Here is a 71,584-nt window from a genome sequence, read left to right as displayed (position 1 = left end):
GATTTGGATCTGGGAAATGAGTGGGAAAACTTTCCCTTGAAAATTGCCTATGACGTGAAAATAAAAATGAAAGATAACAGAGATAATAGATAAAAATCTTGCACAGTGAGCTAGGGACTGGTGTATGAGGAAAACAGGTTAAAAATTATGGGGTTTGAATCACATTAAAAGTTTATGTTTCTCCCCTTTTATTCCTATCAATTAAAACAGAAACTATAAATGCTGTGTGACAAAACCACTTTTGAAAACTGCATCGGGGGATTGATGCTTGTGGTGGCATCAATTGTTTTGAGTAAATAAAAAATATTTCATGCCTGATTTACAGCCAAGTACACTGTGGCAGCAGAAGTTGTTTTGTGGACCCACTCTTTCCATTTTGTAACGAAATTAATAGAGAGGCACCACTGGCCTTTGCCTACTTTCCATTGCTACCATACAAATAGTTTTGAGCTCCATTTATCTGCCTTTCACTGAACCCTTAACAAAAGCACAGTTTTGCACAGGTCTCCTATTTTAGACATAGAAGTCAGGTATCAATTTAGACTGGTTGGTTAGAGCAACTCCAGAAGCTAGAAGCAGCTTAGTTTGACTAAGTACTTAATTTTTAAATAGAAAGGAAAAAAAAAAAACAACCCACTAAACTCACCTTCAGTTAAAATTAAATGAGAGAAACTTCTAATAGTACTAGGTCAGCTCAGGACTGAATTAGTGCCATTAAAGAAAGAGTTGCAGCAACCTTACCTGTTGTCCGTCCTGCCCTCCAGTTTTTCAGGTTCAATTCATCCACCAGATTGGACAGTGTTTCCAATTGCTGTCAGTTTGCTGGTGTTACAGCCTCTGCTCCAGATTCTACACTGTTATTAACCTGCTGAGCACCTCAAAAATGGTCGCTAATTAGACAAGCAAAGATGAGCATATGAAGAATATTCCTCATGGCAACCAACAGGCTCATAGAAAGACTGCACCAGTGGGAAACCAAGCAGTCACAGATGAAGTTGTAAATAATTTGGTTTATTAGTTGGTTGGTTTTTTGTGGTTTTGGGCTTTTTCATTAGTGCTGCTAAACAGACTGATCTCTGGTCCTGAGACCAGCTCTCACAGCATGGCCACACCTGTGTAATTGAACTTCAGCTGGAAACCAGACAAGGAATGTTCCCTAGACTGTGCTGTAAAGGTGTTTCCATCAGATAACCAAGGATGTAGTGAGTTCCCTGACGTGTGATGTCTTCTACAAGACACACAGGCAGCAAGACCAGATGATCTACATGCTCTTTCAGCTATTTCAATCAGCAAAACCAATATTTGGGGCAGTGAATATATTTCAGTCTTTATTTATTAGTACATTTCAGCTCTGTGCACATTTTTTTTTGTTAATTGCCTACCAAAACTTAAGCTGCATCCTATTCATTATTCATTCAATTATGATAGAAGATGGATTTTGATTTTTCAGTCTCAGCTGCTGTTAGTAACTTCTGGGTAGCCTTTCTTAGGAGTCTGTAACCTCAGCTTTCATAAGCAGCTCCTTGCCACTCACCTGCTTCTTTTGAGTAGTTGATTATGTTTCACTACATAAAACGTTCCTATCATTCACTTCTGACACACAGATCATCTTGAACTTTGTGCAAAGTGCAGTAAAGACAGCTTGCCCTCAGGAAGGTCATTAAAAACATTCCATAAAATACCTGCACATAATTCAGATCAGACAAATGTGTCACGGCAACTATCAACAAGGACCATGTGGGGAGAGCACCAAAGATGAAGCCAAAGCCAGAAGAAGTAAAACACTCATTAGCTTTTAGAGTAAGGTACATTTTTCATTTCATAATGTTGAAATAAGTGTTACAGAATTGTGATGTAGATCTCCCGGAACTCCTGTGTCACATCTGTCAGCACCACATTTCCTGGAGTCTTGTTAGGATCAGAGGAAACCTCAGTGAAGTGAGCACTCCCAGCCTCCAATGTGAAAGGCTGCATCGACTGTAGCTGCTGAATGACCCCAGGATCAAAGTAAAAGTCCCACCTTGTAGACAAAACAAACAACCATATTATTCAAAGGATAATGTGTGTCAATCAAGATGGTCTGCTTAAAAAAAATATAAAAAAAAAAATAATAATAATGGCAATCTGTTTATATCCAAAAATGCTAAAGCTTTTTTCTAATGCTAGCAGCACTCTAATAATTCTTGGGAAGACAAACAAAAGTCTGATTCACTGAATAATATTTAAAGATGATTATATAAAGTGTGTCTATTATTTACCATGGAGAACAATGGGCTTTCTTTTATCTCCTCTAAATACCAGTTCAAAGAGAACCTCCTAGTTTCCTTCTTTCACCTAGTTACAGAATACCCCAAAAGAGTGATAATTCCTTTTATTTTCCAATATCACACTACATCCTTGATTTCTGGTACTCAAGTACCTTGGGGCTATCTTAATGACCCTGTTCAGCCTTTACTTGAGTCAATAACAGAATCCCCATGGACTTCAATAGGGCCGGGATTAATTCCAGACAGCTCTGTTTATTAGCAATATTTTTCCCCTTATTCTATAGGGTTTCTTGTATTCCTCAAAAATATGAAGCCTGAAAAGCAATACAACACGGCTTTTCCCCTTCGAAGGAAAGAATCCAGTTGAATTCAAAAAGTTGAATCCAGACTGCACAATAGGAAAGATCTCTGATGTGTCCTACCCCTTTTTCCCTATGCTTGGGAGACTGTGAGTTAATCCAAGCAAAAACTTTTCTGGGAGCTGTTCTAGCATTAGAAGAGTATGGGAGATTCCTAGAGATGGCAGAGAAATGCTAAAGGTGTTTAATATTTTACAATTCCTTCTCGACTCCCCAGAATTCCCATTCTCAAAAATGACAATGACAACACAACTGGATTCTCTTTAGCCCCTGAAACCCAGCTGGCTGTTCCCAAACATCTCCAGACCTACTAAAAACCTGTCCTACAACCACAATGTGTCCACTACACAGCTGAACAGCACTCAGACTGCTTCTGGGAGGAATACACACAAGTCCATATATAATTACTGATCTGATTTCACTGTGTATTATCTGTATATTTTAGAAGTGTGCGTTATCCACACTGAGTTTGCACAAGGTTTTTTTTTGCTGCATTTCAGTTTCTGCTCCGCAGAGAATCTGTCAGATCATTGTAAGCAGTTGTTCTGATTTCATACCCATCTTGAGGGAACAGTGTGGCACAAGGAGTGGAGATGTTTCAGGGTGTTTCAGGTGATTTTAGGTTTTTTTACATCTAACACAGGGTTTTTTTCTATATTCCATCTGAAATCATGGAAAGCAACTATTTCTAGGTTTGTGAGATTTCAAGAATGAGAAAAAAGGGAGAGAAAGGATTTCAATAGCAAGGATCAGCCTGTGGTGGGCAGTTAGTCTGCGGTACAAGGGACAAAACAAATCCCCCGGTAAGAGAGTCCCTAGTACCAGAGACTGCTGCCTCAGGTTATGGTGAGAAAAGAAATTTCCCCCAGGCTGCTTTGTGTCGCTATGTTAATGTAGCGCAATTCTGTGCTCCTGGCTGGCCGTTTGCCTCCCCGCCCCCTTGCTGCCTTATATGTGCCATGCCCTAGAAAGTCCTGCTCTCCAGGTTCCCCCCACTGGCCCTTGCACCTCGCCGCTCCCCCAGAGCATCCCCATTGGCTCCCATCCCCTGGTCCCACCTTTGTACCACCCTCATGCCCTCAGATCATTGGTCTCTGGTGCTTGCCCCGCTCCCCTACTTAAACCTGGAGCCTGCACTGTCTTTGGTTGTCGTCCCTGGACTCTTTCAGGATGCGGTTGCAATAAATCTTCATCCTTGGAACTCAATATGGGGACCCTTCCTGCCTCTTTGCCGTCGACCCATATTGCTGAAGCTATCCGTATGTTTGTGGGTGCACCTGTGTGTGAGTGTGTGGTTGATCCTGCCGAACAGCTTTGCTAAGGAGATGCTTTTGGAAGATGGCAGCACCCCATGCTACGGCACAGAAGCCACGGCGCCCCGGCATAGCAATATCAGCCCAGTGCAATAATGGTATCAAACCAGAGCAGACAGTCCAGTAACTTCTCACAGCAATTATTAACTACTGCCTTGAAAGAAAAAACCAAATGCTATGGATAAAAGCAAAGGAGTAACTTCATTTGTGGTTGCACAATACCGTAAAATATGACAACTTGGGGAGCTTTTAAAGTGATCAGCTGTCAGGAAGATAAATATTTTTTTCATAACTTGGTGAAGCATAGAAGCTAATTTGTTGCTAAAATTTTCAAAATATAAACAGAAAAATCCACTTAATTAGATACTTAACAGTCTGGCATCGGTTCTGTTCTCACTAATGAATTTTCTGAGGACTCAATTAATAAAAAAATTAAAGGAGGATAATGTAATTAACGCTAATCAATATGGGTTTATAGAAAATAAATGCTGTCAAATGAACTTGTTTTTCTTCCTTTTAATGAGATGACAAATTTGATCAAGTTCTAAAGCACATTTAACTTGCAACCATAAGGATGTTGAGTACAAGTATAACAATCCATCAAAATGCTAAATGCCGTAAGTGGATAGAAATCTATTTGATCCAGAAATTGATGCAGAAGAGAGAATAATGATTAAACATGTAAATTTTTAATAGAGTTTCAGGTTTCAGTTCCTGCCCTGCAAATAGTTTATATTCTCATTGATGAGAATAAATAATATCATTGATGATAATGTTTGTAATTTGACTGAGAGATTGCAGAAAAACTGGTTAAGGGGAAAAAAGTACTATTGGTTGATTGTTCAACAAGCTGGATGTCAGTAAACAACTTACTAACAGATGAAAAATGAATTTATATATATAAGAAGAAAATAATTATTTTTTTTCTATGAGATGGTAGAGTCTCCTCTGGAAGGCAGCAGCTCTGAAAGGGAATTTTTGATTGTAGGGGATGATCCACCAAGCATGAGCTTGAACTTGAGGGCAGAAGGCCAAGAGTGTCTTGTGTCTGACTAAAAAAAGGATATAATGTACTTGTAAAGGTCATGTTGCATCTGTCACAGGTATGAAGCAACAGCACGTGGAATATGAGGCATATTTCTGACACATCCCTTTCATAAAGCTGTTGGCGAACTGAATAAAGTGATGTGGCATCCCTGGTGTCACCAAAACATTGTCTGAGTCTTTACAGAAAATACCTGGGCTCCTGGTGGACACCCAGTTGGATGTGAGCCAGCAATGAGTCTTTCACAAAGGTGGTAAAATGGTGTCCTGGGCTGCACTGGGCATGTTGGAAGCAGCTGGGAGAGGATCACTCCTCTCTACTCAGCACTGGTGAGCTCACACCCCTGTCCAGTTCAAGACTTCTCAGTGCCAGAGGGACATGGACAGACTGCAGAGAGACCAACAAAGATCCCCTGAGATGAGTAAGATTCTGCAGCGTCTCTCATGGGGGAAGGCTGAGAAAGCTGTGACAGTTTAGCCTTGAGAAGAGAAGGCTCAAGGGGAATTTTATCCATGTATCTAAATCCCTGAAGGGAGGATGCAAAGAGAACAGAGCCAGCTCATGTCAGTGGTGACCAGTGAAAGGACCAGAAGTCACGTGCACCCACTGAAGCACAGGAGGTTCCTCTGAACAGCAGGAAACACTTTTTTGCTGTGAAGATGGCCAAGCGCTGGCACAGGTTGCCCACGAAGGTTGTGGACTTTCCTCTCTGGACCTATTAGAAGTAATCTAGGCATGGTCCTAGGCACCAGGGCTGGGTGGCCCTGCTTGAGCAGGGGGGATGGGCCAGATGACCCCCAGAGGTCCCTTCCAACTTCAACCATTCTGTGATTCTGTGAAGTGTAAGATAATTTATCATGTAATGAAGACAAAACAAGCTGAAGTTATTCATACAGGGAACTGCAAGAGTTGACAGATACACCCAATCAAAAGATTTTACTGGTCAAGGATTCAGCTTCAATAAAACCCCACATGGAAAACAGATTTATATCTTTATCAGATGTAGTGATTAAGAAAGGAACAATTTATTAAGTTAGGCAAAGATTTTATGTCCATGGCCTTAAAAAGTAAAACCAAGACAGTGTTATTATTAGTGCTTCTGCAGGAGCACTGTGGCTCATCCAGCAGTTGTTCCATGCAGATTTTCTGGCCGGTGTTCTGCATGAGTTACATTAACTGAGCAATTGCAGCTTTTGTTCCACAAAGCTGTGATCATCCCCCAGTCCCTGGTCTATCTTGTGGCTATTTTCATGACTTGCACAAAATAGATTTGCTGCTCTACTTCAGACTAATTCCATATTCAGAGGATGCACAAATGGAAACCCCTAGGGAATGAGAGAAGCTGACCAAACAGCAGCACCCTTCATTTGTACAAGAGATTCTACACAGCATAAGGAATTTTGGCATAATAGGGAACTTTGCTGAATGTTGTTCTTGCTGCTGCAACATTGATCTTTTTTTTTTTTCTGTCAGCCAGGCATCTTCCTAATGTTCATACCTCTGGGATGTGATCAAGATCTTTTTGATTAATTGTGTTCAAGGCTAGGTTGGACAGGGCTTGGGCTAACCTGCTCTGGTGGAAGGTGTTCCTGCCCATGTCAGGGGGTTGGGATGAGATGGTTTTTAAGGTCCCTCCCAACCCAAACAATTCTGGGATTCTGGGATTCTGTGAATGATGATCAACAAGGAACAAGGTAAGTCAAAATGGAGGTTCAGTAAAGAAACTAGTGTGGATAAGGTTATGAACACAGGGGCAATCCAGGTAGGACTGAGAAAAGGAAGCATTCTCCTAAATTCCAGTCCCCCTCTCCACGACACTGATTAAGGTCCCTTCATTTATACTCCATGTGCTTTTAAGAGTATTTTTGGTTTATGTTTTCACTGAAGTTTTACAGATTCATCATTAACTTAGAAACAACTCTAGTTAAAAGAGAGGCTTTATTAAAAAAAAAGACAGAAACAAGATTGATCATTCAAGGAACTCTGACACTGCTCTTGTGATTCCAGCATGTGAGAAAACTCAGCTTAAAGCCCCTGGAAAAAAATTTGGCCCTGAAAAAAACTTTTGATTACCTTGTCAGAGAAAAAATTGACCATGATGAACCTTAATAACAAAGACCAATGTTGTCAAAATGGAGCAGCAATTTTGAGAGCCATTTATTTAAGGAGCACTGTCATTACATCTTTAGGAAAGTATTCTGAAACTCCATAAGTAAACCTGTTTGTCAAAGTGCAGATTTTAATATTTTTTGCATTGTAAGTTCTCTTCTGGTAGCCAAATCAAATCATTAGATGTTCATTTCAAAACTAGGAGTGGGAGGAAATCTAAAATTTGAATTTTCAAATCTCTCATTTTGATAGTGGAGAACAAAATTTTTAATTTCAGAACTGCTAAAAACGATTCATTTGCACGTGCTCATTCTTATGCCTGTTAGACAGGAAACATTGACTTTTATTGTGCTTCTGCATTTATAATATGAAAGCAATGATATACAATTACCTTAGGATTACAACTCTAAATTGCATGTTTATTTTAATATTAATATCATGTTCTATCACTAGAATGAATAGTGCATTGAAAGCAGTAAGGATGCAGTTAACCTAAATCAAACAAGTTTGTGCCTAATTTTTTAGGCTATATCTGAATTATTTGCCATGACTTAACTAGCACAGAGTAGTTTATATTGATATTACTAAACTTTAAGGGACTGAAGGGACTCTAAATCAAGGTGAGTATATCTCTTCAGACTCCTGGGAATAAGGTCTGGTCATTCCTACCCCCCAAACTGTGCCTGGAAACTGCCTGACGTTTCTGATATGAGGTAAAACCATGTCAGGATCCTGTGAACTTCTGAGGAATAGGAAAAATGAGTAGCCAGAAATGTTCCTTGTCAGATATTTCTTTATAGGGAAGGGAAGGGAAGGGAAGGGAAGGGAAGGGAAGGGAAGGGAAGGGAAGGGAAGGGAAGGGAAGGGAAGGGAAGGGAAGGGAAGGGAAGGGAAGGGAAGGGAAGGGAAGGGAAGGGAAGGGAAGGGAAGGGAAGGGAAGGGAAGGGAAGGGAAGGGAAGGGAAGGGAAGGGACCTACACCACAATTACTTGTGCTAAAGTCCCTGAAGGCCACAGTTCAGTACATGAACAAACTGGAGGGAGAATCCAGGGAATGGCGTAACTCCAGATACTTTATGAGCAATTTTGGGAGCCTGAAATGAATTTCCCCTATAGGTGCAGTTTGCTGACTTTGCTGTATCTTCTTTCATGTACCCAGAATTTTTCTCTCCCTAAAGCATTGCCTGTGGTCATATTATCTGAGTGCCTACTGCTAGAAAGCAAGTTAAGAGAGTGGAGAAATTAAAAAGGAAAGAAGGGAGGGCAATAGTGGAGGGAAAAAAATTATATTCTCAAAACAGATAATGGGCCAGGTCTTAATTTTACTTCTCTCCCCTTAAAACTGATTAACTCTCTCCTGCCATGAAATTTAAATAGATAATTTGCTCTACTGCCTACATCCTAAAATGGAAAAATTGTATTTCCTCCATAAGTGTAATTTAAATAATGCTTTTTGGCTAAATCACATGCAAACACTTTGTATCCACATAAGTATAGCTGAACTAAATTAAACTAATAAAAATAGAATATCCTAACTTCCTGTCATTTTAAATATTCAGTAAAACTAAGACCTCCCTTTAATGGGTGAGATTTGCTTATTCTTGATTTTGTGGCTCCATTTATGTGTGTGGGGGGGGGGTTGTTTGGGAATGGGAGAAATAGAGAAATAAAAAGGATATGCTTTATTCAGATGTACAAGCTGGTTTCAGTGATGGTCCGTATCTCAGCTGAGAAAAATGAAAGATAACCTCATATGACTGATTTCAAATTTTCAAGGAAACAAATTCAGCAACTTTTCTGTGTGTTTTGCTTGGCTTCTAGGAGGAAGAAGGTTTAGAAAGGATTAGTTCACTTTCAAAAGGTGGATGTGAAGGGTAACCATGCAGCAGTGACAGCAGCTCTTGAGACTTCCCAGCCTCCCCTTTATGCTCAAGGGATAAATCATCCAGTGGTAGATTGTGCACAAAATCTTCAACTTAATGCTGTGTCACCTAACTCCTGTTTTTCCTGTTAGTTATGGGATGTTGTGAATTTGGCACTCAGTATTCCTGTTCAAAGAGGTTTTGGTCCTAAGACAGGCAAAAATAAGCCAAGAACATGGAGCAATCCAAGCTCATCTGGAGGGGCAGTACGACTTGACCAAGGCTTTGTGCTCCCTGTCTTAGGTAGCCAAGCACTTTTGAAGTTCACTCAACCTAAGCTGAGTACCCACATCAAATCAAAATAAAGATTAAAGGATAGTGGAATGAGAAAAAAATGCCTGAAATGTTCTTCATTCTTAACCCGGGAGATCTGATTTTCATTCCAGCTCCAGAGGGTTTGGGGTCTGTAGAACCGTTCTGAAGAGGGGATGCCAAAGCTGCATCCCACCACACTGCCTCAAGGTCAGGGTGCTTATTGGCATCATGTAGGTGGATTTTTTTGTGGAAAAAATAAACAGGCAGTACAGAGGGATAAAACACACAGATTGCAAACACAATTAAACTTGGATACAAGAGTTCTCCTCAGTACAGTAGCACAGCAAACACTTGGAGGGGCTCCATTTTACACAGAGCCCACAGGCTGTGTGAGGCTTGGTCTGGCACAACCAGACTGGGAAAAACTGGACATGACCCAGCAATGTGAGGGGTTCACAAGCTGGGATTCCTGCCATCAAAAATTGGTCACTAAGTGGGTACCAGAGACAAGTGAGTGACATTTGAGCTCGTTTCTTATCACAATTAGAGAAAATCAGTGTGCTCAGTTTTGGGCCCCTCACTTAAAGAAGGTGCTGGATTGTTTCCAGAGAAGGGAAATTAAGCTGGTGAAGGACATAGAGAACCTGTCCTGTGAGGAATGACTGAGGGAGCTGGAGGTGTTAAATGTGCCAAACAGTTTGGACCTGTCCATAAGGGTTCAACACATGTGGCTGAGCTTTCCTGGCTTGCTAAAAGCTGTTCATGGTACCTTTCTTGCTGCTGGGTTTGGTGATGCCACTCCTTGAAGAATGAGCATTGGTGGGTTCAGGAAAATGTAAAATGATGGGGACAGAATTTTTAGCAGGGCCTGTAATGACAGAGCAAGGGTTTTAAACTGAAAAAAGAGATTCAGACTAGATATAAGGAAGGAATTTTACAATGAGGATGGTGAAACTCTGGCACAGGTTACCCAGAGAGGCGGTGGATGCCTCGTTTCGGAAAACTTTCAAGGTCAGGTTGCACAGGGCTTTGAGCAACCTGATCTAGTTGAAATGTCTCTGCTCATGGCAGGGGGTTCGACTAGATGCCTTTTAAAGTTGCTCTCCAACCCAAATTATTCTATGATCCTACAATTGTATGATTCTAAGAAAAACCCTGGTTATGTCTGGAGATGTAGCAGGAAACATAATTTCCCAACAAGCATTATGGAAATCTGGATTTTTAAGACAAGAGTATTGGTATTATTCAAAATGAAAAGGTATAAAGTGCTCACCAAAGCAACGATTTTGTAAATCCATTAATAGGCCAACAGTAAATTTTGAGATACTGGTAATGTGATTTTTTTCCCCTGTGAAGTAAAAGCTTTATAATTAAAAGAAGGCTTTTTAGTAAAAAATACTGATTTCTGAAATACTTGTGAGAACGTATGGCAGAAAAATTTCAGGAAAAAAAAGGAGCTGGTTCGGAGGAAAAGGTACCAAACACATTCAAGAAAACTGTATTTTGCCAGAACTCAGAAATGTGCCTTTCCATGAGCTCAGCGAGCAGCAGAGGGCGCTGGGATAAATAAAATTATTTGAAACTCCAGCCAACAATACGCATTTGCTGGGAACTGGATACTAAGGGAGATAGACTTTTATTTATAGAGATCCATGCTGGATTTAAAAGGCAGAGCAGGATTTAAAACCCATTTCTGAAACATGGCCTTGGTTAAGGGCAGGCAAAGTTTAAAAAAACCCCAAACAACAAACAATAGTTCTGGAAAAAGCATATGAAATAAAGGCAGCATAACTTATTGAATTAAATTTTTTTTTTTTTTTTTTAACTTCTTAACAAAGTGGCCATCATCTTATTGCAGGTCCTCTCCGCCTCAGGGCTATTACCAGCTATTTCTTCAGGATGATTTGGATATTCAACCTAGTCTGTATTTTCACTTTTCTACAGTGAGTAGTACTCACTGTATTGAACAGTGGGGTATAAAAGATTTATTCTGATTTTAAGGTAGAGGTTCAAGCACTGAGTGGCCTGTTACTTAAAAATCAGTGTAAATAAGAACCTGCAACTTTATCCTGAAGGAGGGAAAATTCATATCAGCAGCATTTCTAACAGAGGGAATTTGGGTGTTTGTAACTCCCAGTTATGGACGTGGACCTCTTGGAGCAAGTACAGAGGAGAGCACGAAGATGCTCAGAGGGTTGGAGCAGACAGGCTGAGGGAATTGTTTGTTCAACCTGGAGAAGAAAAGGCTCTGGAGAGACCTTAAAGCCCCTTCCAGTGCCTAGAGGGGCTCCAAGAGAGCTGCTGAGGGACTTTGAACAAGGGCCTGAAGGCACAGGACAAGGGAGAATGGCTTTAAACGGAAAGAGAGGAGAATTAGATTGGATATTAGAAAGAAATTCTTCCCTGTGAGGGTGGGGAGGCCCTGGCACAGGTTGCCCAGAGAAGATGTGGCTGCCCCGTCCCTGGAAGTGTTGAAGGTCGGGTTGGACAGGGCTTGGAGCAACCTGGGATAGTGGAAGGTGTGGTTGGAACGGGACGATCTTTCAGCTCCCTTCCAAGCCAAGCCATTCCACGACCCCGGGGCTTGGAAGGCGCTGCTGCGGGAAGCGAGTCCCCATCAGAGGGCGCCGCTGCCCCGCTCAACGCGCTCCGGAGCTCCCGAATCCCGCGGGGCATCGCCCGCACCTCCAGCGCCGGAACGGCGCGGGGGGAGCGGGGGGCTTCCTCCGCCATGGGCAGGGCTACATATAAAGGCATCCTTTAAAAAAAGAAAAAAATTGCTAAATATTCCTTTGTCATCGCAGCTGCCAGGCTGAGGCTGCAGTGCCCGTGCCCAGCTCACCGCTGAAAAAATCCTGGGATTTTCCTTGGAAGAGATTGGAAAAGCGCAACCGAAACTGCTAGCAAACGGCTGTTTTTTCCCCTTTTGTTTATTTAGTTTTGAAAGTATAGGTTGTGATGGTCAGTTTTGAGTACGTGTGTCGCCTTTTGGACGCAGGGTTCATTGAGCATTTGAGGAATAAATCGGTGCAAGTGTTGCTGTGTGGAATTGCTGAATTAGACTGGAAGCAGCTGCGGGGGTGGGGGTGCGAAACAAAAAAATGCAAAGAACCTTAATTTTCTAAATGAACACTTGTTCGCTTGTCATGTTTTGCAAATGCAAGAGAAATGTCATAATAGTGGGGTTTAGAAGTCAGAATTTACTGTCTATACCAATATGTTAGCAAAGAGCCAGTGGACGTCAAGTAGAGTCTCCTTTTTTTCACTCCGCTCCTCTCCCCTCCCCCAGCACACAGAGCATATTTAATTCAGGGTGCCACGGAATTGTAAAGCATTAGCAGTCACGAAGAACATTCACCCTGCCCTGTGCCAGCCTTCACGACTCAAAGACTTCCACAAAAGTGATGGCAAACTGTCCCTTTATGAGCTTGGTATTTTTCTAAGAGGGTCATTCAGATCTATAGGTGCATAAGGGTGCCTGCATGGGTATCTCCGCACATCCCCATGCAGACAGCTCACATCCTTTTTCCTTTTTCAGCATTTTTTACCCTATTGCCTCCGTTGAAATGATCAGTCCAACCCACTCAAAGATGTGCCCTTTTTCTCCTCCTCCTCAGTGCAGCGCTGGCTGTGCTGTGAAAAAAAAACCAACTCCTATCTGCTTTAACAACTTCCAGCAAGACCGTCGTCCAGCTCCTGCTGTAATATCTGGTGCTGTTTGCCTCTTGCCTTTTGTGGGTTGAGGTTTCAGAAGAAGATGCACACTGTGAAATGGGGAGGGGTGGCGGGAAGAGGCTGAGGAGAAAAGGGATGAATTTATACTTTCTGCCTTAATTTGAGGCCAAAGCGAACAGAAAAAGCAAAGCCCACCCTTCCCACCAGCCAACCACACAACAGCAAATGTGTCTCCTGATGAAGTTCTCCTCGTTTCCGAGATTATCTATATATATAAAAGCATCTTTACCTGTAGGACCTTTGAAAGTACAAAGGACACTGTGCACTTTCCCATAGGATCCCGTGCAGAATAACAAAGATTTGTAGGAACCTTACAGGCAGAGCTTGAAATTTCCAGAGACAGGACCTTGAATTTAGAAACACCTTCTTTCTCTCTGTCTCTCTGCCTCTGTGTCTCATTTTTTTCCCCATTTTTCTCCCCTCCTGGTGCACCAGCCCACTGCAAAGCTCGATTGTTTCCTTTCAAAGGCAGAGATGGGCTCTGCTGCCTGCGTCGGCTCTTTGCCGTGCAACGTGTTAAAAAAATCGGACAATGCGAAGGAAGGTTTGCCTGAGGAAAAAAAAAATAAAGGTTAAAATTGGTCTAACTCCTCCTCTCCCCTTCCAAACCGAGGGCTACCCGGGAAATGCACAAATCCAACTCTGTTTTTAATTGTTTTCTGAAAGGAGTAAATGCCATTCAAATTTGTGCAGAGAAGGGTTTGCTAAACTCCTTTTTTTTTTTCCCTTTATTTTTTCCACATATAAAGTATTTCTAAGTTATAAAATATACAGTCCAAGCCTGAAGTCTAGGGCTTTCTAGTGGAAATCACTGATCTAAATTTACTCCTTTTAGATTTGCTTGAATGTGCTTTGATGAGACGCTGTTTTGGTGTTTAACTGCATATGAGCGGATAATTCTGGACATGTAAATAAAAGCATATTGCATGTGGGGAAAAGCATCATATCTCGTTGTAAATGATGAATCACTTAGTGCAGAGACAACTTATCCTTTATTTTTTCATAGGGGGATCGAAAAAATAGTCATTTCATTTCATTTCATCCATCTGTCTATCTATCTATCTATCTATCCATGCATCCATCCATCCATCCATCTACTAAAATAACAGATATATGCACTGCATAATACGCATATTTAATCCCTCTGTATCAACATATGTATGTGTAAATGTATAACTAGATTCACAAATATGCATTTAAATGCACTCCTATATAAATTGACCAGGTTTGCATGCACATGTGCATATGTAACATGTAGTCTCCATGTACCTACATGTGGAAGAATATATTTAATTTACATATATAAATGTGGCAACTAATATGTCTATACATGGGAAAAAGTTGCCTGTTCGGAGCTATATGTGTGTATAGGTGCCTGTATGTATAAATCTGTGTACGTGCAGCTGCGTGTATGTATATGTTTTGTATGCCTGCATATAAGTCTGTATATGTGTGTATATGTCTATATCTAGTCACATATATGTCTGTAGCTATATGTAACTATGTAACAGATAATGTTTTTTACTATCCGATTGAGGTAGGCTTCTGCAGCCTATTGTTTCAGACAACAGATATAAGTTGCGATGGAAGAGGAACGTCGGATTTGGTGTCTGTCCCCCATTTCCAATTATAGATGGATCATTACAGACAGAGAAGTACTGAGAATCCAGACATCTGCTCTTCACATGAATGCACTCACCTCCTAGAGAACAGCCTGCCATCATGCTCTGGAAACTGGTTGAAAATGTCAAGTATGAAGATATCTATGAGGTGAGTATATAATATGCATATGAGTAAGAGAGTATATGTATATTTAAATATACATCTAGCATATAGATACAGGCATGGCTATATAATACTTATATAGTTCTACATATACATCCAGGCAGAAATAGAGACATACACCAGCACACACCAATATAGAGACGGGAAACCGATAGTAAATGCTTAAATGCTTATTTATTTGCATATTTGTATTCAGCATGCCAAGTCCTAAACTTTTTTTTTTTTTTAAGGAAAAGCTGTTTGATGCGATTTAAAACATCAAAGAAATGATCTGGGGATTGGAATGAGGCAACTTAAAGGCAAGAGTTTGATTGTTTAGACCTCCAATTAGATATAATTCGATTAAATATGGACAAATGTTGAGGAAAATTTAAAGAAAATAGAGAAAATAGAAGAGAAACACAATCCGGTATTCAGGGACTGGATGCATTTCTTTCTTTTATTTTTTATTTTGCAATTCCAAGCTCAGCTCAACCTGAATATGGATTTTTTTTTTCTTGTTTTAACAATCGGATACGTCTTTTACGACTTTTTATACCTCTACACCAGTAGATAAGATGTGCATGTGTACATATACTGGCATTAATTAAGCGGCACATACATTCTTGTGCGTGTGTGAGTTCACACACCCGAACCGATACAGTCGAGGGCAGCTCCGCGTAGTCCGCGGGCACGAAAAGTTGTGAGCTTTATCCAGACCTTATTTTCGAGGTCAAAAAGCAAACCAAGGGGGGGGGGGGGAAAAAAATCACAGCTCAAATACTGCGAAACCTTTCTTAATTTTGTATGGTTCCCTGAGCCGGATCTTTCCCAAAAGGGCTCCGCGAATGTGTTCCTTGTAAGTTAAACCAGCGTGCGGGATTTGCTCAGAAACGGGGGAAAAAAAAAAAAAAAAAGAAAGAAAGAAAAAGATGAGTGAGGAATGGTGCTCCACAAAATCGTATTTTATTTTTTTTCTATTGTTTGTATTTTTTAATTGAGTGGGAGGCGTTTGCACGGCGATCATGGGGGGAGATTTTCAGAAGGGCGCAATCTGCCACCTCCAGCGCGGGAGCTGCTCCGTGGGCAGGCGGCCGGGCAGGGACCGGGGACCGGGAAGGGGCCGGGGACAAGGAAGGGACCGGGGACAGGACAGGGACCGGGGATGGACTGGGTGCTGAGCAGGGACCGAGCAGGGGCTGGGGAGGGGCTGGGGATCGAGCCGGGAGCAGCGACAGGGCAAGGACCGGGGACTGAACAGGGGCCGGAAAAGGACTGGGCGCTAAGCAGGGACCGGGGACCGGACAGGGACTGGGAACCGGACAGGAGCCGGGGTGGGACCGGGCAGCCACCGGGCACCGGGCAAGGACAGGGCAGGGGCTGGGTAGGGGCTGAGAGGAGAGAGAGGATACCGAGCGAGGGGCTGGCTGCTGGGCAGGGACCGGGGATCGGGCAGTGGATGTGTACTGGGACGGGGACGGGCAGGAGCCGGACAGGGGCTGGGGATCGGGAAGCGGCCGGAGCCCGCCGGGGAAGCGCCGTCGGGGCCGCCCCAGCCCCAGCCCCGCCGCGCCGCCCGCAGCCCTCCCCTCCGGGAGCGCCTTGGCACTTACAGAGGGGAAACTCCCGGGAAAAGCGCAGAAAGAGACCCAGGCAAGGTACAGCTCCGGCTGCTCCCGGCCGGAGAAAGAACGGGATGGAGGGAAGCGGGGTGGGGACCCGCCGGCCGCACGGGAGAAATGTCTCCACTCCCAAAAGCTGCCGTCAAGCTAATTATCATTGGCAAAAGCCGGCATCTGCAGAAGGAGCAGAGAATGAGCACACACGTGTGCGTGTGTGTGTGTGTGCCTGTGTGTGTGTTTGTGTCCCCGCGTGTCCCCAGCCCGCTGAGCCCTCGCTGCCTTTCCCTCCCCATCTCCAGGCACAGCCCGGCCATTGTCTCTGCCCGCAGCAGCAGGCGACAAAACATCTCCCCTCCCTGCTTGCCGAGGTCGGGGATAAGGGCTTTTTTTCCACCCTGCTTTTGATGGGGGGGGTTTAAGGCTCTGTGGATTTACGGACACCCGCGTTTGTAGATTGCCGTGGGAGAGAAGAGTTGGGGGAGCGGTTGGGTGGGATTTGGCTGCGGGCAGGGTATATCCTAACTTGGGGATGCTCTCCAGGGCATTTTGCAACGTGTAGCCTTACCAGAAAAAAAAAAAAAGAAAAAAAAAAAGAAAAAAAGGGGAAAAAATTGCTGTCTTTTTTTAAAGAGCTGAAACCCTCTAGATTTATGTTAAAAAATATTTCGGTCTCTTCTTTCCGATTTATAATTAACAACACGATGGTAGAGGCGTCAGCCACTTAAACTGAATCTGTTCTTAAAACAAAAGTGTGTGTGTGTGTGTGTGTGCGGGGGGGCAGCTCTGGGAAGTGTGAGTCTATTTAGGAAGGAACGTAAGTTGAACTTTAACAGAAATGGCAGACAGTCCAGTTGAACGGGTTCCTGCAACATCAAAAAGGTTTTATATCGCCCCTGGCTTTGCCTCAAAACTATAAATTTACTATCCTTTAAAATTCTCTCCATGCATTTCACATTTGGGTGGAAATCGTGAGATCTATGTACGTATATATATATATTTTTTTTTTTTTTTTTTCATATCGGGCAGTAGAAACAGGATTCAGTAAAAAAAAAAAAAAGAAGTGGAGCCCAACTTAACGCAGATTCAAGTATTTATTTGGGTATTGAGAATAAATACGCTCTGTAACACGCACCAGAAAGGCTTAATCTTCGCTGTAAACAGACATATATTACAGTGACTGCACGTTTCTTCTTCCATTCTTTTAAAAATTACCAAAAAAAAAAAAAAATTAGAAAAGCCTCTTTTTTCTTCATGATTTGCTTAAAAACCCCAACAACAAACTGCAAGAACAAAAGCACCAAAGGCAATCAATTCCTCGTATTAGGAATGTATAATTAAATATATATTAAAACAAAAAGGAAATATGTTTTCTTCTCCTTCTCCTTCTTCTTCTTCTTCTTCTTCTTCTTCTTCTTCTTCTTCTTTTCTTCTTCTTCTCTTTCTTCTCCTTCTTCTCCTTCTTCTCCTTCTTCTTTTTCTTCTTCTGAGCCTCTAGCGTTGCTTCATCTCACTTCCTTGCTTCAGCTCAGCAGTGTCTACTTTCCGCATCTTCCTCCGTTCGAGTTAATTGAAGTTCTGCCTCTTCCTCGCTAAACTTTTTCCCCCCTCTCCCTCTCCCCAAACTCTGCCTCTGCCAGCCCCCCTCGTCTGATTACATCTAGTAATTCTCCACTGAATGAACGTCATTTACAATAGTAGGGGAGCTCTCGAGCTGGCTGCCAGCTTCACGCTCCATTTGGTCCTGCATTCTCCCTTTAAAGTAGTCGTGTAATATTAATAGTCATGAATATCAATTATTATGAGGCGGTGTAGAGAAGGAAAGGGAGGAAGGGGTAGCGGAGCAGTCTGAGCCTAGCCTTGGGTTGAAGAGGATTGTATTTGGGAGCTCAAAGGCGAAAAAAAAAAAAAAAAAAAAAAACCAACCAAAAAAAAACCAAAAAAAAAGGAGGAAAAAAAATCCCCGAGAGGGAGGGGTAAATCATATATGTAGATAGAGGTTTCCAGGCTCGGTTTTGGGGGCATTGGTCTTTTTTTTTTTTTTTTTTTTTTTTTAACCTTTTTTTTTTTTTTTTGATGGATAGACTTCGAAATATCTCAAGCTGTTCTCCTGTGTCCAACACGTCCCTTTGCAGATCTCCTTGATATTTTTCCCTCCAATTATTAGTATTATCACCATTATTTTATTTTTAGCTATTACAAGACTTTTTTTATTTCCAGATGTTAGTCCACACCTATTCCGCCATGGTGAGTTTGGATCCATGTTGTACTAGAATTGCATGTTCTCTCTCTCTCTCTCGATCTGTTGTGTCTCTCTCTCCCTCTCTCTCTCTTTTTAAACGCCTTTGGCTTGGTAATTTAGCACAATAATTGGAGGAGGCTTGCAGCTGCTTCTCCCTTTTTGCATTGTGTGTTCCCGATTTGAGCTAGGGGAGTCTTGGGAGAAGAGCAGGGGGAAAAAGAACTTTTTTTCCGTGTTGTTTTGTTGTTGGTTTGTTGTTTTTTTGTTTGTTTTTTTTTTTTTTTAACCATGTGTGCCATTGCTTGTGGGGGTTTGAGCTACACTCTGTGGAATAGATATTTTTCTTGTTTACTTTAGCCTCACAGCTTCAGTGCGTTGGAGTTGGACAAAACTCCTCTCCCACCTTTTCTCTGAAGCCTCTATACACTCCCCCCACCCCCTATCCCCCACACACACCCCAAAGACTTTTCATTACAATTAACCCCCACCCCGTTCTCCGGAATATAATATTGAAAAAGGAAACAAAAGACACTGGAAGTTGCTGCAGAAATCATAGCGGCTGGATTTGCTCAATACTGATGTTTCATTTTTATTTTATTTGAATTTTTTAAAATTTCTTTTTAAGGGGTAGACTCCCTTTAAGCAAAGATTCCCTGTAAATTTTATTTTGGCTTTTTTTTTTTTCCCTTTTTTTTTTTTTTTTTTTATTTTTATTTTTCCCAAGTCCTTTTTCACACAACTTCTCACCTCGGAGTCTTCCGAGAAGTGCAACTTTCTTTTTGGGCTTTTCTACGTGAAAATGGGTTGGTGATTTTGAGTTACAGGACTTCAGCAGAGGGAATAAACAGAGGTTGGGAAAATTTAGGCAGGAGAAGGGGTGGGTTGTCTTCATAGAAGGGTGTTCTTGTGCTCTTAATTTATTATTTTTTTACCTTTGGTTTGATTTGAGGGGGCTGTGGATGGGGAATTATATTACTGGTCTGAAATTGCAGATCGTACATGTATTTGGAGCACCAGTCCTACATTTTTAATTATGATATTTAGCAATTCTCCCTCACACCCCCCGCCCCCTTCCCCCTTCTTGATTGTTTCTGGGAATAGACACGATGTGGGTGCTAAACACTGGAACATTTCTAATAATTGGTGGGGGAAGGGGGCACATCCGAATCCCACTTTCCAACTGTTTATATTTTGGTTTATTTTACTTCGGGGTGGGTTTGTGCTCCTTTTACTTTTTTTTTTTTTAAAAAAAAAAGGTCCTCTTTTTTGTTGTTGTTTGTATGTCATTCCACTTGTAGGACCGGCATGATGGAGTGCCCAGCCACAGTTCCAGGCTGTCCCAGCTGGGATCCGTCTCGCAGGGACCCTACTCCAGCGCTCCTCCGCTCTCTCACACCCCATCCTCGGATTTCCAGCCGCCTTATTTCCCACCCCCCTATCAGCCTCTTCCTTACCACCAAAGCCAGGACCCTTACTCCCATGTCAATGACCCCTACTCCCTAAACCCCTTGCATCAGCCCCAGCAGCACCCCTGGGGACAGAGGCAGAGGCAAGAGGTGGGATCAGAAACCGGGTCACTGCTGCCACAGCCTCGGGCCGCCCTGCCCCAGCTCTCGGGACTGGACCCCAGGCGGGACTACCACTCAGTAAGGAGGCCAGATGTCCTCCTGCACTCAGCTCACCATGGCCTTGACTCCGGCATGGGGGACAGCCTTTCTCTGCACGGCATCGGACACCCAGGGATGGAGGAGGTCCAGGTAAGGCACCGCGTTTCTTTCTCCCGGGCAGTGCAGCTGGAGCCCCTGTCCCTGGGCTAGGAATGATCGCTGAGGGGTTTCCAGCAATATTTCTGTGGGTTGCCATTCTTTTTCCACACTGGCTTTGTAACTCTGGTACTCCCCCCCCCCCCACCCCCCCCACCCCGCCACCTCTATTTTTCTTTTCTTTCTTTCTTTTTTTTTTTTTTTTTTAATAAGAGAATTTGTTTCCTTGCTGTCACGCACAGGCTCTGCTTTATAAACCCTCCCCTACATGGCAAAGCAGCAAAGTGCAGGGGGAAGACAGACATGCTGCTCTAAATATTCCACGTGTTTCAAAAGCTGGCAGAGTTCAAGCTTGGCTTTTCAAATTTCAGTTATTTCCCATGCAATCTCAGCTTCCACACCCCTCCACCCCCCTCTTCCCCCCCGCCCCCCCCCCCCCCCCCCAACCAATTTCCTGCCGTTCAGAAATTTTGATGAAACTGTCGAATTACTACATTTTTCATCCGGGAGGGAGGGAAAATATAAACAAACCAAAAGCAATAACTGGTGATCAGGAACAAGTCCTGTGTCCGTCCCCCCACCCCCCTTATTTGTTAAGTGTGCTTGGTAGGGTAGCCCTGATTTTAAATAGTTTCATTCCCTCTTTTGGATAACAAAGGAGTTTCGCCGGGCTCAAAGCACAGTATTTCCCAGCTTTCTTCCATCCCACGCGAAACTCATCATCACGTGTTATTTCCTAAAAACAGAAGGACCCTTAACAGCTTCGGTGCTGGAGTGGTTTGCACCTTGTTGGGGCAGGGCATGGCCAGCCCGTGTGAACCCTCCAGGCGGAGGCTGGAGCCTCCAGAGTCCAAGTCCTGCCTTAGGCTTTCCTAATCGGAATTTTGTGGGTTCCCCTCCATGCGGCTTCGGTTTTGTTTTGTTTTGTTTTTTTCACAAAATTTCTTTGTCATATATCATATCTGTACATGTATTTAGTCTTGGGCTAAATAAAGATATGGACCACTGGATGAAATAACGACTTCAAAGTTACAGAAAGGGAAAAAGAAAGGAGAAAAGAGGAGCTGGGAAGATAAAAAATAGCCGTGAAACGGATGCTGCTGTACATGAGAGGAATCAGCGGCAGGGAAGCGGAGGGGATGCATTGCTTTGGCTTGTCTTAGGGCTGCACGGGAAAATCCCCGAGCTTTGCTGAGGCGAAGTGTTTTAGAAATAGAAAGGTTTTGCTGTTTGGATTTGCTCCCGCCTCAGAGCTCACTGACCGTCGGGTCGCTGGTTTCTGCGGGTTTCCAAGGTGGCTTTGAGACCTGGGGGCAGCCCCTGACCGCCACGGGCGCGATGCGCAGGTCTCGTCTCGCATTCCTGGCTCAGACAAAGTGGTTTGCAAGTCAAGGCGAGTTTTACCTCTGTGAATGCAGAGAGGGGATCGCTCTCCTCCTTTCTCTTTGCAACCGATAGGCGTTAAGTACTGTTTGTGCTTGGATATTTACACTTTCCCCAAAGAAAAGCCGGTAATTGTTGTGCTTTTGTGAGAGAGTAAAACAGAGGAGAGAGAAGGGAAAGGAAAGAGATAAGAAAGAGAGAAGAAAAAGATAAAAGGCAGAAAGGACGAAAGGAGAGAGAAAAAGAAGAAAAGATAGAGAAGAGAGGGAAAGGAGGGGGAAGACAGGGAAAGAGAGAAAGACATAAAGGAAGGGAGGAGAGGAAATAATAGGAAAGAAGGAGCTCAAATAAAGCAGCCGTCCATCCGTTTCCCAATAAAACATCCATTCTGCGGGAAGGGGACTGCACTCGCGGAAAGTGCCTCCCCCCGATGCTCCGAGAGCAGCGGGGCCACCCGTGGCCACCCACGACCTGCTCGCCCGGGCTGGCCGGGCCGGGGTGGGTGCGATGGGATGGGAATAGGATGGGGCAGACGAGGCTGTGGACCAGCAGGGCTGGGGGTCTTGATTTGGGGTGCTGAGACAGCAGGAAATTAAACAGGTCCTTTATTTCTGAAAGTTTGTTCCCAGGCTGGGAGAGGAGGGGAAGAGGGAGAGGAGGGTATCCCAAGGAGAAACACGTGAAGGAAGAGGTGTCCAACTGCAAGTTAACACAGGCAGGAGGGAAAGCAGCCCAGAACTCGCTGCTGCCGCTCAGCATTTTCTATTCTCGTCTCCCCACTAGTGACAGATGAGGTTGGGCAGTTTTCCATCTTGATATTTAATATGGATTTATTCTAGATTCGAGGAACCTTTTCTAGCTACAGGGATTTTTATTTAGGCGACGTATACCCATTATCCACCATCGCTAGATTAAATTTCCAGGAAGGGTTTCAAATACTGGGTTTTTTCCTTTTCTTTAGTAGTCCAAAAAGTTGAACGGATTTCGAGATATGTAGTTGGATAAAGATATTTCTCTTTGCTTTAGTATGTGCATGTCTGATCAAATATGTGCCATGAGAATGGGCTGGGCTGAGATGGAGACAGAGAAAGAGAGTGCGTGACAGAAAGAAACAGTGCTTATTTTATAAACACCAAATCTAGTCCATGTGTGAGGCATTGTCCAGGGGTAGAATTAAGTGATTGTAACACGATAGCGCTCTGTTATTGTAAACAGGACATACTGTATTGCTATTGCTGCCCCTCTCGAGAGGAATTTTCAATCTGCGATTTACAACCTCCAGACAGGGAACAGAGAACCCAAGACCTACTTATTGAACAAATTTGCATCATCTAATAGGGGCTCTGAAAAAAAATCCCCCATTGCAACCCCAGATATTTTTTCCCTCCTCCAGCTGGTCAAAAGTATGGTTATAGTAAGAAAAGATTCGATGAAGGAAAAACGGAGGGGGAAATTCAGATTCTTTAGACTCTTTGAAAGAAAGCAAAGAGTTCCGTTTTTAAGATTTTCACTCAGATGTATCCATAGGAGTCGAATAAGGTGGTGATAGATAGTGCTTAGGAAGCCTCATGCTATCAGATTATTGGAGGAGGGAAGGGAGGGGAATCTTCCTCTCCAGATTTTCTAAGTATATCTGGAAACTCATCACCTTTCCCCTCCCTGCACACACACCTCCGCTCCTCCTCCTCCTCCTCACTCACACTGCTGCTATGTGCTAGCTAGAGACACGGAAAGTTAAGTTGCACCAAAACACCCAAGTCTCTTATAAAGTAACCCCTGGTATCACTTTTAACTAAAGAAGTCTAGTAATTAAAAGTCTGAGTTGTTTTTCCACGTTTCCGCATGCAGTCCTAATTAAATCTTTACGATCCTCTCTGTGACTATTAACTGCCAGCATGCTGAGCGAATATCCTGTACAAAAACCCAGCAGGAGGGCGTAATTAGATAGAAAATCAGACAGGAGTCTTCTCATTAACTACAACAACTAACCCACGTTGCTGATGGAGCGAGCGGAGTGCACACACACACATAAAGGGTGTGCGCAACCATCGGCTCCAGAGATAAGGTGAGGTAAGGAGGAAAGATGGGAAAAAAAAAAAATAAAAGAGAAGGTGATGTTTCACGTTTACCTCCGATTCTGTGCCATGGAGGTGCGCCACGCTGCGCTCCAGCAGGCTGCAGGGTTTGCTCATCATCCCTCGTTGAGAGCTGCTCAGGGAAAGGAGGGAAGACTTTGTAATTTTATTTTGTGCCCTTTAGGTATGTAGCCTATTGATTATGAGAGAGACACACAGCCATGCCCAAACACAGCACATAAGGCACCGCTCTGTGGGTGCGTGTGTGCGTTCGTTTGAGGGTGGATTCAAGGAAAATGAAAGGAAAGATCTCATAGAAAATATTGCTCCATCACATTTTGGGGAGATGTAATTTTCTCCTAAGTCTCATTCCATTTGGAATGTCTCCGCTGAGCACAGAGATGGAGATAAGGGCCGGATCCGGATAAGCTCAGGCTTTCGCCGTAGCAAAGATAAAGTTAAAATAATGGTGAAGTAAATCATTGCTTTGCTGTAAAGGTGTTTTGCTTAACAAGGAAAAACGTGACAACTTCCCAGATATGCAATAACACTGAAAAACCCAAATCCTTTAGTAATAGTAATGGGAAAAATAAAATAATAAAGCCAAGAGACCCACAGGTCCCCCTTTTCCCCAGAATTTACCCTAAAACGGAACCTGTTGGAATTCTGCAATAAATTGTTCTTATGACACCTCTTCTCTTTCTGAGATGATTTTACAGTACCGAGTGCAGATTCAGCAGTAATTTTGGCTTGTTTGGGTTTTTTTTGTATATACCACTTTCGTTTTGAGAAATGAAACCCAGCATTTGCTGTGTCCTCTGTGCCCGTCTTTGTTCTCTTCCCTGCTAAAGAAGTTAATGCCATAATAACAGGTGTGCTCCTCAGCGGGCTGAAAAGAAAGGGGGATAAGGGGGGAAAACAAGGCTTTGAAATCGGGAGACTTTTTTTCCTAGGCAATCAACTTGATGGTTCATACTTTTGATAATGTGTATCCCCGCTCCTCCCTCCCAGCCCCACTAATTCAGGACATGGAAGCAACCTTGCGAGCTGTAAATCTCTTTCTGTTCATCCCCTATATGATGTGGGCGTTGCACTGCACTCCAAAAGGCTCAGGCTTTAATTAAAAGTCCATAATGTAAACTATGATATATAAAAAGTAAATGGCCCTTGAATTATTAAAATGTAGCAGAGTTAAACAAACAAACAAAAAAACAAAAAAAGAAAAAGGAGGAGGGGGAGGAAAGGGGAGGGAGCATTTAAGTTGTCCTTAATCGTGTTCATTTATGTCATGCAATAGATCTTGCAGATGTTGCCAAATTGCCACATTTTCAAAGGAAGAAATATAAAGCTTTATGGAATGCAAAGAAGTCTATGTGATATCTATGTTTTATAAGATAACAAAACCAGTATTGCACCCCATATGCTCCACACCTCCTTTTGTTTTATTAGAAGACTATATAATTTGTAAGAATTTCATTTCCTTGTGGATTTGGGGAAATAATAATAATAATAATAATAATAATAATAATACAACAATAAAAAAATCCCTCCTCCCCTAGTGAATTAATACAAATGGAAATAACAGGGACTCCAGTTTGGAATGACATGATTTATGTACGCGATTCTTTAATATCCAGTCAATTTGAATAGTGATGTTTTTATATCCACAGTCAGTTGAAGATGCCAATAACAGCGGTATGAACTTATTGGACCAGTCTGTCATTAAAAAAGGTATGGATTATTCCAACAAGCTAGACAAACTTTTACTGTGTAGCAATATCTTCATGATATATTTTGACTTTGGGGCAATGAATTTCTCCGGGAAGCAGGCACCCATGGCAGCAAGATGAATAGCTGATTGGATCAGCAGACAGAGTGAAGGGATAAGACATGCGAAAGGAAAAGTTTATATCCCCGCCTCCCCCGCCCTTCAAAGGGTTTAATTACACAAATGCTCTCTAATGGGGCACCCCGTGCTCCAGTGCAGTTTCCACAGCCCCTCTTCCCTCCCCTCCTCCCCCCGATAGTGTTCGATGGGGACCTCTTGGCTTTTAATGGGGGAAGAGGTCGATTCCCTTTGGGGCTTAAATACATTTCCCAGGCGAATCAAACGTGGAGAGGAGAGAAAGAGATGCCCATGGAAAGGCAGCCTCAGCCCCCTTCCCCGCTCCCTCCAACATTCCCTCCTTCCCCCAAGATTCCCCCCTTCCCCCCTTCCCCATGCCCATTTTTTACATCTTTCTACATATGCGCCCATGATTTAGTGTAACTGCAGAATCACCCCATACTGTTAAAGCGAATGTGATATTAACAAATGTTTGCAGTCTCTTGTACAGCTGTAAGCAAAATAATTAACTAATTAAACTAATTAAATGTAATTACAATAACTCATTTTGGGCGTATTGCAGCTGCTTAATTTTTTTACATTTCTCTGACAGTCACTCAAAGATGCTTGGCGATTAGTGTTGTGTTATGCTGATAGACATTAAACAGATCACACGCTGCAAATGGAAGGAAAGCTATCTTTAATTATCTAAGGAGTTTCTACTTCTAGATTCAATTTTAAGTACCAGAGATGAGGCTTAAAAACGCTGTCCCTTATGCTTGCTACCAACGGCACTTATCTCCAGGACCTTGTTATTTGTCAAATGCGCACAAATAGCTTAACAGCGACGATCTTCTAGGATGTAAAGCAAAGTAACAGGGAGGGTGTTTATCTAAAATGTGTTGAAGGCAGCATGAGGTCCTTCCGTGTATTTATTGTTTGTTTTGTTGTTGGTTGTTTGGGTTATTTTTTTAATTTAAATCTCCATGCACGGTCTCTCACACACATGATCAAGGTCTGGTTATTTGAGCGAGCACAAATGAAAACTTGAAGACCATTTGACAGCACCATTTATGACTATCTGTTGAAACGTCAAAGGGTTTTGTTTTGTTTTGTTTTGTTTTTTTAAGGAAGAGAAACTTACTTAACTTTAAAAAGAAAAAAAAAAAGGTTGTTTGTTTCTGCTGTTTTGGTTCAGTTTAGATCTTTAGTGGGGTTTCTCCTCAGGGTCTGTAACCTGATGGTTGTTGTATTTTTTTTTTTTTCCTCACTCTCCTCCCCCTTCCCCACCCCCACTTGACACCTCATACACTCGCTCTTGGGTGTATTTGACTAATTACTTGATTTGTGGTCGAGAGGCTCCTTTCTAAGGTTGTTCCGTGCTGGTCTTTCGCAGAATACACAACCTAAAATATTATTTTCTTTTTTCTTTTCTTTTCTTTTCTTTTCTTTTCTTTTCTTTTCTTTTCTTTTCTTTTCTTTTCTTTTCTTTTCTTTTCTTTTCTTTTCTTTTTTTTTTTTTTTTTAACACACGCAGCCTTCTGTCTCTCCATCCTTCAGCTGACGAGGACAGCAGAGACATTCCATGTGTGTGCTGGGTGGTGCAATTACACAGCGAGTAGCACTAGAATGTGAATGCCAGTAATTATTACATATTAGGTATAGGTTTTTATATGTATTAGGCATATATTTAGGTGTGCTTTGTGTGTGTGGGCATTGAAATGGTCCCAGATGGAGCAGCTGCTGCCTAAAGAGACTCAGTCCCATCTAGGTGGGATTACTTGTGCCTATTTGCAGACAGAAGAAGAGATTCTCTGAGTTTACACATGATGAACAGGAGACACATGTTCTTTGGAAATAAGGTTACTAAAAAAGAGCCCGAGATGCATTTGCAACTGTTTAAAAGTCACTGTAGCAGCATTTTGTTCCTTAGAAGTAATGCTGAGCTCCAAGAAACTTTCCAGCATAAAGGAATATTGTATTTTTTTTTCACAGTGAGTTTCCTGGGTGCAGAGGAAAATAAATGGGTAATAAATAGCAGGTCACATTTGTGGCAGTCAATATTTAATCAGGACAAGGGAAGGAGCAATGCAGAGAGCATTCAGTATCAATTTCGCTTTGTTCCCTGCAGTTTGTAGCTGTGAGGATCTACTTTGAAACAAGAACAAGTTATTTAAACTCTGTGAGTCGTTCTTGCAGGCAGATGGCACAGATAGATAGACAGACACATGGGTATTGCCTGATTTTTGTGCAGTGGAACACTCCTGGGCTACATATTTGGTAGGCAAGGGTCACAGGGGGTCTGCTTCACCCAATCCTAGTTGAGTGCCTCAATTTCTTTAATTGCAAAGTAGTGGGAAAAGTATGATGGGGACTTGAAGCCTAAACGTAATTACATCACCCAGTCTCTGTCTGTTCCTTTATGGCCTTTGAGGCCTGCAGAGGGAATTGTCTCTCTATGCAAAAGGTTTGCCAAAATATTAAGGAAATTATGTAGGGATTCATACATGGCTATTGATTTATCTCAGGTATCGATCCCGCACAACAGATTACATATACCCAGGCTCTTGTTATGTTTGCTATCTGAGCTTACTTGACATTTCTGAAGTAATTTAGTTAAGAGGAAATGAGTTGTTCCCAGTAGAGAGAGCAAACGAGTGGAGTGAAGGTAGCCAGCGTGATAAATGGCTCTTTCATTTGGAGATCTCCAGAGCTCGTTTAAGGCTAATTTTCTGTATTAGCCCCCTTTGAGCTATTAATGCAATAGGCAGGGACCGTGGCCCCTTGTCTCTTAGCTGCCCCATTAGAGAGAGCATTAAGCTACCAAGCCTGAACTCCACTGTAGTGGTGGTGGCGCTGAAATAATGAAAGGTGCTTTTTAAACTCTCCTAATCTAAACTGGCAGAGGGTGGTTAATACGATTTGAAGGGGGCTGATCAATGAACAATCAATAAACTAATAATGAGAAGGATGCGGTACATTAGCAGTCTAAAAATCCAACAAGACATTAAAAAATCATCTTTAACTCCCACTTCCATTAGGATTTGGGTGGTGGAAGTGGGAGGGAGGGAGCCAGATAAATCATCAAGATGATAATAATCACCAAGAGCATTAATATCAGATTTAACTCAGCTTTCAGAGCTTGCTGACTGCACGTTTGGAGGCCTTTCCCTCGAGTTTTGCTGAAATGAAGGGAAGGTTGTCCGTGTGTCAGGAATAAAATATTGGGTCCCCTTATCAAATGCTCATCTGAAATTTGCTTGGCACTCTCTATGGCGAAAGAAGTTGTCTTCCTGCAAAACCTTATGTGGCCCGAGTCCCAAGTTAATTTTTGTGACTCTGGGGCACAGTCAGTGACCTTAAAATTATTCTGATGTATTTATTTACTTTCAACTGTTTCTGACGATCTCTGCACACTCACATCTGATTTAGCATGAAAGGCCATTTTAACTTGGAAGACCTTAATTCATGGCCTTGCAAACATGCTCCGTTGTTCTTCCTATCTTAAGGAAACACATGAAAGAAGGTCTCTTAACCTTTTGTTTTTAGCTGTTAATAATCCAGCACGAGTTTCCTCCCCACCCCTTGAAGCAGCTGATAAATAATTAACTGAAAACCACTCCGGCCTCAGCTTTTCAGGTGATAGATCTGGGGCTCAAGAGATGTTGCTTCAATGCCACTCAGTTTCGTGCTTATTCCTGAATTACCCGCTGAACCTAAGGATCCCCTTTAATTAAATGCAAAACAGTTTCGAGGGAATACATTCCACTTTGAAATTTAGTCCTGGCTTTCAGGGGACGGGGACTGCGGTGGAGGAGAGGGGCGGGAGGAGAGGAGGGGACGAGGAGGACAGAAGGAAATGGGAGATGAACACGCAATTTTCATATTTGTTCCTTAAAATTAAGATAAGATCCGGGTCTCTTTAGTTTCAGCGTCTAAGATGCTGCTCCTGGACGTTTTAGGCTTGGCTACAGAGTCAGAGCAAATCACCAGTTACAGCAAAGTCCTGTTGTTAGCATGGACAAAGAACTTTTTACTCATTTAAAGCCCAGTAGGCAGAGTAAAAAAAAATTGAAAGTAGTTTGATAGTTTATTAGTAATTAATTTGTCCAGGACGTTTCTTAGTAAAAAATACAAGAAATAATTTTTCTGATTGATTATTTGACTGGCTGTTCGACTACCATATTATTCAGCCGGGTTATTGCAATGATATCCATAGCTTAAACCCTTCTTAAGCAGCTGTTTGCAGGACATAAATCTATTATTTCTTTAGTTTTACTGTCGTTAAAACAACTTTTTTCACCCCATTTCCACTTGTGCGTTCACATTTGTGCGCATTTTCACATGTTTTTGGCGAGCAACGCAACAGAAAACCACCACCAAAAAAAAAAAAAGAAAGAAAAAAAGGAGAAGCCTAAGACTTAATGTATGCACAGAAAATTGTAAACATGTAAAGAACTGAAAGCTTCACGCTGAGTTTCGCCATGCTCCATTTCCCCACCATTTCCTGCTGTCGTTTTAAAGCGATCTCACTCATCTAGAGATCCCGTTTGCAGGAACAGTATGCTTATAATTACTAACAAATCAAGCGGCTACTGTTGCTCTCCCGGTTTATTGATAAGCTGAAGAGAAATGGAAGGGGGAGAAATGACAAAGAGGCTGGGAGTAACCACAGGAGGAGAGAAAAAAAACCAAAAAAAAAAACCAAAAGGGAGGAAGAAGAGATAAAGAGGTGGAAAAGGAGAGGAAAGAAAAAGAGAGACAAAGGAGGTAAATAAAGAAGTATAAAGGAAGGGAGGAGGCAGAGATTTTGAAAGGGGGAATGATGTATTTGTGAGTGCTCACACACACGCAGCAAATAGAATTTGGGAGTGAAAGAAAATCGAACAGCTTTTGCTGGGGATAACAAGAACTAAGTGGGATAAAGTGAGAGCAGGAATGGTGGGGACGCCGCGTGGATATGTGTGTGTTATTCTGTGTCATTTCAGCATTTGTGGCAGTCCCTAACCAACTGGGGAAGTTGATATCGGCTAAAAATATCCTCTGCATTCGGGTTTATTTACATACGCGCAGGGATTTGACACACGCAGCTGCACGCATGGACGTGGAGATCTCCTCACCCACAAAAGCTCCACGTTCTGTTATCTCTGCTGATGTCTGGGCTGTGTCTGAAAAGCTCCAGCCATGATAAACATATAGATATGATATAGATAGAGATAATTCATTCCATGGCAAACACTTTTTTGAGGCAGCATTAGGTAATTTACAGAAGATATAGAGCCCAGATAGAACAGATCTCTCTGAAGCTATGAAATTGCGATAGATATGCTTACACCGCCTGGCAAGCCTCTCAGATGGGTTCAGAGCTATCAGACTCCAGCTGATGGGTTTGTTCATGTCGTTCTTTTCAGGGAAACACTGCTAGGAAGAGAAGCTGAGGAGCTCTCAGCATAGCAGGGAAGGGAGCCAGCCTGCTTCCCAAAAGCAATTTGCAAGGGAGAAGAAAAAAAACACCAAGCACGTGAAAATCCATAATTCAAAGGTTAACTAATGTAATGAGTGCTCCAAAAGGCCAAAGCGAGCAGGGTGAGGTACATTTAAGCATTGCACGGGTCCTTCTCTCTTTAGTGAGTTTGGACTAAGATCAGATGTTCGTGGAATTGCTGCCTCTTGTTTAATTTCTCAGTTCACTGGACAGTGACCTGATAAACTGGTCACTAAATATAGCCACGGTGAAGGTGTACTCGAACTGCACAGCCCGTGTGTTTGTCCCAAGAAAAAAATGCCAGTCATGAAAATCTGTCTGGTGGCACTGCTTTAATACAACTTTTTTTTTTTCTTTTTTAATTTCTATTTTTTCTACTTGATGCTTCACTCAAACAGATCATTGTGCATGAAATAAGAGATACGCTTATGTATAACAAGGGGGAAAATATAAATACAATTTTTTGGTCTGCTGGAACTGCCTCTGATGTACAAACAAGTCTTTTCCTATAGAATCAATGGCAAAAAAATTCCTAATAACAGCAACGAAAGCAGGAGCAGGCCTCTAACTCTTTTATAACTGTTTCTGAGCCGCTCTCAAACTATTTGAAACCACCTTTATGAGCTGCATAAAGTGCCTAACTAAAAATAATAGAGAAATAGGAATCCATTTCACTTTCCGATTCCCTGAAGTCAAGCCACTCAAAATAATTTGTTTATACTGGAGACTGTATACAAGGCATACGAAGCAATATGTATATCTAAAATCGACATGCCTTTTGGTTTTTAGCTGTTATAGAGCTTTTATTGTGGGGGTCTGGTCTGGCAGTAGGAAATGATCTGTAATAAAAACAGTGAAACACGGTTGTGTCTATTCCATGCACTGAGGTTATAAAATTGGCAATTGCCCAGTAGTTAGCACTTGGTAATATATTAGGATACCCGATCTTATTGTTTAGCAGCTCCAGACGACTTAAATATCCGCTCAACCCTAATGGTTTGATTCTCCAGATATGTTGCAAATAAACAGGGCTGTTATGACTTAACTGACATGTATTATAACTACCTAAATAGCTGGCATATGTGCATAATAGAACCTTATTATTTGCCGAATTGGTTTTGCAATTGATTGAGTGGAAACGGGAGATTGTGGAGCAGTATCTGCTCAAAGAGGGTGTGTAATCAATTAGTCTTCTCCTCTGAAACATGCCCGCTGGAAACTGCCAGGGCTCTCCCACCAGCAAAAGCCCCAATTTCAGTGTATATTTTCTATAAGGAAATGCGTGTTGCCGCGGATCCAAGAGGAAGCAGCAGTAGCAGCTGTCAGCTTTTATTAACTCTTGCATAAAACATACCTTAAGTATGGTTTGTTATCAATTACTTGCAGAAATGAAACAACTGGGAAAATGCAGCAAGGCTCCCTATAAATTAAAGTGATTGGGTGATTGATTAGAGCACCTGCTGTAAATCATAACAGTTACACACAATTATGAGAGAGCTATTTAAGTTCATTTGTAAACAAAATTCATGTCACGGGGGAATGGCTCTCAGTTTTAGTTCAACCAATTTTGTTGTTTATTTCTGAGTGTGTCTGGTTGCTATTATAGGAATTTGTTCTTTATAATCCCCTTGGTTACTCTTAAAATAACCTCACTGGTTTCTCAGACAAAGGAAATACTTCATTTTATCTTGGAGAGAACAACATGGTTTTATTTTGTTAATTTCACTTTATCATTCTCTTTTTACTTTTCCCTATAACTACTTTTAAATATGTGTTGCAGTAACTAAATCAGTTTTATTTAGGGGCAGGAGAGTTCCTACTAATTCACGGACAGCACAATATGATCAGAGTGGAGAACACCATGGTTAGACCAGATATTTTTTCCTGGTGTTCATTTTTCTGAAGGAAAAGACTCATTTTATTTCATAAACCAGACTTAATAAAAACACAAAGCAATAACAGAGCTGTCTTCTCATTGCTGTATCCTCCAGCCTTGATACTCATTTAAGACAGCAACTCCCTTTGTGTAGTGAATTTATTCCTGGCTCAGCTTAGCAGTAATGGAAACATTAGCCAAAAAAAAGTAAATTTTCCTCTTTTTTTCCCCTCCAGAAAGGCGCTGTCCGTTGTACAAAAGGCATCGGGGGGCTCTGGGTGAGACACAGGCTCAAACCCGAAAGTTGCCAGGTGCTTGCCAATATGTATTTTATTTCCCAATGATCAAACCCTGCATAGAGGCTGTACTGTACCACCCTTCTCTCCATCCATCATTCATGGAGCAATTTCCTAGAGGTTGGGGGAGCAGCACCCTTTAGGTTGCTGGAGGTAGCCAGAGATTCAAAATTCCCTTTCATTTTGCTGTTCTGTGCATGTGAGAGAGACTGTGGTTATCCTGTTCTCCTTTGTGGCCTGATGGTTTCTCTCTCCCCTCCTCCCCTTTTCTTTCTCCAGTTCCGGTTCCTCCAAAATCTGTTACTTCTTTGATGATGAATAAAGATGGCTTCCTGGGTGGAATTTCAGTCAATACCGGAGAGGTGTTTTGCTCTGTACCTGGCCGCTTGTCTTTGCTTAGCTCAACTTCAAAGTATAAAGTAACTGTGGGAGAAGTTCAAAGACGCCTTTCCCCTCCAGAGTGTCTGAATGCATCTCTCCTAGGAGGAGTACTTAGAAGGTAAGAGTCTGGGGCAAATGTGTGAATGTGTCTGGGCCTCCATGCATGCACCAGAAATCCTTGGTCAACAGTAATGATGATTTCAAATATGCATTGGTCCTATTGATAGAGCCTGTGCATGTAATGCTGGTGATAAGGTGAAAATATGCTGTGTTCAGACACTGGGATGGATGTATGGAGAGGAGACAAGGATTTGGCCTTGTTTAGCCACAAATGAAGGAACTGAGACGGAAAGATTTTCTCCTTGTCCATGCACACACTTTCTATCTTTTCTCCTCCTCACACTTCTCTCTTAGAAAGTGGACAAAATAAAATGCCATGATGGGCGTGTTTCAGGACGAACTGGAATTATTTCAGGACCTGATGTATTTCTAGGGATTTCCTAGATAAACCCACGAGGCTTCCTCTATATGGCAATAATGATCAGGCAATTATGGCAATTATGACACCTGGTGTCATACAAGAAATTGGCAGGGATCTGATAGGCAAACTGTAAGGTATGCAGGTACCTGACTAAAGAAAAACCACCAACAGGTAGCTCTGAAAGTCAGAAAAAATGCTTCACACAGAGAAAGTTGCTAGAGGAATCACTCACAGCTGGTCTTGAGGCCTTTGCTGCTTAACATTTGTGCGAATCACCACTAATGCCCTGGTGGATTTTGCTGAAGACCTCAAAATAGCTGGCGTTGTTGGCACTGAAGGAAGTGGGAAGCAAGGAACAACCTACAGGCCCGGTTGCCACTCCATCATAACAAGTGGGAGACTGTGCTTTTATGTAGAAGCAACAAGAATTTAAGCTCTGGGACCATTAGTTGGAAAGGCTGCCAGGGAGAAAGGGCTTTTTCTTCTTGGCAGTGCCTGAGGGACTGTGAATTGTCAGCACGACTTGTCTGTAAGAAAGGTGAGCTAAGGCTCTATCTCCAGTCACAACAGGGGAGAAGCCATGAGGCAACAGTATGAGGTACCAGCTCACCCACTCAGGCTGAGAGGGTACAAGATTTAATTTTCTGTGTGTGAGGTAGACTGTAATAAAAAACATAACTTTTAGGCAGAGACAAATGCATACAAACTGAAAATGAATAAACTTCAGATACTGTATAAAAGTTGCTAATCTTAGAGGAGGAAATATCTTGGCAACTCCTGCAGCAGCAATTTGGATGCGTTGGTTATAAGGAGCTTTAAAATGAAGTTGGTGTTTGGAGTTCCCCCCTCCCCACCGCAAAAAATTCTGTGATGACGTCAAGGGCTCTGGCTCCGTGACTGGAGAAAAGGGGTAAAGTTCTGCTACATGCGGTCAGTCACCCAAATATACACGTGAGAATTCGGGTCTCCCAAAATAGCTGCTGTTCCACGTGAATGTCTGTAATCATTGTTCAGCTGCCAGGGACAGCAGCAGAGATCTTTACTTACAGATGCTAACCTGCCTGCTCCTTCTGTACAACTACAAATAGAGCAGGGAGAACATCTGAGAGATGCTCTGTAGAAAATATAATTACCAAGGTAAAGAAACATTATTATTGAACTTCAGCAGATTTCTGGAGGTGGCCCAACCCGTAATCATTGGCTGCTGCTGACTTCAGTTCCTATCTTGAATCTAAATTTTAAACAAGATTTTGGTTCAGAGCAGATGAGATATAGAAAACTGCTCTCTTGCAGTTCTGCCATCCAGCCCTATTTACTTCGATATATAATAGTGGGAAGCTAGTGTGGCTTCTCTGTAGTTTCTGGTTTCCTAAGTGTGACTGCTAATTCTTAAACAAATTTTAAGTAAGAATTAAGAGAGTGTTGTGACTGACTCTGTTCTTAGGTGCCAAAACTCTACCCGACTTCGCAGGTGGCAAGATTTCATCCCTGGGGGTTTACATATGTATGGGCGTTCGAACAATAGCTCTGAATTTCCCACGTATAGCTCACTCATCCTTTTATAGCCCTTATCAGTAACCTCCGACAGATATTCCAATCTTCCCCCAGGCGATCCATTCCCTCTTTATAACGCACCCTGCCTCAGGTGAGCTCTTCCTCTCAGAGTCACCTCCTCGCACAGGAACACACTCACACGCGCGAGAAGGTTTAATAAATATTTCCCTCCTTTACAGTTTATCCACAGGCGCACACACACTCCCTTCGAACTTTTCAGATTTATTCGGTTTTTTATCCCCTCGTCCCATTCTGGCTCTTTCCTGTTATAACAGAGGGTTTAATCCTCCTCTGCCTTCCTATCCATCTCTTTACTCCGTCTTAATACAAGTTGGTGTCATATCCATTTGCTCTCTAGATCAGAACCTTTCCATTAATTATTGCTGTTTGGCGTTATTTGATTTCCCTGGATAAAATCGGGAGAAAAATGGGTTAATCCCCGCTTCTACCCCTGGGAGAAATTAAGAAAATCTCAGCAAACCCGAGCAGAAATCCACACCCCCAGAGTCCTTAACATCGAGTGAAAACCCTCCCAGGCTTCGCTGACTGCACAGACTAAACGTTTCTTCCAGGAACACTGCGGGGTTAATCACGATGTTAATTTCTTTGCAATTCTAGAGCCAAATCGAAAAACGGGGGGAGATCTTTGCGAGAAAGGCTAGAAAAAATCGGTTTGAATTTACCAGCCGGCAGGCGTAAGGCCGCAAATGTCACTTTACTCACCTCCCTGGTGGAAGGTAAGCCGAGGGTCGCAGCGCCCTTCACACCCCTGCCTGCTCTGAGCTCCTGTCTGACATTCACAAAACAAAACAAAACAAAAAAAAAACCACCAAAAAGCCCGACCAACTTTCGGGATCAGGTGGGAAAACCTTGCAGAGGTGAAAATCAGGGCGGGTTAGGAGGAACACCGGCAAGGTTAAGGATCCCATTCCCAAAAATGAAGTCATTGGCTGGAGGATCATTGATCCCTCCTGCTGGCAAGAGTGAGGGAGTGTGTCTGTGTGGATATAGGTGTATATATTTGTGTGCATGTGTAATTCTGCAGGGCAGTCCCATTCCTCTTTGCTATTCGTTTCCACCCTGTGATCTCCGACTCTAGATCTGCTCCATCCTCCCGCTAATTCGCTCCTCCCGAGCTGATTTATGGCCTCCAGAAGATGCTCAGTGCGGAGAAATAATACAAAATTACTTTTTTTTTTTTTTTTTTTTTTTTATGAAGCAGAGCAATTTAAGAGTAGCAGAGCTCGGTTTCCCTTTAGGTGGCTGGAGCTGAACAAAGAGAGCAGCTACTCCTGAGGGAGAAGACAGGGGAGACTGAAGTTTCAAGTCATTTCAACTAATGTCATTTTGGTGGCCAGCGTGTTTCTTTGATTTGTTGTTTCTGTATCGACAAGGAAAATTTAGAGCCACTAAAAAGTTTAGGGTTATGTGCGTGTTTATGCTAAGTGAAGTTGGATTTCCTCCAAAAAAACCTAACTGGAATAGTATGGATGCAATTATGAATTATATGTATCTGCATTACACATACACACTGAGAGGCGTATAAATAATCCACTTATCTCTTCTGCGTATAAAGCGAGCATAAATATTTGTGCTAGATATTAACTTTTCAACTCTTTTGATTGAGTTATGTGAGCGACAAGACCTTGCCGCTTGCAGAGTGAAGGAAGGCTCGCAAAAAGACGGGGGCTGAGGGCCAGGAGCTCCCCCTGGTACACGCATGTGTGTGATGCCGAGAGTGCAAGGCTCAGTGTAGGTTACAGCACAGGGTCTCGCTATAGGAGGTGTGAAGCATTTCGGGGGGCACAAGTGCCCTTGAGCACCCTGTTAGTGCAGCTTCACCCCCGCGGTGTGTGTGGAACACCGTGCACTCTGCTCTCAGCAGCACCAGCCCCTCCTCGAAACTGGCGTGAGGTTCAAAAGCCGGTGGGGCTGCGCAGTGATGCTAAAATCTGTGTCAAGTGTGCAGTAAGGTGTACATTCCCCTCCTCTCCCCTGATTCCCTTACAAATCAACAGTTTGCCTCCAGAGAGCTCCTTCCTTTCGGAAGAAGCTGCACCTGATGGAGTTTTGTCTCTCTATTTTTTTTTTTTTTTTCCTCCTGCCAGCAGCCAGGCTTTAGCGTGGCTGCTCCTGTACTGCTCGGTATCGCCAGGAACAGGAACGCTCCGGTCGGTCCCGGCCCGCGTTGCTCGAACGCTGCCTGGGAAGACCCTGCCCGGCTCGGGAACCCCCCCTCCAGGCTCTGCCGGGTGCTCTCGCCTCCATTAACCGGTTTGATGATTAGCGAGAAGCATTGGAAAGCAGGAGATGACGTTGGAAAGAAACTCCTGATAGTTAAAAATAACGTGGTCCTGGGGTTATTAGACATACCTGCGTGTTGGAAACCTTCCCCCTCGTCCCTCGGGCGATGCTTTAAAGGGTTTAACGCTTTATTCTAGAGGGGTTGAGCTATAATCTGGTGGAATCCCTCTAGAGTCTGAGGGGTTTTTCCCCCCTCCTTTTTTCCTCCTTTCCGCAGCTACTGTCTTCTTCTTGTGGCATGAAGTACATCAGTAGGAGTTGGATGACACAAACCTCTGTAGGCAAGAAACCTGAAACCAGGCAGGCAGGAAAAGTGAATTAGAATTAGAGCTAGAATAATAATGATTTTGTTCACAGAAAAAGTTGCCGTTAGTTGTTATCTTTCCACCCGGCAGACAGGAGTTCTTGTTTCATGATGGTCAGTTAAAATGCAGATTGTTAAATTGCCATCGGGTTTAACGCGGTTGTCTCCATAATTTTACAGATGTGGCGATAACTGTGATAATGATGCAAGTGCCCCGTGTGTGCATCAAGTGTATCTCTAACGTCCCACAAAAAATCAACACTAATATTAACAATATATCCACATCTGTAAAATTTTGGACAATGATCTGAGGTATTGAAACAGGAACGGTCTCTCTGCTCTTAAGAGAAGTTTGGGTCTGTAGTGGGTCTTTAGTCTTTCAGGCTTTGACCAGTTTCCCCTCGCATTTTTCTTTGGCCCAGTAAAGTTTTGTGTGTGTGTGGTGGGTGTGTGTGTGAACTCTTCCCTCCGTTCTGCACAAGCAGCTGATGGGTACAGACCGACACGAGTGCAGTGTAGCAAAGACAAATCTCATCAGCTCAAAATCTGTCCCATCGACTTCTGTCCCCAAAATAGTGCTGGTGGGGGGAAAACACACAACTGGAGCCTGTCCCTGAGGTGGAAGGGATGCTATGGAGCCTGTCCCTGAGGTGGAAGGGGTGATAACGGGTTTCCAAACGCTGCTCAAAGGAGCTGCTGCCTCCCAGGGGGGCGGTGGGCTCCGCCCGGTGTCCCGGCGGGTCGGAGCCAGCCCAGCCCGGGGCCGGCGGTGCCCGGAGGTGTTAATCCCCGTCTCGTTCCCTCCAGGTGAAGCCGTTCATTTAGCTCGGGATTTTGGGTACATCTGTGAAACGGAGTTCCCAGCCAAAGCTGTTTCTGAGTACCTGAACAGACAGCACACGGACCCCAGCGACCTCCACTCCAGGAAAAACATGCTGCTTGCCACAAAGTGAGTGCCAAGTTAACCAACCCCCTGCTGCCTTTCCAGGAGAAAACCCTCCTTCTCCTCAAACTCTTCCTCTGAGCCCGCTTGGAAGGCCGATGGAATTTCCAGGCTCTAAATTCCAACAGCCCCGCGGGGAGGAAGGATGCTCGAATTGCCCCAAGGAGCTCTGCATCCCTCTGCAGTGGGGTTCCTGCCAGCAGACCCTGCCCCTATAGAGGTTGTAGGCAATGCTCCCCTAGGTATAGAATATCATTTTCAAACCAATCCCAGTTAAACATTTTTTGTGGAAAGTGGACCAAAAAATCTGTATTTTCCTTCCACAGCGTGTCTGTCTGTCCCTCCTGCTGCTCACACACACCTGTCTGTCTGCTACCAAATTGCAATGTCTTTCCCATACGATTTAATTAAAAATATATATTTTTTTTTAAAAGGGAAAAAAAATAAAGAAAAAAAGAAAAGCCCACCACCATGCACTGCTAATGGTTCTCGATTTGGGCCCCCCAAATCCATCTCTCTCCCTTGGGACTTCCTCGGTGGGTGTTCTGTATGTGATGATTTACACCAGGCTGTGCCTTCCAGACTACTCACTGGGTGCTTCATGGTTTGCTCGGGTACTCGGCAGTGGGTGCTGAGTGTTCACACACCTTCGTCTGTCAGGAAAAAAAAGGGGAAAAAAAAAAAGAAAAGAAAGAAAAATCCCAGCCCAAACAGCTCTCATTTACTTCATGCTCTGGGACGTGGCTTGCCTCCGATGACAGCGTAATTTAAAGAAATATATGGAGGGTTGAAAAATCATTTGCTCAAATTTGTCCAGATGTTTTTTAGACGTGATTGGAATTTGATTGCCCTTTTCTGCAGGGTCAGAAGATATTAATGTCCCAGAACTTTAATTGCTCGCAGATCCTGCTTTGCTCTTTGAAGATGTAAAATGTTGGACTCATTACTGTTTGTTCTCCAAATTCAAAGTTTCCTCTCTTGCACTTTCTTAATGGATAATACACATAGAAGTAGACCTTTATCTTTCCCCACCCTCTGAAACCTTTAACCCACTGGGAATTTCAGAGAATTTCAGAGGATGAGAGCTGAATGTCTTTTTTAAAGGTTTCTTTTTTCCTTTTTATTTTTTAATATGCTGGTCTTTTTTATCTCCACTCCCTGGGTAGGCACCTGTCTTAAAAAACTGATTCCTTTGGGAACCCTTAAAGACTATTCCTGTGGGAGCTGCACCAGCCTCCAGGGTTTCTGTGTTACCCAGGCACCTGTTGACTTGAATGTCTTTTGCACTAGAGTAATGCAAAAGAAAGTGATTGTGTGTGAATTCATTAGAAAAATCAAATCTGATTTTCAAAGGTGCAGGCAAACAACCAAGAGCCAGGTGTCAGCTCTGATGTGTTAATTGGGTTGTCACACCCCCAGAATAAAATGGGAAGTGCTTGCTTTTTTCCTCATGCCATGAATAAGCCAGCCTGGAGTCCCAAAATCCTGATTTTTCTCAGTAAGGTGGCCCAGCCTGAGCAGACTCAGAGAAGCTCTGTTTTAGCCCTTCCCTGTACCAGGTCCCTGTGTCACCCAGTAGTTCTTGGTGCATGGCTGCGCTTTCCTTTAGGGACAGCATTGGTGGGAGCTGCTTTGAGCCGGGGTCAGGCCTCCAGGAGGATGGGTGCTTGGCAGATCCAGGGCACATCTATCTGCCTTTCAGCCTGGTTGTTTCTGAAGCCACCGAGCAGGGCTGAGTTTTCACAGTGCTTCAGAAACATCCTTGTGACTGCTGGAGAGATTTTAATCTCCAGAGCTGGTGTTATCCCCTGAAGAGCATCATTATGAGCAGGGAGATGTTGGCTCACCATGCCTGGTGCCCAAGAACTGCTGGGGAAAAAGATGGCGGCAGAAAGGTCCCATCCCATGTCTTGGGACCACTTTTGGTCTGAACCTGCCCATTGGTTTTCACAGATAATTGTTGGATGAGCCTAACTGCTCTTCTCTCCCTCTCTCCCTCTCTTTGCCTTTCTCTCTTCCATGCAGGCAACTTTGTAAAGAATTTACAGATCTCTTGGCCCAGGACAGGACGCCCATTGGAAACAGCCGGCCCACCCCTATTTTGGAACCGGGCATTCAGAGCTGCTTGACTCACTTCAGCCTCATCACTCACGGCTTTGGGGCCCCTGCTATCTGCGCTGCCCTCACGGCCCTCCAAAACTACCTGACTGAAGCTCTCAAAGGCATGGACAAGATGTTCTTGAACAACAACACTGCTAACAGGCACACATCTGGCGAAGGACCAGGTAGTAAAACTGGAGACAAGGAAGAGAAACACAGAAAATGAGAGAGAGAGAGAGAGAGAAAGAGAGAGAGAGAGGAAAAAAATTAGAATGAAAGAAAGGAAAAGAAAAAAAAGTTAAATAAATAAAAGGAGAAAAGAGAGAGGTAATCTTTTAAAAAAAAACGGTCTTAATTTTAGCTTTAAAAATACTGGATTGGGCTTTGGAAGAATTCTATTAGGTAGGACAAAATAATAATAATAATAAAATAAAAATAATAATAATAAAAGAAAGACAATAATTTAAGATCAGAGGAGCACAATGGCGCAAGACCAGTGGTTCAGAGTCTCTTGCCAGGAACATGTGAAGACAACCACCAGGATTTTTTTTTTCCCACTTCTGTTCTTTCACATTTTTTAAATAATGATTGGGGGGGAGGGGAATATAATAATAATTAATAATAATAATAAAAGAAAGAAATGAATAACTTATTGGAAGAAATCGGAGAAACATTTTTGGTGTCAGTGCTTTGATTTCTTGAGCTGCACGGTCTGTCTTGCTATTATTTTTTTTATTTTATTCCTTTTTTTTTGTTGTTTTGAACAACGTCCTGTCTCCACCTAGACTAAAATGATCTTCCAGAGTGTTCCTTTCTGAGCAACTCCATGGCCTCATTCCCCTCAGTTCTTCCCACATCATCTCACCACCCTGGCTCTGTCTAGACTAGGAAAGGAGGGGAGCTCCCAGACCCCTCACCAAGCCATCAACACCTGCTGCGTTCACGGCAGCGTCTTAACTTTAGGTGCCACCAGAAGGGACGTTCGGGGTCGCCGTGGCTCAGTTGAATTAGCCAAGTCTATTTTTTAAGAACTATTTTGTGTTTTTTCCTGGTCTAGACAGACTCTCTGTTTAGATTGCCAGCGTTTACAGGTGTGTCTGGGTGTGTGTGTGCCGCTGTGTGTGCATCTGTGTATGTGCACACCCGACTCCCTGGGGAGGGCGCGTGTATCCTATGTATGTTTGTGGATATATATGTATATATGTGGGTATATACATATATAGAGAGAGAATATGTGTGCGTAGCCACACATATTAATGCATGCAAACATACCTTTGTAATTTAGTAATTTTGTCTTTGATGGTAAAATGCCTTGACTATAATGGGTTGCAAAATTTTGGAAGTAAGGTCTGGTAAAATGTCAGCGCTATCTGATTTCTTAATTTTCTGAGATCTCCTCTTTTTCTCTAGGGAGTTTTATATTCCTAACTATGCCAATATTTCAGTCCTTAATTTCCTTGACTAGTGTGTGTGAGAGAGATCTTCCCCCATTTTTAAAAAACTGTTAACAACAACAAAAAATGAGTGATATGAGTATGTAATTCTTTCTCAGGAGTATGCACTATTTTATTTTCTTCTGTTTCCTAAAGCTTTGCCCGCTTGGCTTATGAGCTTCTTCAAAGAGGACTAGAGATCCCTACACAATATATCAGGTACAGAGAAAAAAAATCCACAATTCTGATATTCTGATACTTTTTTTTTGCTTTTTTTGCTTTTTTCAAATCAAAGCCAGTTGTTACTGAATTCTGTAGGTGCACTTCTTTAAAGAAGCTCAAAGGGAATAATTTGAACGAGATAAAAATATAAGTTGAAATCGAGGTGTACTGTTGAAAAGAAAATAAGAGCTGTGTTGAATGTTACTGCACTTGCTTGGCACTAGGGTTTTGTACCCAGGGAGGAAAGAGTTGCCATGTGAGCTGGCTCCTCGTGATGGGAGTGGGGAGGGTTTGCCAGGGAATATCCTGATTTCTGAGGAAATCTGTTTCTCTCAGAAAGCTTTTTTTTTTTTTTAATGTCTTGTGACTCTTGCTTTAGAACAAGCCGGTGTGGTAAGGGGGGCAAAACTTCTTAACTCCAATGTTTTTCTTGGTGGTTTGGTGTCTGACAGGATGTCTTATGCTTATGATTTGGGGTGGTGCGGGTGAATGGGAAGTCTTATTTCTTTCCTCTTTTTTTTTTTTTTTACATACATTTCTCTGTCTTCTCTGGTAAAATAACGCTGAAGTGTAAGGATATGAATTTCTGTTTGGATCCTGCCGTGTTGGGTAATTGCATGAGTTTCTCAGTGGGGTAGGGCTCGTGCACTAACACATCTTTTTGCTTATGTCAGAACTGGGTGTGGGTAAATCTCCTGGAGTCACTGGCAAAATTCCAGTAAGGTCAGGCTTCCCCCTAGGATCCCTGTGAAAGCTGCAGGACTCACTCCCACCATCCCAAGCAGGAACACCTGAACTCAAAACAAGAGAGAGAGAGAGAGAGAGAGAGAAGGCTTAGCCTTGCTTTAATTTTGAGATACCTTCCAAAGTGGATAGTGAGGGAGAAATAATTCAACAATACCCCCAACATCCCTCAATGAAATGTTCTCAAAACAAAAGAGCAAACGATCCTCTTGTCACCCTTAGTGCCCTTGGCTCTCTGAGACATGGTTACAGCTGAGGGCCTGCTCTGCTTTTCAAATCTTCATGCAGCCAGGTCCCAGCTCTTGTTCTCTACTCGTGATTTGCACACATGTAGCAATAGAAATACAGGGATCATCCAGCCCCAAGGAGCACTGACGCCTCCCAAGCTGCTCCTTGCTCATGTACCTTTGGTTCTTCTGGGGCAGAGTGCTGTGGGGGCTCTCCTGTGAGAAAATGGGGAAACTGAGGCAGGCAGCCTTCTCCATGGGCTGTTGGGATGAGTCAGAGACAGTCTCAGACCATGGCATGTCCCTGCCAGTGAATTTGGTTATGGCAGGGATTGTCACATCCCTGTGGATGTCACCAGAGGAGGTGTGGTCAAATCATGGATCCCCCACCAGCAGGCTGGGGACCCCCTGATTGAAAAGCAACCTCCAGGCAGCCCCCAGTCCTCCAAATCTTACCCCTTGCCAACCACCCTAAAGTTAATCAGGGCTCTGGGGAAGGACAATCCAGGATCCAGTGTAGAGCATGGCCCAGCAGTGATGCACAGGAAAGGGAAAGAAGGGATCTGGGGAGGAACAAATGGCCCCACCTGAAAGCACAGCTCCCTTCTCTGCCTGATGGGAATATCCTGTTTATTGGAGCAGAGCACCAAGTGTTGGATGTTGCCTTGTTTGCCCCCTGCAAATAGGTTTTGTGCGGAGCTTGTGGGTCCAGCCTTCCAGCATCATCCAGCTCAGGGGGGCTTTTGGGTGTGGGGAGACCCCGAATTAGCTCTGTCTTCCACCTCCCCAGCTGCATGTGCAGGGCCATGGGAAACTCTTCCCTGCCACCCCAGAACTTCCAGCTGAAGGCTTTGGGGGCATGTTGGGAATGGCCTTTCCTTGTCTTGGGGGAAATGTAGGCAGTGCTCCTTTTAAATGCAGAGGACAGTATCCCACCACTGCTGTGTGTTAACGGGGAAAGGGAGCCCTTAGAGCTTCTTGTGGAAAGACCTACTCACACATGTGAGGGCCTGATCCTGCTACTGCTGAAATCTCCCCTAGGCACAGGTTTGGTCACCTGGACCATGACCTAAACCTTGAGCAGGTTGAGGGAAGAGTTTCAGTCTGTCCCTTGTGCCTTCTACCTGGAGGAGACAAACTGCAAATGCCAGGTTATGCATTGCTCAGGCAAAATAAAGCCAAGTTCCCACTGATTGCAGCTCCCCCCACTTGCTCCCCAAAGTGTGGAGACAAAGTTCACGAGGTTTATGATTTAATGCAATCAGGCAGAAAACATAGGATAGGAGCACCTCTCTCTGTCCTTCCCCCTAGCTTAGTGCTGGTCCCAGAGGGAGTCATCCATTTCTAGGTGGCTCCTATCAGTGCTGAGTACAGAGGTCCCCCCGAAACTAAACTCAGCCTCCTTCTGGAAGGTATTTTGCTGCTCCCCTCCACTTTCCCAGCCTGACTACTTGTGTTGGCGGGGCACCTCAGACGTTTATCTGATAATTGAGTTATTAAAAGATTTGGTTTCCTCGGAATCATAAATCAATAAACAGGAGGATTAACAGCTTTGCTTTGTAACTCAAGGGAAAAGTTTGAGGAGAGACCGTGAAAAGTTTGTTTTCAAACCAAACAGGTGGGTTGCTGTAAATTTTATTTCATTCTTAGTCTCACTTTTTTTTTTTTAATAACAATTCTTTATTTGCCGTTGGAAAGATCTTTATTTTCATATGCTCCCGGACTTTTTTTTTTGCTGGTTGTTATTCACACAAGATGTGATGGAAACAAGAAGCCAATTTTATGGGAATCCTTTTACAACCCGATGGTTTCTTTAAAATCGGGTAGTGTCTTGTCCCACCTAATAGAAATTCTCTGTGAGAAGCTGTTTAAAGTCCCCTTGCATCCCAGACCAATCTCTCCCCAAATCCCCAGATTTGCATTTGGGGCTGGGAGGGATGGGGGAAGGATGGTTTTAAGACCTTTAGCTGTGCCCAAAGGGCTTATTCCCTTCCCCTGCTCCTCTCTTTCTGACCGGTTTATCACACAGACCTGTCTGGCTCTGTTTTAATAAATTTCTCGGAGAATTTGGTGCTTGTTTCAGCTGCCGTAAGCATTTACCAGATCAATCCAGACAACCTCCCGCTCCCCTCCGGCTTCCCTGTGTGAGAGAGACCGTAGGCTTTTTACAAATAGTATATTTTCTTATACAAAGGGAAAAAAAATAAAAGAAAACCTCCCCAAACACACTGGCAAATGCCTGAACATTTCGAGAGAGACGAAACACTGTGTGCCAGCGAGAAATAAAGGCAAAAAAAAAGAAAAAAAAGAAAAGACCCAAACAAACGCAAAGCTCTGAAAAAGTGAATGAGAAACGGGAAAGATGAAAGAAAAAAATAATAAAAAATTCTCCTTTTATGCCCCAAACGATCCCTTTCACCTCCTCTTCTTGAAAAATCTGACCATGCAGTGAGAAATATCAGTTTATAGACTCTTCCTGAGAAGAAATGCGGAGAGGCATTCAGTATTGAGTTTGTATATATTTATTTATGCTTAATTTAACGGGAATGTGTAAATATGGCGAGCAAGTAGTTTTTGGGTTATTTATCTGTGACTCTATACCTCTGTGAATGGGTGGGGGAATTTAAAAACGAAAAGTATAAAAAAACTAACAAAAAAGAAAGAAAAAATAAAACCAAAAAAAAAAAAAATTCCCGCTTGACTAGATAGTATCCTATCTGAATCTTTTCTGTTCTTTATAGACAAGCTGTTATGGTAATGGGTAGAAATTGGTTTCTTGTCCAGTGATGACCTGATTTACATAAATAATAAGAATAAGAATAAAAAAAAAAGAGGTTGTTGTGTTTTGTTGTATTTTCCTCTTCAGTTTTTTTGAATGTTGGTGCTGCTTCGATTCTGCAGACGGATTTACTTATAACGCCAAGAAGTCTTTATTTTCCCAATCTAGGCTTTGGGGAAATTCAGGACATGTCTCTACATTAAAAAAAAAAGACAAAAAAAAAAAGACAATAAATATTGCTTCTCAGAAATGTTGGTATTTTATTTCTGTCTGACTCAAAAGTGTCCATATTTTTTCCCACACTTACCTCTTCATTCTAAGCAGACCTATAATAAACCTCATGTCATGTTAACGTGAGCTTTTGTTTCATTTTGCTTTAACCAGCTGAATTCGGAGTAAATCTTTTTCTTTCTAAAGCATGAGCCGTTAAAAGAAAATTTTATGTAAACCTGCAACATCAGCAAACTTTTTTTCCCTCCCACTGCTATGTTACTGTTACTGTACATTTCGCTTACGCTTACCTGGATGTGTGTAAATAGATGTGTATTTATATATACTCTTATATGGAGATCGGGAGTGATGTTCGTGTTCACAATGCGGGTTTATTTTCTACCTTTGGGTCAACACTTGCAGCACCAGCTATTAGCAAGAGGAAATATTCAAATGAAAACTTCTTTCTCCCCCTTCCCCCTTCCCTTCACCTTCGTTCCCAAATCGGCTTTATTTAGGTTTGTAATCGCCGCAGAGCTGAGATCCGGATCCCCAGGGCGAACCCGGAGCCACTCCGGAGTGACTTGGGGTTTACCCTGAGGTTGGGGGAAACAGGAGGGGGACCAGATGAGGGCATCAGGATTTTTTAATTAATTGTTTTTTACTGGTATTATAGAAAACACCTTTCCCCCGTTTTTTTTTTCTTTCTTTCTTTTTTTTTTTTTTTATTTTTTCCTGGAAAGGACTGTCAATTTAACCCTCCGCACAGTCACCCTGAAAACAAACACACACGTGTGCTCGAACGGAGCCCTGAGGGTGGAAAACCGGTTTAAAACCTCGCTTTTACTGCGGTGAACTATTTCAATTAAATACCCGGTTTGAAGGATCGTCTGGGTTGGGGTTTATCTGTTGGTTTTTAGAGAGAGCGGTCAGTGGTTAGAGAGCGCAGGCAGAGAGGTGCAGGAGCCCTGACAAGCGGTGGATCGGTTTTTGCAACTTAATATTTCTCTCGGAGGGGATGGGGGAATAGCAAAAAATAAATCCATCCCCACCTCCATCTCCCAAACTACCTCCCTTCTCCCTCTCCTTCCAGCTTGGACTACAGGAGCCGGCTCAGCTGATCGCCCATGGTGTCCAAAATAAATCATCATCTTCATCATAATAAAAAAACCAAAACCAAACAACATTGCAAACGACGACCCCAAAGTGTGTTCTATGGGAAAGCTTTCGAGGCTCGGCTGCCTCGGCTTCAGCCAGGCTTGGACTCAGCCGTGACCTACTTTCTCTCCGTGGTGTGATGGCAAAAACGCCCGGAGCAAGTTTGTGGGGCCCGGGATGGAGGAGGCGGGTGGGTGGATGGGGGGGGGACTGGGACAGCAGCGCCCGGGGTCCGAGCAGGGGGAAAACAAGGTGGGGGAGCAGCGGAGCTGCGCGAGAAAGAGCAAAGGGAATCCCCCTGTTTTCCCTTTCCTAATTTTTACCGGAACTTTGCAGGGCGGGGAGCGGGGACCCCCAAACCTCTCATCCTCTGTCCCTCTGATCCAGCTGTGTGCAGGTGTGGGGGTAAGGACGCCGGTGGGCTGGGAATAGCACTGGAGCTGATTCCCCAAAGCTAGGATGCATGCCACGCTTTTTTAGTTTGTTTAGTTTGCTTTTGTTTTAATCGCACCAATGGTATTATTTTTAGTAGAGCACATGTTTTGCATGAAACCTTCCAAAACAGCCCTCGCCATTCCCAGCGGAGTCTGGGGGAAGGTTGTTTGGAGGGAGGGGGGGGGATCAGGAAGTTTTTGTGTTGTTAAAGGACTGTGCAACAGTTATATAAAAAGGGGATTAAAAAAAAACCCCACAAAACAAACAAACAAAAAACAAACAAAAAAAACCAACCCCAAAACAAAAACAAAAACAAATGCACCGGGAAAAGCTCTCTTGTAACTCAGCAGAAGCACCCGCTTGTGGAAATCGAGGGCTCCCTTTAAAACGGGACCCGATGAGACGAGGAAGGGCTCACCCCGAGTTTCCCAGGCTCCCGGCGACTGTGTCAAGGTGGTAAATTCAAAGCACATCTATGTATGCGTTTATAATAAAGTGCAGTTCGCTGCTTCGGGAGGCAGTGGTGTGTCCTGCCTCCCCCCGGGCCGGGGTCTCCTCCCGCTCCCCTCGCCGTGCAGCCAGCTCGGACACAGGAACACTGGGCTCTGGAAAAGTGGCGTCAGGAAAGCAGGAGTATTCCTGATGATCTCCTCTTTTCCACTACATTTTCTCAGCCATCTTCAACAAGACAAGATCAGATTTCTTTCTTTCTTTCTTTTTCTTTCTTTCTTTCTTTCTTTCTTTCTTTCTTTCTTTCTTTCTTTCTTTCTTTCTTTCTTTCTTTCTTTCTTTCTTTCTTTCTTTCTTTCTTTCTTTCTTTCTTTCTTTCTTTCTTTCTTTCTTTTTCTTTCTTTCTCTCTTTCTCTCTTTCTCTCTTTCTCTCTTTCTCTCTTTCTCTCTCTCTTTCTTTCTCTCTTTCTCTTTCTCTCTCTCTTTCCCTCTCTCTCTCTTTCTCTCTTCTTTCTCTCACTATTTCTCTCTTTGTCTTTTTTCTCTCTCTTTCTTTCTTTCTCTCTTTCTCACTCTTTCTCTCTTTGTCTCTTTCTCTCCTTCTCTCTCTCTCTCTTTTCCTCTCTTTCTCTTTCTCGTCCTACCTACCTACCTACCTACCTATGTCCTAGTCTTCCTCCTCACACTTTCTCCAGCTAAGGATAAAACCAGGGAGCAGCCGCAGTAACCCCAGCAAAGGCAGCCGTACCCCAGCTCAGCACCACCTCCCCTCTCCACGGCGCTGGGTTCTCATCTGCTTTCCCAGCCATGACCAGCAGGGACCTTCCCTCCCTCCGCCTCTCCCGCCTTGTCCCATTCTCTTCCTATAAACTCCAGGTAGTTCTAGTTTCCATTACAAAACTTCAGCGTGATTTATATAGTTATAAACATCGGTGTTGTCTTTCATCCCTCTGGGGTGAACTTCTTTCTTTCCTTCCTCTGGCTTTTTTTTCCGCCTTTCCCTCCCCACCTGCATGGTATGGCCCATATTTATACGAGACCTTATAAATAACATCTGGTGTCCCTATGACGGAACTAGTCAAATGTCTTAAATAATCCCCAGGACCAGTATATTCACCGAATTCCTTCGTTTTCTCTGTCTGTCTCGTAAACAGGCATCCACACATATTTTTTCCCCTGTAGCTGGAAGTGTGTCTGTGCACAGCTGTACCAGGACATTGTGCTATATTTCGTGTCACAAGAGTGAGTTGGTTCCACTATTGTCTTTTAGGAGTTAAGGGAAAACCAAATATGCTCCTTGTCTTTGCCTTCGGAATTTAACCGCTGCAGGAGAGTCCAGCCGGTGCGAGGGGCCGGTCCTTCCCGGAGCTCTCCCCTCAGGGCTGGGCTCTGCTGCTTCCCGCACATCCCGGTGTCCCAGCGGAAGAAGGGCTGCCCCGATTACCCCTATTACCTGCCTGTGAATGCGTCCTGGGGCAGGGAGGGATAAATCTCTGGGGCTTTACGAGTTAAGAGTGTCTCTATACTCTCTGCTTAATATGAAGAAGAAAAACCCCAGAATCTCACGCAATTACGAAATGACTGCAATTACTTTGGAGCTTCCTCCAAACAACATCAAAACTAAAAAAAAAAGTGTGTGTGTGTGTTTGTGCATGTATTTCTCACCCGAATTTTCAGAATCTTTTTACCCCCTCCGGCCCCGAATGGGGCAAATGTATATAAAAATTCCACAACCAAAATAACCCTCAAACCACCCAAATCTAACATTTGCAAGGTGTTTTTACTACAAAGGCAAACACTGGACCTGCACGGTTCCCCAGCGTGGGGAAGTGCTGTGACGGTGATTATTAGTCCTGTTAAGTACACGGCAAAATTGTCTGCGTCTCCTGATAGCATGAGAGGAGGATGCTTCCTCAGGACCAGAGGAACATTTCCTTTAAAACAGAAACCTTTGGTCTCTTCCAGGTGATAGACCAGTGCGTGCTGAGTTTTAATAAGAGCATTCTCTGCAATTGCAATTATATCCATGGTTTTACTAGTTTAAAACACCAATGTGAATGAAATGCGTGTGGGCATTTATTTTCCTTGTAAAAATGCATCAAAGTACCAGTGAAGATATTTTGCCTCATGAAATCAGCACTAACAATAGTTTATCTCCGTGCACAAAGCATCACCTGGCAATTTTGTTGCTCCTGTGAAACTCCCAGTAACTTAACCGAAAGCTGTAGTTTTCCCAAAAACCTGTGAGCAACGATGGGGATGAGAGATCAGCCGCGGTCACCGGTAAACTCCGCTTTATTCCAGTGCAGAGTGGAACCTAATTTGGCTGGGAAAAAGGGAGCCTGTTTCCAGCTCTGTATGGAAAATCACAGTATAATAACTGGTAATGATGGGAAAAGGGTGGGGGGTGGTGGTGGAAGAACTGCAAATGGGACTAGAAAACATTTTTTTGGGTAAATGGTTTTCACGAAAATAGTCTGGAGTAAAAAATGCATTTTAAATTGGCGAGCAGGAAGGAACGAAGCGAAATACTTGAAAACGAAAAGTTCTGGATTTTGATATTAAGGTGAGACGGTGAATGTGAGAGGTGGTTCTGCTCGAGAAATAAAGCAAACACCGGCTCTAACCTGCCCCAGAGAAGCCTGTTCCTCCCTACACTCGCACAACGCCGTTCCGTCAGATGAATGAACACTGGGAAAATGAAGGAGGCTCTCGTTAAACCCCTCCAAACCTGCTTTCCCGGGACCTTGCCACCGCAGCCGGCGCCTGGAGGCTTTTCTTTGCGCCCGGCAGCTGGGGGAGGACGGGGGCGATGGCCGAGGCAGAGCGGGGACCTCCTTCTCCTTATGCTTCACAGGTTTCTCTAAACTTTAACTTAGGAGTGACATGAGACAAGCGAAAGTAACTGAGCCCCGACCCGAAAACTCGCATTTTGGAAAAAGATGGGTTTTCTACTCTCTTCTTTTACTTTTAGTATGTATATAGGGTTTTCCCTCGCACTCCTTGCTCTGGTTTAGGAAGTTCGGGCTTGTTTGGAAAGTTTGGAAAGAATAACCATTAAAAAAAAAAAAAAAAAAAAAAGGTGAGTTGGTTACAGAGTTTCCCTTCTGGATAAAAGGTGATAATTGTAGCGGTTTTCTCGCTGATTTGGAGCAATACTAGCACCCCAAATAAACACCCTGGGCTGGGGTACAGTTCCGGGTGTGGGAGCTTTTTCCCCTTCTCTAGCGGTAAAAATCGTGCCTGTGTGTTTGTGTACATACACGTGCTTGTGTTACTGACCTGCGGGAAATATTTCACAGCTACTTATTACTCCCGATGCAGAAAATGAAGGGTACGGGGTTATTAAAATGAAGGATTCAGGGTTGTTTTCTCCTTTCCGCACTTGCTTTTTCCATCTCTCTGTTTCTGTGCCCCATCCCGTGCAGGCAGAGCCTTTCACAGGCTCTTTTATTCGCCCCAAACACCTGACACACAGCTCCGGGAGGCTCTTTCTGCCGTCTGAGCTCCAAGCCCCACCAGGAGGGGTGGCCCCGCTCTGAAACACGCTCGGACAGGGCTGATGGAGGCGAGAATTGATAGTGATGGGGAAAGGGGGAAGTCTGGGTTAACCCCAGTGATAGCCAGGGTCAAGGTAATCCTGACTAGGGTATATTAGTAATAATAATAATAGTAATAATAATAATGCCAACACCGATATAATAATTAAAAAGTCGGGAGAAGAGGGAGGAAGACCTAAGAGGGAGCTCATCCAGCCTCATCACGACCTCCTTCAACCCTGCAACCCTCTCCTCTTTCTAGGGGGGTCTGCACAACCCCAAAGCGGCCCCTTCTCTCCTCCATGCGGGGTGATGAGGAGATTGCCCTCTCCACTCTGCTTCCCCGACTTCCCCCCTTCACCTCGCCCCCTTCCCAACATCCTGTCAAGCAATAGGCTGTAAAATAGTTATCCAGCCCAGCACACAGGCAAGTGCCGTTTGAGAGTAATTTCTGCCCCGAGCACTTGGCCGGGGGCAAAGCAAGCGTGCTCTCTAACTGATCAACCTGGATATTTCATTATTCATTAATTTACTGTTTAACCAAATCCCACTCATTATCAGAGGCAACGCTTGGCAGAGCCCAGCGAACAGTAGCAGTTGGTGTCAGGCGTGGAGAATTGGCCCATTTGATCCTGGGCTGTTTTATTATTCAACACCACTGACTGAGAAAAAGGCCCATGAATAATAAAGAGCCAAAGCGTGTTTGAACTGAGAAGCATGACACAGCCTTACAAAACAGCAGTTAGGAAATTAAAGGCGAGGTGGCCCAGGCTTTGCATTTTTTATTCTCACTGTGGGCACAGGCATTGGGATTCCACTTTTTTGTTGCTCCTGTGTTTATTGTTGTCGCTGTTACTATTTTCCCACAAGCTGTTTGAGAGGTGTGAACCCAAAATGTGGATTGGGATCTTTTTCATTGCAAAGTTGCTCTCCCTGCTCTGTCCTGATCATCATTTTGGTTTTAACAATGGCAAATATTGTGCTGTATGATTTTTCTCCCTTCCTTTACTCCATAGGAAATGAGACCACTACAAACATCGCACCTGGATCATTTTGGGTGTAAATCCACAAAAACACTCTCAACAGAGGGTTAACTGAGCACTGGGATGCCAGTGGTGCCACAGAAACTCTGCTGAGATCCCAATGAACTCTCGTGGCTGGGTCTGATCTTTCAGGATCAAGCCTCCAGAAAAATATTACTCTGAAGGCATTTCCCCTATTTTGATAAAAAATCAAAATAGGCAGTGATTGATCATCAGCTAAAAAGCAGAATACACCTCTTAGAGAGTGACAACATTAAAAAATTTTTTCATGTTCCTAGCAAATGATTTAATTGTAATCCTTACTTTCGCCATAAAGCTTTTCACTCTTCTGAACTCAGATCTTTGCCCTTTCTCTCTAATCCTTGCCTTAAGTATGGCAGAAGCTCACAGGTTTTATCTCAGTTACATCAGAGTCAAATTGGATTTTCCAAAATGCTTCAATTTTTGCAGGATTTGTAAGAGTAGTGACTATGAAGTGGTGCCATTTAGCATGGCTTTTAAAAGAATGGTGGTTAAAATACAGGGTCCTGCAAAAGAATGAGGAGCAAACAACCAACAGCAGCTTGAAAAAATGTTGACCAAAATATCTCTGGCTTATAAAAGTCATACAAGAACATTGGAGCAGGATAACTCGTCTGAAGCCACAATAATCACAGGAGTGAACCTGGAGAATTCAGAGCAGCCTTGCCTGAATCTCACCCTTCTCAAATGAGAGCGTTTTGCAAGGCATTTGGACAAAATATTATTTCTGTGTTGCCATTGTGATCTTTGTTGATCATGACAATGCTATGGTGAAATACTTTCTAATTTTTCTATGTTGCATTATACTTCTGTTAGAAATATCATCCTTAAAGTCATCAGGTTGTGGCATAAATTTGGCTTTTAATCCTTCCACGAGGAGATGGCAGGATGCATTGATATTTTTCAGACCACTTTCTGTTGACTTTGCCAAGAATTATGATAGGAGCAGTCATGCTATTTTAGTCCTCCCTGCATGGAATGATGGGCAGGACACACAGTAGTGGGCATGGAATGGGGGTGCCATCCCCATGACACTGACACTGGTGTGTCCCCCCCTCTGTGGTTTGCATCTCTTCAGACTTGGACAGTCCTGAAGATGTTTGGATGACGAAAAGAGATTGTTCCCCCTCTTTGGGTCCCTCCCTATCTTCTCTCTCCTCTGCTCTCCTGCCCCTCTGAGACACACAGAACTGGGATCTCTGATGGGTGGTAGATGCACAGGGAATGACAACCATAATGCCAAGTGCAGGTTATCTGCACATATTAGTTCTGGTTGGGATCAAAAAAGACCTCCTAAATGATTTAGAGTTACTTGATGCAGATCAATTGTTTATTTACTAAAAAAGTGGCCAATTCAACCCCACACCACGTGTCTTGTTTTATTTGTGGCCTGGCTTCCTGCAAAAGCATTCTTGAACAGGCCATGTGTATCCTATTGTGGTGGCAGACACTTATCCATAGACTCTGTCTTTTCCTGCAGGGGTTTGTTTAGGTTTTGTTTTTGTTATTTTTCTTTTTTTTTATTCTTATTTTTCCTTTCCCCCACCACCTGCCACTACTTCTAGGAGTGAATTCTGTTGGGCTCTTGTCTTGATTAATAAAAACTCAGGTCCAAGTCTCTGTCAGGAATATACAATTGGAAATTTGGCTTCTTAGAGCTTTTTCTTATCTTCCTAAATCAAAACCTGCTTTAGAAATTACTTCAGATTGTCAGAGCTTCCTCTTAAGTCTGGTTCAGACTGACTGTGGGTTTTAAATATGGAAAAAAAAAAGTGATATCTGGGCACGTGGGTGCACATGGGTTGGTATAGATGAGCCTTCTCTGTTTATGCCTCTAAAGTGTCTGTACACAACATTTTTTCCTATCCTCTTTTCTTACTGATCTTTTATTAATATTCATGGCTGTGGTTAGTGTTCCTGGAATTGAATGCATCTGGTGAAACCAGTCCCATTGCCTCCCAGATTTCTCGTTAAGATTTGTGTGGGCTTCACACGCCTCTGAGGTAGGTCTTGTCTTCGTGTAGGACATGATGGGCTTAAGGACAAGGTCATAGAAGCAAGGAATCATGGAATGGTTTGGGTTGGAAGCGGCCTTGAAGGTCATGTTGTTCCAACTCCCCTGCCATGGGCAGGGAACGTTCCACCAGACCACATTACTGGGAGCCCCATCCAACCTGGCCTTGGGCACCTCCAGGTCTGTGGTCTCTGAAACATTTTTGCTGATGTTGGGAGAAGAAGGATTTCACCTGCGTATCACCAACTGCTCAGGAAGGCCATGCAGCCATGAAGAGGGGATTATTTATATGGATTACCTCAGGTGCCTGCAGACTGCTTGGACAGTGAGTCACTGCAGAGGTGAGTGCTTGTCCATGTGTCAGGGAACATCAGGAATTTGCTTTCGTAACATAGCCATGGATGCAACAGGGGACTGAGGAGGTGACTATATTCCTCCATAAGAAACTCCATACTCTCTCCAGATGAAAGATACAGCCTGAATCTACAGTGCTGGAACTGCCTTTTGTTTCAAGTACACAGCATTTTGTGAAATGGTGCCTTGATTTAAAGTCCTACCAGGAACTAAAACAAAGACTACCAGAGCATACATTCTTCAGGAGGTATAAAATAAGGATTCAAGGTGATTTTCTGAGAGGGCAAGAGTCCACAGGAACAGCAAGTCTTTCTGTTCCTCAGCAAGAAGTGGGTGCTCTTTGTGCCACTGAAAGGAAAACTAAAAAAAAAAAATAACAAACCCCTCCACTGTCAGAATGAAAGAAGAAACCCGGTGTTTCCATGCGTGCACGAATGTGATGAGCAGATGTGCATCCCAGGGAGGGCTGGTGAGCATAAATGGATGTGAATGCCATATAGGTGCAGAACTGCAGGTTTAATCACATGTGATGATAATTGACCGTGGAGGGAGGTGGGCAGCACTGGTGGTGTAGCTGAATAGGGCGTGTGAGGGTGTGATTGTAATTAAGTGGGGGTGTAACACTCCGGACATAGCTGAATGTGAGTGCCAGGAGTTGGGCATGTAACCCAATGTGAAAGTGTCTGAGTGAGTACATGTTAGTGCAGGCAGGAGGGCATGATTGAAGCTGAAGGTCAGTGTGTGTGTGTGTGTGTGTGTGTGATGGGGCTGGTGTATGAGCATAGGACTCTCAGTGCCAGGAACAAGGGCTACAGAATTAGTGGATACTTAGTGAACCCAATAGTGAACAGTGCTGGGCTAATCTACAAAACATTGGCTTCTTGCTCAAATAAAACACTGCAAGTATTTTTTTTCCCTGTTTGGGCTCCCAGCGCATAAATTTTTTTAATGTATAGATTGACTTGTAAGTTTACTGCAGGAAAATCTGCATAAACAAGGAATTTCCAACAATTTTTTGTGTCAGAGGCATTTGAAAATACCCTTTTTTGTGTGTAACGTGTTTCTAAGAGCTGCATTAGTCCAATCAAGGCAAAGAGCTAACACATCATAAACTATATGTAAAATCAAAACTAATTAGCACAGCTTGATTTTCATGTATCAAACACATACAATCAACAGCTCATAGACCTGAGACTGAGATGCCTCCAAGAAATTATTTGGAATGTTAATTCAAATAATGACTAAACTGTAACCTTGAAGACCATGTGTGAATCAAAAAAGAAGGTGCATTAATTCAGTCGTTTTTTTCCCCTCCAAACTAGTTGTGCAGCTTCAGTTGTTTGTGTGCCAGAATGATTTAAAGTGATGCTACCAGCAACACACTCATTGCCTTTTACCAATATATGAAAGTTTCCCGTTATTTTCACCTTCCTTTTAACAGCTTCTCATTGAGACAGGCACACACTTCTCTTCACATGCCTTAGGGCTTCTTGACACTTCAGAATTTACCAGAATAGCTGTTCCAGAATTCTGGAATAAAACTGGCTACATGGGGGCTTTAATTAAGCAACTACTTGGGAGCCATTATCCAGAAATAGTAAATTTCCAGGAGTAGCAAACCTTTAGAGAAACAATGTGGTTGAGTGAGAGACATGTCATAGGAATAAGGAAAAAATGCCGTATTTTCTCAGCTCCACTGGAGCAGCCACTTTAGCCCTCATTTTTAATGTGCATAAATAGGCATAGAGAGCCATATTCTGGTTGTCTGCTAAGGACTGAAGTTAATCGCACTCGATTTTACTTGACTATAGGGAGACAGCTGTAAAAATTGCAAAGGCTCCCTCTACATGGGTAGAGAAAACTTCCAGTGGGTGCCTTGTATCACCCCAACCTGAGTACCTAGATTGGCTGGATGAACATAATTTCTACATCTTTGTTTCTCAGTGCACTTTACAGACACCTAGAGGACCCAAAGAAGATGTTATGAATTGCATAAATGCTTAGTGATGCCCTCAATGGACTAAGAGGTCACATCTGAAAAGCTGCTAAATTAGGCAGAGATAAGTGGCAAAAAGATGATTTTTGCTTCTTAGTTTATGCTGAGAAGAACTTTGAGGTCTTCAGACATACAGAATTGCACTTCCCAGCAGTCTCATTGCTACTGTGGAGTTTCCTCCTTCCTTTCTGTGCTTTCTTGTGCAAGTGAATTTAACTTGCTTGACCTAGGAGGATTCAGCTTTTGAGGCCTAATTGGTAAGACATGAGCTCGAGTTTCACAGTAGCTTTGGAGTCACACTTTGTTCTGACACCATTGCAAGTGCTTGGTGTTGCTCTGCTGCCACAGGAGGAGTACACAGTGCCTACCAGCAGCAGAGGGTCTTTGGATGTGGTCTCCACATTTAACGCTTGCCACTGTTTGTGATACAAAGACAGCTCTAGGTGGCAAAGTATCCATCCAAAGAGAGATCAGACTCCCCCGTGTTTCCTCACTCTTGGTTTCACAGTCACTTAATTGCAGCGTGAGGAGGTGAGATGCCTTTTTTCCTAAAGTAGCCTGGTGGTTTAAGGGGCTTTGTTGGGAGACAGGGGCCTCAAATCTTTCAAGTGGAGCAGTCCACTAACCTTAAATCTCCTTTTTCTGGGAGATTCAGGTACACTTTGAATAGAAGTGGTTATGCACTGGAAGTGACACCATCTCTCATCTTTTAGGAGAGACAATAGTCTCTCCTAAACCCATTCCCCCTTGTCCTGTTACTATCTGCCCATGTGAAAAGTCTCTTTCCCTCTTTGATAAGCCCAGTTCAAGTACTGGAAGGTCACAATGAGATCATCCTGAAGCTTTCCCTTCTCCAGGCTGAACAACCCCAACTCTCCCAGCCTGTCTCCATGGAAGTGCTCCAGCCCTTCGATAGTTCTCTGATTTGAGATTAACTTTCTTCTCTGTTGTAGAGGTGAGCTCTTGGATTATGTTCCCAGCCTTCTCTGAGGTATGAGAGTCTGAGGGCATGGATTCGGGTCTGATCTGTGGGCTTTGAGTCACTGAGTGTGGTGTCTGCTTCAACACCCATCTGTCACTGCCAAAGCCTTTGGTGACATCAGTGGCCAAAGACTGGGGCCTTCAAGTGTAAATTTTAAGGAATGAATCAGTGCACACTCCCATAAAGGTTCCTGTTGGAAATAACTTGATTAAAAATAACACACTTAGCAGAGGTGTTTCAGCTCCAGCCAGACCTCATTAACAGAATCACTCTTGATGTTCTCCTTGGCAAGCCTGACGTTAGGTCTGCTTCGAACTTGTTTATGAGGTTGTTTGAGGTTTGTGCAGCACACAAGATCTCCAGTTGGAAAAGTGTCACTGCATGAGGCTGTAATCCTTGCTGTGGTCAACGTGTTGAGAGTTTTATATTTCCTGACCGCAGGATCTTTCCATAAAGTGGAGGTGGGGAGGGAGATTATTGTGATTAACCAGCTGGTTTATTAAAACTTCTGGAAGCCATGGTGAAGCTTTAATGAGATTATTGTGTCCATAAACTGCAAAGTTTCTTCTGCTCTTTCTTATTATGGGGAAAAGAGAGGAACCAGCCAGGCCTTTCTCAGGCCATGTGAATTGTTATTAGAAACCATAACTCTGGGTGTGAATGGTGGCAGTAAGAGAGGGAGAGGCTTTCCTGATGCACTCACCAGCTGAAAATTTGTGAGGTGATTTTTCCCTTGCCCATGGTCTCTGGAGGTGTAAAGTGCAGCAGGAGCTTCTGGCAGCCACACCAGAAACAGGGTCAGGAGTCCCTCCTTCTCTCAAGTCTTCCCTGGTTAACCTGCAGGCTGAAATGCGAGCAAGTTTTCCATGGGCTGGCCATGATCCGTGGTTTGAAACCATATATTGCATTTATAGACCCTGTTGTGACAGGGTCTTGAAGCACCTATGCAACAGTTTGTGTGTGACTTCAGCCTGATCTGGCTGTGTCCCCAGTCAGAGGCACACCAGGCTCCCTTTTCATCTTGTGAGATCGGTGGAACAGCAGTTTTCATATGACAACAACAACATCTAGCATTTGTATAGAACAACTTTTTGGCTTGCTTTTCAATATCAACTCACTCATTGCTCTGCCAGGTAGCAGAATAACAAGATGCAGCACACAAGGAAGAGTTGAAGTGTGACCTGGATTTGAGGAAGAGCACCAGTAAGGTCAGCTGTAAGAATTCCTTGGCCTTTCTCTCTTGATTCCTCCTTCTTTCTCCTAACTCGAAATGAAATGTGAAAAAAATACAGGCTGTTCTAGTAATTTCCCAATCTTCTCACTGTTTGCTAATTATATTACTCTGGATCTTAATTTCCTCATCTTCATTGTTCTTCCTTCTTTTTTTTTAAACCACTTCATTTTTTATTTGCTTTCACATTCTATTTTTTAAAAAAAAGCAGGGTGGCATTTAGCCAACTGTCATTTTGCTTGAAGATGTGGAAAGAACATCAGAAAAACTTCACGAGAAAGATGAAAAATATGCCAGGTTTTGTTCATTCTGGTGAGCCTTTCTGGACTTCAGAAAAAGAAGAAAAAAAAGATTCAAACAGTGGGAAACTCAAATATTTGTAACATAAGGAGTTATAAGTCCATCCTCCATAGCAGACAGCTTGGAGCTATCAGACCCCATTTCCTTGGCATCTGGCCCAAATGGCACAATCAAGTCATATCAGTATCCATATGGGGCAGATTATTCTTCATTTGGGTGACTTTGATGCAAAAATAGACAATATCACACCTTCTGGTGTCAGGCTGCAGCAAACAGTGCTTCCATATCCACCTCTTTGTAACTGCACCAGTAAATGTATTTTTTTGGAACAAATCAGGAGGGGAAGTAGTGAGACCCTTCAGTAGATACCCTCTGTACATCCCAAGGTGCTACAGGTCCTAGGAGCCATGCTAATAATTTTAAAGTCCTGATTAAACATTTCTAAAAGAAGCTAGTGTGTGGTCTCTTTTATAATGAGTGCAATAAAAATTACTGGACCCAATTTATCCTTAACAAATGCAGGGCCGGAGGAGAATCCTATTTTTTAGTTGTTACTGTAGCAAATATTTACATAATTTTTTTTTAGGCATTGGCTCAACAATTTCTGTTTATTTGTAACATAAATGAAGGGGAAAGGATGTTGTTAAATGAATAAGCCATATAAATACAGGCATTATAAAGACACAGGGTTGGCTATTAAAGCACTCAGGAAAGTAGTTATGAAGTCTGATTCAGCTTTCATTTCAATCAGGAGCAAAATTGTAATTGATTCAGTAGAAAGAAGGCCTGGCCTTAATTTGTTTGGTGCTGTCCACTGTAAAGTAATTGATTCACATTTTTGCCCTTTTGATGCAACAGAGAATATTCCTTAAATTTTCATAGCAAAGCACCTACTCCTGCCATTTGAGATAGGTTACAACCAGTGTGACACAAGATCTCCTTCAAGGATGTGATTTTATTAACCCTGCGTAAATAACTTTCCTGGTAGTACATATATGGGAAGAAAAGGAAATTTTGGCAGTAACCAAGTCAAATTGTGATGATAACCACACAGGGCCAATTTTTGAGTAGGCAGAAACACCATCAGTGTAGGCAGGGCTGGAAACACCCACAAGTGGACTTCCTATAGTCAGTGAAAGCTGATTGGCAGGAGCATTTTATCCTCTCTGCTTTGACATATTTGTTCTGGACATGATCTTCAACATATTCACCCATTTCAGGAATAAACCTACTTAGTCCTACACTGTACAGTATCCAAGAAACTGCAGACTTTCCCTACCTCTTATCCAACTACATCCAGAGATCCAGCTTATTTCAAGGGGACTGGGACATAAGTGATTGACTGCCAGCAGTGGTGACATGGCACTTCTTCTACATCAGGGATCTCATATAGAAAGAATTGGTAATTTGGATCGTTCCTTCCAGCTGGCCTCGAGCTGACACAGAAGGGAAAATCTGCTTGTCCTTTGACACTGAATCTCCATGCAAAGCTGGGATCCACATACTTGCATGCATGTAACTTAGGAATACACAGTCGTGGCATCATAGGATGGTTTGGGTTGGAAAAGACCTTAAAATCATCCAATTCCAATCCTCTGCCATGGGCAGGGACACCTTCCACTATCCCAGGTTGCTCCAAGCCCTGTCCAACCTGGCCTTGAACACTTCCAGGGATGGGGCATCCACAGCTTCTCTGGGCAACCTGTGCCAGGGCCTCCCCACCCACACAGCAAAGAATTTCTCCCTGATATTTAAACTAACTCTGCCCTCTGGCAATGGGAGGCCATTCCCCCTTTCCCTGTCACTCCATACCCTTGTTCAAAGTCCCTCTCCAGCTCTCTTGGAGCCCCTCCAGGCACTGAAACGTGCTATAAGTTCTCCCCAGAGACCTTATAAGTGGTCTACAAGAAGTTTGCACTGGAGCTGTTTGTGTGGCACAGAGAATGGGAAACATCCTGTGCTTGTGGCAGCTCTGCTTGTAACCTGCTGTAGACACAGCCATGCTTTGAGACTCTGTTCCTTATTCCTGAGCCTGGGAAGTGGTGAAGGGACCTTTTAGACTGTATGAGATAATCCCTTACACTTTTGTTTGGCCAAAAGGCTGGTGATCACAGGGAACCCTGTGATTGTTGCACTCAGGGACAGGGTCTGATCATAAGGCAAGGAAAAAGGTACTCAAATTTTTACTTGCAAAAAATATCCTGAGTTGGAAGGGACTCACAAGGCTTATCAAGTCCAGCTCCTAAGGTTTGCATATTTAGAGAGCTACCACAGGACATATCTAGTTAATAAAAGGCAAATATATCATGAAGATGGAAAAGCTCTGCCCCATCCCCTCCACACCATGGCCTCCAGTGTTCACCTGTAAAACACTCGAGCACTCTGTGTCCTACAAACAGAAGTGGCAAGTGGCAGACCAGCAAATTAGTGAGTTGGAGACCTTCGAGAATAAGACACGAGGCAGGAATAACCTTGAATCACCAAGTCCAATCTGCTGGTGGGGGAATGAGGAGTCTGAGGGGTTTTCGAAGGAAGTTTCCCAGTGGGAGTTGCAGATACCCAGAGGTCCATTTTCACCTCAGTGTATTCTGGGCCCATGAAACACTGGGGATTCTTGCTATTGCAGATTCTGTGGGTCAGGTGATGTTAAAGAAAAGGCTTTTTTCCCCTGCAGTTATCAGGCTTCCAGGAAAGTTCTGCATGCGGACACTAATCCCTTGCCAAAGATAATTATATTCTCTCTAAATTCTCAGTGCATTTTTGGTGGGCAAATAAACCTTGTTCCTCAGACTGCCCATAATATTTCATTGTTTTATTAAATCACCATGGCAGCAATGGTTGTTCCACAACAGAAAACTTCTTCACAAGGAAAAGGTGTTTGGATCAATGCATCCAGGGTGTGGGTACCCTCCAGGCAAAGGAACCGTTGGTTACTCTGTGGGACTGCCTGGTTTAGTCCAGGACTGTAGATCTGCATATAATGCGTGCTGAAGCCCATCAGCCCCATCCCTTCCTCCATCTCTAACAGCACAGAATTATTCCACAAGTTTCTATTTTTGCTAATTGGCTGCAGCTCTGTAATTATGAGATAACCGCTCCAAACGAAATATTTGGGATTGGGTTTGAAATATTGTCTCTTCCTGCCTGCCTGGGGGATTTATGCAAATGCAGAAAAAAAATCTACCCTAAGTCAAAAGATTCTGTGGTCTTATCCACCTCTTCCAGGACTTTATGAGCAGGAAGGAAGGTTGGGGCAGTTTTTCATTTCCTATGTGAATGTCAGAACTTGGAACAATAATGGGGTCTGGAATTGCTCTTAATAAAAAGTATGTTGGGATTATCAGTAGAATGGAAGGGAAGTGCACCAGGTGAGATAGCAGATATAAAAATAATTTTCCTGTTACAAAGTAGTTTTCTCCCTTTAAATGGCATGAAGGGCTAATCTGTTTAGTATCCAAGCAAGCTATTTATCTGGTAATTTATTTTCCTGCAAAAAAAAAAGTCCATCTGATATTATTAGGATATAAACAGGCTGTGTATATATTGTCTTCTTTTTTTGTCTTTGTTTCCTTTTGTTTTGTTTTATTTTTGTCTTGGTGTGGGTTTTGTTGTTGTTGTTTTTTGGTTTTGTTTGTATTTCTTTCTGGTTTCAAATGATCAAAAAAGATGATTATTTTAACTCTGCATCTGACAGCCACTGCCCATAGGTCAGAAGCACAAGCTAAAGATTAGAACATCTATAAGACTCAGTAGACAAGAAGTTAAAATTAAGTGTGAACTTTAAAAGCTTTAGCTGACTTCAGTTTGGAAGAAGAGACGTGACAGGTTCAAGGTTTTACATGACTTAAGTATCCCAGAACAAGCCAACTACAGCACCTGGGAGACGGTGGTTTAAAAATAACCCTCTAGAACACAAAATTAATAATAATTTGGTAGGGCTTTTACTTTGTAGCAGATTCCCCTGGTGTGAGCAAGCTCTACAAGTGGAAGGTGTTGCTGCCCATGGCAGGGGATTTGGAACCGGATGAGCTTTAATGTCCCTTCCAACTAAAACCATTTCATGATTCTACAAATAGTTAATACAAAAAGTATTCCAAGCCTGGAATTCAGTGCAGAAATTTGGAGACTTTGTCAGATTTCCCTGTTCATAGGAAATCAAATGCCATAAAATACACACACGTTGCATTACACATGCAGATAGAGTTAGTTCATGTATGTAGTATGTATATGCACACATACAGGTGTTGAAACAGGGGAAGAGGAGAATGACAATGAATCGTTGTTAGAGCAAAAGAGGTACACTTGAAATTAAAACTCACTTCTGGGAAGCATAAATATGAAAAAGCAGTATTTGTTACTGCAACAATGCTCATGACATTTTTAAAGAGATCCTGAATGTCTGGGGGGGAAGATGAGTCTCATGGCATATCACATGTCTAGGTGGCAGGTTCCTAATCCAAGCTGGTTGTCCAAGGTGCTGATCATCTCTCAATAGTCAATGGAAGAGACAGGATCCTCCAGAGAGCAGCTCACCTCACTTTTACTGGGATGGGTGAGGCCGTTTCTAGAGGTTTGTGTCTTTCTCCACTGGCTGTAAGAGAAACTGATTAAACAGTGTAGATGAATGTCTGACTTTCTGATGGTTAAAGTTAGGTGAGGTGAATTCACTCTTCCTGTGGGGAACACCTCCAATCCGAATAAATTTCTGCAGTGTTTGAGACACATTACTTTAGATTGCTGATCTAAATATTAAGAAGCCAAAGACTTTGACCTGTTTAAGCTTTGGTACGCCTGAAGTCTTTAAGCATTAATTATATAGCTACAGTGTCCTTTAGCTGCTGCCATCAGGCAAAATCGTGGACCATGAGGCCTCATTCCCACCACTTGGAAAACACCTAAATCCTTTGCTTGTATTTTGGCACTGCCAGTGCCAGATGAAGCCAAGCATGCAAATGCATAAAGTATCATTCAGAGATAAAGGGAGGTGGGATTCAGTTACAGGTAAAGGTACTTCAGCGTTGTTTTCAACATACAAGTGCCTGTGGCTCCCCAAGTATTAAACATCCTGCTAAGGGCTGGTGGAGCAGAGAGAAGGTGCCAGCTCACACTTATATTTAATTTTAACCAGAAACCCCAGAAGCTCAAGAGATCAAAAGTGGGTTATTTTGCCCCACCTCTGACCCTTCACTCACAGCTGTAGCCAAGTTTGTGAAACTTCTCCCACCTGCCCACCTCTCATTTATCCCTAAATGGTACCTGGGGCTGTGTGTGCCCCTGCTGAGTCAGCTGTTGTTGTGCCTGATCCATGGCGTCAGGTGCCCAAGCCAGGCTTGCACAGGCTGTTCCTAACTCTGCCAGAATGAGTTCAGCTAAAATACCATGGTCCTGAAGAACACATGGTTTGCCTTGCCCAGAAGGCGTCTTCCACATAAAAATCCAGTCTATAGCAGGAGATTTGGGGCAAAGGAGAAAAATGAAGGAAATAGGGACTTATTCTTCATTCCTAACACCAGGCACAGGCTGTTCTGCAGGGAGGAATGCAAATTTTATGGGACCAGGGGAAAAAGAGGGAAAATTGCTTTGCAGCTGGCTTGTGCACTGGGATGGAAGGCTCCTGCTCCTGTCATCATGTATGCACTGTTCACTGTAAAGTCACAGAGTAAAACATGCACATAGTCCCTGGAGAGCTCTTTGTCTGTACTGATGGTGCCAGCTGACTCATCAGGGAGCCTAAATGTCATCATTTGGGTTACTCCATGGAGTGAGTACCTGCTGCTTTCTGTGGTGCCTGTTTTGGGTGTTTGCAATAAATGAACTGGATAACGTTCTAAGATGCAACTCCAAGTACAGAGGAGCACAGGATCCATCAACCCTTTACAGACCTTGAGCTCAGTGCTTCATCCTTTTTAATAAGAGAATAATTAGGACACTTCAAAAAGATCCATCTACATTTTACTTATTCATATTCAGAAGTAGCTAAACCAAAATCAGAAATGTGGCACTGGTATGGCATCAACGCAAGCAAGGTCCGAAAGAGTCACAGATTCTGATTTTAAGCTCCACTTAGCCTTTATGATAATTCTCATGCAAATCATCCAGGATACCTCACTTCTATCAGGCTTTTGCTGAAGCTGTAACATTCTGCAGTGTGTTTCTCCCAGGCCTTAGATTTTCTGGCTGTGTGCACATGCTCACTGTTAATGAAAGCAAATGGCTACAGGGGATTCCAAGTCTTAAATTTAATAACGGGCAAGAGTTAAAGCAAGCAGTGACTTTGCACTGGTGCAAAGGCTCTGCCATGGACATGCCAATGGTGAGCTGAGCACAGACCTGGGCATTATCTGGTCAGTTCCTGTAAAGACAGAGAAGGGAAAACACATTTTCTCCTCACTCTCTTCTCTTCCTGCCCTCAACCTCACCCTCATTGCACCTGTGAGGTCTCAGACTGCTTTTCCCCCTTCTTTTTTCTTTCTTCCTTTTTCAAGTATCCAGCTGCTGCTGAGAAGGGAATTTCCAAAGCATCCAGGATCCCAAGGGCAGCGTGCTAGGAATAAATAGCACAAAGACAAGTCATTCCATGGCAAATACCACTCAGTAGGAAGCAGGAAAACTGAAGCAGTAAGTATGCCAGTAATTCTGATCAATATGCCCTCTTTGTATGTCAGGCTACAAATGCAGAACAAAGTTGGTTAAAATGCACGTCCTGGGACATTTTAACATCTGGAACTTTTTATGTATTCATGAAGATTGTGAGTCAGATTCAAAAAGCTGTTTAAACAAGTGTGTTGATACACATAAGGTTTACTGTATATATAGAAAAAAGCAGCATTGTTAACATGTTTTTTTGTATCCCTGCCAACCTCCTGCCAACTGGGGATGGAGTGTAGGTTGTTGGCATGGATTCCTAAAGCTCTCATTGGAATGGAAACTTCCCAGTGCTGGTTCAAAGGTTAGCTGGTTGTTTGATTTAAGCCAAATAGCCTTAGAATACAGGGATTTATTTTTTCATCCAAATGAACATTTATGTTGGTAATTCTCACATTTGGTTTTGGTTGTTACTGGAGATGTTTATTTGGGCTTGAAACAAGTGGTCTGGTTGGCTTGGTACTAAAAGAGCTTGATTTAACTTGTGTAAGACTTCCATTATAGCAGTAGCTGATTGTTTTTGAAGGAATTAAGCTTGCTTCATGCTGGTTGTATATAGATTAGACTCCTAGTCCTGGCTAATCAACAAGCAACCTGCTTTAGGACAGAGTGAATCACTGTGTGGAGGTTCCTAATTCTTTTGTATTGAATCCATACACAGAAGCTGGAAGACAGGTTTGGTCCAAGAGCTTAACACTGACTTTAGTGCCACCTTTAATAGGTGTTAGTGAGATGGGATTCATGTGTCCTTCAGAGAAATAAACACCTCAAATCTATTGAGAAATCCCCAATTGTTTAGGAAATTAAATTTGTTTCCAAATCCCTTTTAGCTTTAATAAATGGGAGTGAAGTATCTATTTATTTTAAAACAATGTGTTTGGTGGAGTGTCAAGCTGCTCTTCATTTCATGAACCCTTCCACCAGCAGTTTCAGATATCCATAGATAACTGGTCAAAGGGTTGGGATGAAAAACTGCAGCCTGAGCCCTGTGGTGCAATTTGAAAGTGTCTTTCTTCCTGGTGGCAAAGCTGCAGGCAAAAAGATTTCCTTTTTTTCCCCCGACTTGTTCAGTAACCATAAGGGACTCCGTACTTCAGGGAACTCATCAGGCAGTTTTTTATCCATGAGAACGAGTTTGAGCTATAATTAATTAATTAATCACTTTAAAGTGCTCTGAGATTTTGCAAGAATACAAGGCAAAAATACTAATACTCAGGTTTATGGCAATCATAAAGATAATGTGCATGTAAAAAGAAATAATATTTTATGAATGTGTTTACAGTATCCTCACTTAATACCCATTTGGTTTGATCACCCTTAAAAAAACCTCTTGAGTCAAAATGTTATGTTCTGTTAGCTCCTTGTAGACCCATAAAACTTTCAATATAACTCATTCATTCTTAAATTTACTTTTTTTCTTTAAAAAAGTAGTTTTCCATGAACAAATATCTTATTGTAAATATTCTGTCAGAAGATGCTTGCAGCCAGGTTTCTGGTTAGAGTTAAGGTGTTAAATTATGCCTCAGTGCCTTTTTCAGGTGGAATTTAGGTGTTTAGATTTTAAAAGTCTAAATTTAAGGAGGTTGTTGTGGCTTCCCCTTGTATGCAGTGGGGAAGATAGGTAATTCTGAGATCAATAGACCTAAAATATGAATTTAACATAGCTGAGATGAAAGACTTGATGAGAGTCTATTTTTCTTAGTTGGGAAGCTTACAGTTTTAATTTCAGGTGATCACTATACCTTTAAGTGTGTTAGCATAACTAAAGTCATCAAGACTTTAAACACACTCAGGTAAAATGAATCGCACCTATGGCTTTCATTCTTTAAAATGAGAAAATACAATGGATTTCTCTAGTCGATCATGTTTAATTCACAATAGTTAAGTCTTCTCACTACAGAAGTTGAACAATCTTCAGTGTCGTTAACTTCACAACTGGATGAGGCCAATAAGTGAATTAAATTCCATGGGAATTAAAGTGTATTAAGAATTCCAGCCCAACATCCAATTCCATACCACAAAATAAGGCAATAATACAGGAGAGGGATGGATTTCAGTCTGTTCCTAACTCCAGACACATTCCCATCCTTGAAAGTGTTCAAGGCCATGTTGGATGGGGCTTTGAGTTGGAAGGGACCTTAAAGATCATCTTGTTTCAAGCCCCTGATGTGGGCAGGGCACCTTCACCAGACAGGGTTTAACTTACCTTCAGTTGGGCAGTTAAAATCAAGGTACACTGATGACTTGAGTCAGTGACTTGTGTTGGTCCTGATCCCTTTGAGATGCTCCGGGATATTTCCAATGACTATGGAGCTGTTAGATGTGCCACAAAAGACGTTTTAAACAGAGCTCTTTTGGAGTAGAGGCTGCATACACCTGTTTGTTGAAGACTTGGGCTTCAATTGCACAAAAAACATCAATATTTCTGTGAGAAGATCATCTCTTCAGAGATTTCTTCAACATCTGCTTCTCATCCCATCACAAATGCTGCCTGTCTTTGGGATGCTTTGGCATTTCCACTTCCAGTCTCAGCTTGCAACCAGCAGTAAAAGAACAGAGGAACTTGATGAAGTCTGGTTTGAGTTTAGGTGTAAAAATGACGGAGGCTCATCTGCTTTCTATCTTCTGTGAATTGCTGGCTAGTCCTTCTCCGTCAAGATGTTCAAGTGAAGATTATTACATTTTTAAGGAGATTGTGTAGGGGCCTAGAATAGGGGCTGGGTTAAAAGAACCAGGAGATCCTTCTGCCTGTGTCTCCTCTATAAATCTCTCATTATCAAAATAATGTCTCATTTGTGGTCTTGGATGGCTCTGCCTTGAATGAGTCATATTTCTTTTGATACAGATGATTCATATCACTTCTTGTACAGCCCAGGCTTGATCTGCAGAAAAGCTTAGCAACAGAAAAGCTATAGCAAACAGGCTCTGCACATGCTCCAAGTTTCTGATAATCGACCTTTATTTAATTAAGCTTCATATCTGTCTTATGAGGTAATTATTATTATTTTACAAGTTGTACTTTATTATGAAAAAGAAAGCACCCACAGATATTAAGAGATGGATGAAACTGATGGGAGGTATTGTTGTAAAGATCTGGATTCAGAAGTGTCTCCCTTACTATTGTTCCTAAGCAGACAATGCCTAATGCAAGTTGTAGATACAAATTCAGCACAGCCAACAAGTGTCTCTCTGCTCTCAGACTGCATGGCCTTGGTTTCTTAGGCTACTTGCTTCAAAGGATAATAATCCCTCTCTTCCTCTGCCAGCGAAGAGGATTGTCCGGCATTTAAACTGGGAGAAAAGGGATGTTTTTCAATGTGGACTTTGTGGTTTCCGCACTCTTGAAGCACAGAGCTAAGATCAAGTATGGTTTCTGCATGTGGAGGAGCTACTAGTGGTGCAATTTAACAGGATTCAGCCTCCAAAAGCTGTAAATATGCTTGAGGTGGAAGAAGTTGTGAATGAAACCCAGATGAGGGAATGTGTAGTTAAGGAGTGATTGGAGCCAGTTTGCCAGTTGTGACCATCTTTGGTTCTGCCTCAGCAACATGATCTCCACAGCTGAACCTGGTAAGTAAAATATGTGTTCCCTTGATCTTTTTATCTTTCACTCTGGACCTGAAATCAAACACTGAAAATAGTTTTACCTTAAAAAGCCCCCGAACAATAAAAACGGAACTAATCACGTGTTAATTGCATCTCTTGTGTAAAAACAGTCAAAATCATAAGCACCCGTGAAAGTCCTGCACCTTCCCACATTGGAAAATAATGTATTTTTGTTTTTTTCTCCACATGTTTTTTTACATCATTAAAACAAAGATAAATTAGCCTGCAAAGTCTAACAGCATTGACTTTTTTAATGATTGCTCTGATGTACTTGCAGATATGATCCAATATTAGATTTCACCCTATTTACTCCAGGTTCATTATGACACCTTCAAAGATCAAAGTAGAAAACAAATAATTTTAAAATAAGTTCATAAATAAGGTACCTAAGTGATGTTTTGATAATATCACAGAAAAAGAGCTTACTGAAAACCAAGCTACCCTGTCTATCTAGACACTCAAGCTGGTTTGCTCCTATGGTTATTTTCCTGAAAGAATGTAGAAAAGATGCCTTGTCTTCCAATACCAGTATTTCCATATCTGTATAAGTGGGCACTTGGAAATAAATGAATAATGTGATGATACATCAGGTAATTTTTATCAAATATAACAATGTTAGCCAAATTAAAAAAAAAAAAATTGCTAAAACTGAAGAAGTAACAACTCACAAGCCCTTATTTCACATGGGGCTTCTGTTCTGAAATGTTACATTTAATGCAGTGCACTGTTAGCTCATAGAAACATAGAATTGTTTAGGCTGGGAAAGACTTCTAAGATCATCGAGTCCAACCTCTCC

General features: G+C 42.9%; 1 protein-coding gene across 9 annotated transcripts; it reads left to right on the top strand.

The window, feature by feature from the left end:
* The first annotated feature begins 13,678 nt into the window (after positions 1–13,678).
* TFAP2B (transcription factor AP-2 beta) lies at positions 13,679–48,200 on the top strand. 9 transcript variants are annotated; one of them, XM_048298519.1, is made up of 11 exons: positions 13,679–13,911; positions 14,546–14,774; positions 18,608–18,634; positions 19,928–20,386; positions 25,521–25,581; positions 33,273–33,347; positions 33,612–33,831; positions 36,367–36,485; positions 39,164–39,305; positions 41,325–41,584; positions 48,108–48,200. In XM_048298519.1, exons 2-11 carry the CDS (start codon positions 14,694–14,696, stop codon positions 48,155–48,157), a joined length of 1,494 nt encoding a protein of 497 aa, XP_048154476.1. In that variant the 5' UTR covers positions 13,679–13,911; positions 14,546–14,693; the 3' UTR covers positions 48,158–48,200. The 9 variants fall into 9 exon arrangements, with proteins under 9 accessions (XP_048154476.1, XP_048154475.1, XP_048154478.1 ...); XM_048298521.1 differs by lacking the exon at positions 13,679–13,911 and adding an exon at positions 42,989–43,051 and having other exon boundaries at positions 14,468–14,774; XM_048298518.1 differs by lacking the exon at positions 13,679–13,911 and having other exon boundaries at positions 14,467–14,774.
* The last annotated feature ends 23,384 nt before the right edge of the window (positions 48,201–71,584 follow it).

This window comes from Corvus hawaiiensis, chromosome 3 (assembly GCF_020740725.1).
Source record: "Corvus hawaiiensis isolate bCorHaw1 chromosome 3, bCorHaw1.pri.cur, whole genome shotgun sequence".
In the NCBI taxonomy this organism is placed as follows: Eukaryota; Metazoa; Chordata; class Aves; order Passeriformes; family Corvidae; genus Corvus; species Corvus hawaiiensis.
The sequence above is the reverse complement of the archived record's forward strand: the minus strand, read 5'-3'. Positions and strand labels throughout refer to the sequence as shown.

Bases quoted from the DNA above. Each gene is read 5' to 3' on its own strand.
- TFAP2B (XM_048298519.1), top strand. From the start codon at position 14,694: ATGCACTCACCTCCTAGAGAACAGCCTGCCATCATGCTCTGGAAACTG. The intron at 33,832-36,366 runs GTAAGAGTCTGG...TTGCAATTCTAG, and splicing joins CTAGGAGGAGTACTTAGAAG to AGCCAAATCGAAAAACGGGG. The intron at 41,585-48,107 runs GTAGTAAAACTG...CTCTCCTTCCAG, and splicing joins CACATCTGGCGAAGGACCAG to CTTGGACTACAGGAGCCGGC.